This window comes from Zalophus californianus, chromosome 2 (assembly GCF_009762305.2).
Source record: "Zalophus californianus isolate mZalCal1 chromosome 2, mZalCal1.pri.v2, whole genome shotgun sequence".
Taxonomy (NCBI): domain Eukaryota; kingdom Metazoa; phylum Chordata; class Mammalia; order Carnivora; family Otariidae; genus Zalophus; species Zalophus californianus.
This window is the reverse complement of record NC_045596.1, coordinates 144,097,426-144,168,433: the sequence shown is the minus strand read 5'-3', so window position 1 is coordinate 144,168,433 and position 71,008 is coordinate 144,097,426. Positions and strand designations below refer to the sequence as shown.

The following is a 71,008-nucleotide window of genomic DNA, read 5'->3' as shown; positions in this document are numbered from 1 at the left end:
CCTAACTTCAGTTACCTCAGAATGTGACCTTATTTGGAAACTGGGTGGTTGCAGATGCAATTACTTAAGATGAGGTCACATTGGAGTAGCATGGCCACAATATGACTGGTGTGCTTATAAAAAAAGGGGATATTTGGACATAGACACACACCCAGGGAGAACACCATGTGAAGACTGGAGTGAGGCTGCCACAAGCAAGTGAACTACCAGAAGCCAGGACAGAGGGGCCTGGAACAGATCCCTCCCTAAGGCCTTCAGAGGGAGCATGGCTTGCTGACACCTTGATCTCAGACTTCTCGCCCCCAGAACTATGACACTAGTTTCTGTTTAAGCCACTCAATTTGTGGTACTTTGTTACAGCAACACTAGAGCAAACTAACCACACACATCAACCAGAATTTACTACCTTGACTCAGTATTGTACACATACAAATGGATACAGTGAAATCCAGTAGGAGTATCCAAATGTAGCAGTCTATTGGAATGTCAGAGCAGGAGACAAACTGTTTCATGCAGAGGCTGTATACATCCAAAGACTCTGGGTCAATCTTCTTTTGCCAACTTGAAATCAAGTGTGGCTGCTGGTGGAGGCCCGTGAAACAGCAAAAGGGGCTGGATAAGGTTCCTCTCTGGGTTCCCATCATGGGGAGGGCGGGCTCTGCCCCTGCTCTATCAACCATCCACTTGTTTGCAACATCAGCCAGATGCGAGGTATTCACACTGCGCTCCTTGAGTTACTCTTCTTGTTCTTGCTCTAATGGCTTATTGGTTGGCAGACAGACTACCTTGCATGGCAGAACTGAGCTTTCAGCTCCACTGCCAACCCGAAAAATGATCCAGAATGCTCCTGACCCTGATCCACACATCTATGACTCTCCACCTTTGATGGCAGTACTCTGCTGACTCTGAAAAACAAAACAAAACAAAACAAAACAAAACAAAACAAAAAACTGTCCATATCTCTCTGCTTATTTGGTGACTTATTTATTAATTGACATCCCCATTTCTGAAAAGGACTTGAGGTGACTTAAAACAAAAACACCTGGCCAACATGTACATTGAAACTATGATCTGAAATGGACAGGGTAGCTACCCATTCCATAAAGTCTATTTTTATGAAATTGTCAGGTCTTTCCAGATACCTAGTGGAAACATATGCCCATCTGTGCTATTAGAATGATGTGTGCTTTCAAACTCTGAAATAAGTTTTATCAGCTATCATGTTACCTTTTACAGATAGCAGATAACCAAAAGTAAATTGATCAGTGGGAATGGTAGAGAGAAGGGGGGAAAATGTTCCCGTTTCTCATTCTTATTATCTGCTGATTACATTTCCCTATAACAGACTCAGTAACACAATAAACTCCTCATGCAGGAAAATTCACTTGGTGGAAATGTTTTGTGTGTGTTTCTAACTTGTTATTGTATATACTAAAGATGACAGAACTTCTAAAAGAGACAGAAAAAACTGTAAGAGTCAAATATGTAACAGAAGAACAAGGAGAGGCTAGAAATAGGAGAAATAAAAATGAATTGAGTGAATCATTTTTTTCTATGAAATAAGCATTCAAGCACTACAACTCCTTACAGATTTTTTTACAAAGAGAACTACAATTCCAGAAAAGAGGCAGGGGTGGGGGATGACTGACAACATTTAAAATTTGTAACAAATTGATTTTTTAGAAAATTTTTAAAGAAAACAAACAGAATCCAAGAATTTCAGTGAGAGCAAATGATCGTAGACCTTTTCTGTAAGAGATGTTTTGAATTATCTTAAAGAGTCTCAAAATAAACAAACAAAAAACCAGAACCATTTCTTCAAAAAACATACATGTGGTACAGCAGCATTCAAAACCCAATCCCATGCATACCACGTTCAAACTGCATGGCAACACAGCCACCCTCTCCCGAAAGATTCATTTAATTGCATCCTTACAAAAAATAAAACTTCTCAGGCCCTCATGCTAGCAGCACATTGCATTAGCATGACACTAATGTTGGCCGCCTCTGAAATTGTCACTCATTTGTCCTGCTGTAAGCTGATTCTTCCATATAAGGAGACATGAGTCAGCGTGAGACTATTACACTGAAGGATGACACAATGTTCTAGAGGAACGTTTTCTGGAAATACACGGTCTTAGTCAGCTCTGGCTACTCTAACAAAATATGATAGGCTAGACAATTTAAACAACAGACACTTATTGCTCACAATCTGGCAGCTACAAGTCTGAGACCAGGGTGCTAACACGGTCAGGTTCTGGTAAGAGTTTCTTCCTGGCTGCAGAAGGCTGCCTTCCGGCTGTGTCCTCCCATGGCAGGGAGAAAGATCTTCTTGAGTCTCTTCTTGTAAAAGCACTAATCCCAGCAGGACCCTACCCTTAGGACCTAACTACTTTCTAACCCCACTCCTAACGCCATCACGTTGGGGGTTAGGGTTTCAACATATGAATCTGGGGAGGACATAACTCAGTCCATAGCACACACATAGGATCTATCCAGTTCTGCTCCCCTTTTGGGGTCCTCTCTCACATAAATTACTCATCTGCACATAGCACCCAAACCCAGCAGAACTCACCCCAGTGGGTTTTGAGCCCGTACTTTGGGCTAAGACAGTAGGGCACCTGCCACCTCAATAGCGATGGGATGCTGTGCACATTTGTTATAGAGCTTCTCGGCAACAGGTGAACACCATAGGCAGTCAGCACTTTCACACACCAGATCGCAAGCACTCAAAGGAAGGATCAGTACACACATTTTGTAAATGAGGTGGAACTCACGTGGTAGGTAGGCTACACAGCTGGGAGGAAAGTAGCATTCGTGGCAGGCTGGCCAGAGAGGCAGTATATAGAAGACTCTTACTCCCGAGCAACTCCGTCTCTGGAGGTCCAGCTACTCTGCCCCATAGAACACCAGGCCTGTTGGAAAGGGCCTCATTACATTCCACTCTGGGCTGGAAATGTTAAGTGTAATTAAATGAGAGGAACACAAAGATTCGTGGAGCTAATAAACTCCATGCTCTCCATCATTCAGCTTTTATCAACAATATGCCTAGTATCAGTGCTCTTGTGACCATCTTAAAACACTGGACAGACTCCTCCAAAATCCAGAACAAGGTGAAATCAAATTCCAAACATAAATGATATCTTGGTTTTCCTGGCACGCTGTAGTATGTTGTGATCTGAGACCAGTAATCAGCCAATTAGGCCTTCATCAAACAGTCCAAACTGGATCAAAACCTCTCTGTGCAACCCCACTCCAGCGTGGCCACAGCAACTCTCAAGTAATTTGACTGAATCAAAGAACTGCCACGGACTCCCAGTGTCCCTTCACATCACAAAACCCCTACTTATAGGGCAAAAGGCAGTAGAGTCTCTGACTTCAGCACCCGATTCCTATAAGATACAGAATATATGAATCCTTATTATATTTAATCCTCATAGTATTATGCATTCCTTAGGCATTACAGTTATAGAGATTTAATATTAAACCAGAATGGAGCCAACCCTGTGGGCAAGCAGGAACCTTTGCAAGTCTCCCCGCAGGCTCCATTCACCTGGGACTTTGATAGGTATCTTCAAAACAGATGGATCTGATGCCCAGATATTTACACAGAGAATTTCCTTTCATCCCTCCCTTTGGAAATAGATTATATACTCAAACAGGTACATTAAATTTTATGGTTAATGGAAGGGATTTTCTTTTTTCTTATTTAAATTCAATTATCCACATAGAGTACATCATTAGTTTCAGATGTAGTGTTCAATAATTTATCAGGTGCATATAATACTCAGTGCTCATCACATCACGTGCTGGAAGGCATTTTCTAGATTAAGTCTTACTATATACTAATTTTAGAACCCAACTCTACATGAGAAGCCACCTCCCCAAGTAGTAACTTGCTTCTAACTAAATAATCATTCTTTTTTTTTCTTAAGGCAAGCAACCATTCAAAATGAAGTCATTGCCTATTCTCCATATATCTCCTTTCCTAATATAGACTAGTTTATTTGAAAACTGTATAAGTCACTATTAAGCTCATATTTTATTCAACAGATATTTAGCAAACACCCACTATGTGCAGGATAATACCCTGGATACAGAGCCTGCAAGAACATGGGCCGTGGCCTCTATCCTCCAGAGTTTTAACTAGTTTGGGTGGATAAGAAATGCCTGTTAAATGTAGCTTGCACAATAAAGCAGTTTTAATGTTGTACCAGATAAAAATAAAATCACTTCATTTGATGTTTAGGAAAATTCTTTAGACTGATTAAAAATGAAAATTCATTATATTTTTATTGTTGCTGATATTTATTCTTGCTGTAGGCCTGTCACTGAAAATTCATTCATCATGCTTAATGGTTTTATTAATCTTCCACTATAAATAACTCATGGGATAAGAGTCACTCTCCAATTTGTTTTATAGCTGACCAAAAAAAAAGGCACCCTAGTTCTTTTGTAAATGAACTGTCACTATAAATTATGCAATGTTCCTGAATTGCAGACAAATCTGGCATATTTATTTTTTAATAAATTAAATGTATGCATTAGACTTGATTTTCCCTCTTAACTGCAATATTAGTTTCACTGATCCAAAATATTACATCTAATTCATTCTCAAACTCATGAATTATATGGCTAATTTATCCTGATGACATTAAGAGCCAATCATACTGAAACTCATAAAACATTACTCAATTTACCATGTCCTCACAGGTATGCTGGTGGGCCACATCACCTTAATGTTTAGGATGACACAGCTTGACAGTTAATGCAACAAATAAAAAATATTCTCACTCTAAACCTATCAATATGCATTTAGAGATATTAAAGATAATTATTCCATTAAAAAGTCGCTTCCAGTTGATAAAGAGTATGAAGTGAAGATATACAGACCCCCTTCTTAAATTCCCATTTCCTATCACTCCATGGCCCCCACTCTAGACCTTCTAAGGAACTCACAGCTCTAACCACAACTCCAGATGGAGCTGTGGCTCTGAGAGTCCTACTGGCATTTGAGGAGCTCTGAGGAAATCCCTGGAGTGATCCATAGGATGCCAGATACCTTTACTAGGACTGGGTCAGGTGTAACAGTGCTTCAGCACTAAAAACCAGCAGGTCATCAGCCTATATGCTTGGTGAAGCAAAGATGATAAGAGCACAGAAGGAGAGTCATTTCAGCCCCAACACCAGGCTTCCAGCTGGTGCCACCATGAGGGATTGGGAGATTGGGGCGGGTAGCAAAGGGAAGTGGCAAAAGACTACTAACTATATTCTTTCATCATCCTCAACTCCGATGACAGAAGACAGGGGCCAAGAAAGAGCTGGAACATGAAGCAGGACACAACACCCCTGATCCAGGGTAACCCTGAGCACCCAGAAGACCCCCAGCACCCTGTGTTTGGACATGAGCCTCCTGGCACCTAAGCACTGCCTGATGAGAGGGCCACTTAGACTATGACCTTCTCCTATAGCAAGTGAGCCCCTGGTGGAGCTAGGGGCAGGCGGGGCTCTGGGGGAAGCTGGGGAGGTTGAGCAAGGGAAGCCCAAGAAGGGATCTGATAATGCAGCAGGCTCTCTGAAACTGCCAATACTACTTTCTCAGTGTGGTTTCTTAAAAACCCGAATGCCTTTGTAAGTAGATCTCACAAACTGAAAAAGGTGTGTTTTGGTACTACATGCTGACATCAAAGAGCCAGTGATCCTTGAATTGGGTAACTTCCACGTTCCTGATTTGCCTGTCATATCACATTTTTAATATTTTAGGCTAGAAAACAACTACTATTTACAAGAAGCCTATGCCTGAGCCCGAATCGTATAAGAAATAAATCAATCCAACCACTGAAGCATGTGGTCTTTGGGAACCGTCCTGGAAATCAGGCGAACAGGAATGGGATCTGGAGGGCTACAGCCTGGCTTGCATCCGAGAAGTCTCTCAGATTCTTCCCATAATGACTTTGGTTCCTCATTTCCCCATTAGTCTTCTCATGAGTCTTCCCATAATATTATGAAAGGGAGGCAAGTAACACTCTCAAGAAAAATAGTGTGAGGGTAAATACGGGCAAAGATAAAAGACAGAGACAGAAATCCAGATTAAGACCTTTAAAAGAAAACCATCCAAGTTCCAAAAAGAGTACACAGTGACTTCAAAATGCTGACCTTCAAGCTATAAAATGAGTGTGAGACAGGGGGAGAAGGAGTGTGATTTTCCTATGGATGCCTGTTTTGGGGCTCATTTGTAATACTACCATCTTCAGAAATCTCTTTGGTTCTCCTGCTCTTCAGGCACCCTGAGGAATGGGGGCCCAGTGCCAGATGAATTACAGGCTGGTAAAGGGCTAAGGGATGACAGGTAATTCTGCTCTGAGTGAACTTATTACCTACCATGTCTCTTATGAGCAATAAGCAATAGCGGGCTTTTAATGTAATTAAATGTAATATTCATGTAACAGATTCCTAAAGACGGGTGGGTACTCCCCTTTCAAGCTTAGTCCATTTTCAATAATTAGTCCTACAGGCCAAAGCACACACACAGAATTATAAATCACTGAAATCAATCACATCAAGACAGATGTGCAGAATCCTTTTATACTCCACTCTGTTTTCTCCCTGTCATTGCAAGCCAATGCCATTACGCTTATTAATGATTCTCAATTGTACCTCTGAGCCACCTCACCCTACATTCTATACTTGTGAGCACCAAATCATAATTTCTGCTCAGTTTAAGGAAACGGGTCCATTTAGTTCATAAATATAATCACATAATTCCTCAGGTTTTAGGGATGGTTAATTTCAAAATTAAGCCACCTTTAAAATTTCTACAAAAGTAAAAAGGAAGACTCGTTGAAATTAATAGTAGAAATGCTATTATATTCAATTAATAGCTGAAATTACAAGAGAGAATCCGTAAGCCATGATGCTAAAAAAATAGCCACAAACTATTTCTTAGGAACCTTCTTCAAAATGTTTCATGCTTTCGGCCCTACAGTGATCCACAATATTTTAGCAGCTTTCCCTTTGTGCCAACTGACCCAAATCAGGGAGAAACATGCTGGTAACAGATCTGAAACACTTCATCAGAAGAAAAAAAGCAGAATCAATGTCACACAGACTGAGGCCAAAGTCTGAATGGCGTTTCAGACCAGCCAAGCGACTGATGGTATTTGTGTTTTAAAATGCCTGCCTCCAAGATACTCCAACGCGTAGTTCTTAATACCAATATCCAGCATGTAGCTGAACAAAATTTATTGGCATCTACTATATGCTAGAAACGATACTAGATTAGATTGAAAAGACTACTAAAGAGAAGCTGCGAAGCTTATACATGCCTGAAAAGCAGGTGTGGCCCAAATGGGAGAGACCCTATTCCCTTAGCCGTATAACTGGAGTTATCTCAAACCCCCACACTGTGTCTAAGTGAAAACAACAATCCGTAAGCACACTCATCCATGGTGGAGAATGAACCAAACACTATGGTTCCCGTAATGACATGTAGAAATTGTATGTATTATTTGGGAGACGGAGGGCAGGGGGTCACACTAAAGGCTAGCGCACAGAACTGTGTCTTTTGCGATGGGAAAGAACAGAGTTTCAATCTGTTAGAAAAGTTCCTTCCTAGGGTTGGCTCAAACCACCACTGTAACATCGTCAAAAGTACATTTCAGTACCCTCTCAGCCCTCATCTGTGGTGACAATTCACTCGTAGATGTGCAGAGTGTTCATGCTCCCCACTATGAAGCCTCTCGGGGAAGGGCCTGGGCTTTGGACCACAACTTTATGGAAACCTAGCCTAGCAGAGGAGAAGGCCTCAGGAAAGGAAACTAGATCTCCATATAATGAGGGCCTTCTCAGCCTTCCAGTGTCCTTTAAATCCTACCAAACGAAAACCAGTTATTTCTACCTACTGCCGGGCAAGCATCTTATTCTCCCCATTCTTGCCTCTGTAAGTCCCCTAAGCCCCCAAAAGAGCTTGTGCTCCCCCATCATCCACCTCATCCTCTGTCCTCCCTGCCCCAGCCACACCTTGGGGCGCCTTCCCAGCCTCTGCCCTCACAGAAGCCTGTGTCCACACAGAGATTTCTGGTGTTACACTTAACTATAAGCTGAAAAGAAAAAACAATAGAATTTCCTTCCCTTCCCTCTCAACGCAAGTATATTTACTACTCAAAAGACAGAGGCATGAAAATCACCAGCAGAGAAATGGACAATTCACCTTTCCGAGTTTATTTTGGGTTTCTCACTGCACAGATTTACCAGGTTATTCCAGTTGAGGTCACAGTGATGCTGCATATGTTCACCTGGGCTTGAGAGCCCCTCGGGCCTGAGCACCCCTCAGGCCTGAGCAGCATTCTGACGTTGGTACTGTGACCTCCCTGTCAAGTGTCAGGGAGAAAGGACTGTCCTTGTGAGACTTCTGGAGAATATGTTGGCTTCCTGTGGATGTTCGCTTTCCCACTTGTCGGACAGTCATTTGTTTGTTTGATTACTTGGGTCCCCCAACACTGACCTCTGCCACCCTATGGTGGGAAAGTGGATGTTTGACCTTTCCTCCTTCCCAAGGAAATTATAAACTAAAACAAAACAAGCTATGTGCAAAACATAACTTTTGCAGAATCCAAGAGAGAAGCACCTGTGAAGTCAAGTTTTTATAAAGGGTTCCCTCTAGGACTCACCCCATCTCCCCGGGCAGCCTTTCCAGGGCTCTGTTCACACTTCTCTTACCAAGGGGTGACCTCTTCTCACCTTCCTCGGCAAATACCCATCCGCCATTCAGAAAGCCCCTACACACGGGTAAAGATTCTTGGATTCATCCCTTTTCCTGCCAATAATTCATTCCTAATTGTGACTCACTGTGTACACGGAAGCCCTGAGGGATGGGAGACTTGGCTGCAATGGTCATTAATGTCCCAGACTGGCACAGTGTCCGGGAGGGCAGGGCTTTGGTGCCTTCTCACAGGGAGGGCCAGGAAGGGCTTGACTCTTTGAGCTGGAGCTTCTGCCCCACGTGAGTTGCAGGCACGCCACCTGCTCTCCGGATTATTGCCACTGGCTAACTGGTTAGACCACACACACATGCACACACACCTCCGAAGGACCAACACCAATGCTCAGTCTAAACCCATAACAAGGAAGGGAATATTTTTCTAAGACTGATTCATACTTCTCAAGATGCCTCACTCTCCTTGGCCAGAGCATCACAAGATCATGGAGAGAAGTATTTTGTTTTCTTTCATTCCTCCCCCATGCCCCTTCCTAACTGTGTCCTTTCAGACTCCCAGAAAAGAAGAAAAAGCCTAATGTAGGGTCACAAGACCTCTTACGGCCCTCTTGCAGGAAGGGGGTAAGGTCAGAACTTCCACTGTCCCACCCACCCTTTGTCAAAGGAGGCTGAACTGGGGACAGAGGTGCTGGTGAATAACACGGGGCCTACATGGTCGCCGAGTAAAAACCCTTGGGTGCTTCAACACAGAGAAAAACAAGAAGCTCCCTTACTATGGGCTCTTCCATATTCTCCACACTCTAAAATAAGTCAAGGCTATTTAATCAGCACAAACATGGATGACGCTTTTTGAAATGGACTGATACCCTTTCCACTCACATATATCTCTCTGCCAAAGAAAACCAATTATTGGGGCTACTAGAGGTTCTGGACTAACAGTTACTAGTGTTCCTTTCATTCATATGATATAGAGCGATGTTTCGCAAATACAGTGTGTGAAATCCCCTTGAGGGCTTGTTAAAATTGCTGCCCTGGAGACCATTCTATCCAGGAGGTCTGGAAGGCGTTCCTCATCCCCTGGGGGGTTCTAAAGCAGGTGGTCATTCCCCACCATAGTTAGCTTTAGGTGCTCCAGGCAGACAATAGGAGCTGGAAGAACTGTAAAAATTATGTTCATTCCTAAAGGGTTAATCTGCTTTCCAGAGGTGCCATACTTTCAACAGAAAAAAATAAAATCTATTCTAAGGACTAACTATATAATTAGAGGATAATAACAACCCCTCTGGAAAAAAACACAGTGATAAAGAACAATGGAATTTGTGGATTAATTAGCAATACAATGCTGAGCTTTGTGCAGTTAGAGACTGATAATACAACAAGTATATCAGACTGGCTCACAACACACTTCCTGGATTTCTGAAGCTGAAGAAAATTCACTGGGTTTAAGGTCAAATCTGAGATTTTGCTTATATTACTCAAAAAAGCATAACCATTCAGCAGGTTGTATGTGATGTGGCTTTGTTCTGGTGTTTTTTCTTTGCATTCTCTTTACAATACTCAGGAAGAATTTTTAAAAATTAAGGAGTTTTAAATATGGTATGCGTACAAATGTCGATCATTCATTTATTAAGTAAAATATTACTGAAAAGTGAAAAACAAAGATATAAAGATGATTGAAACACGCCCTTGTCACATTGCCTACAATGCAAGGCAGGAGTTGGAAAAAAAATAATAAACCAAGGTTAGGTGTCAAAATGAAGAAAGTATATGGTATATAGGTGAAGTATTCACGAGAAAGTCATCTTGAGGAGGTCGCAGGGGACCAAGCTTGAACTGGACCTTGAAGGCTTATCAGTTGCCAAGGGGTGAACAAGCGGAAAGAAAAAAACAAAAGAATTAAAGGAACACGGAGGCATGAATTTGCATAGCAAGTAGTTTGGGTTGGCTAGGATATGGGACACTAGGGGACACTGGCTGGAGACTCATCTGGAGAGGGAGACTGGCCAGTCCATGCTTAAAATTTGGACTTTATCCTGAAGGCACTATGAATCCATACACTAAGGGCTTAGCAAATATACTAAAATATAATTTGCTTAGAAAGAAAAGTCTGAGGAGGCATGGAGACTGGATTGGAGGAAACAGGGAGAGAGAGGACTCATTTGGAAGGGGTAATGGGCCTGGGAGGGCAGTGCAGGTGGAGGGTCCATATGCAGGGATGTCTAAGGGGAGGGTGGGCAGTGCCCAGTGGCTAGCTGGATGACAGACAAAAGGCAGATGGATGACTCGAGGATAGCATCCACATTTGTGGTATGCAGAGCTGAGAAGATGGGGGTTCCAGTAACCAAGCGAGGACACATAAGTAGGAGAGCGACTATAGCTCTTGAGTTGTGTTTGGGACATACAGAGCTCAAGTTTCCTAAGGGTCACAGGAATTAAGATATTGGTAGATTACATATAAGAGTCCAAACTCAGGGAGATTTGGAGAGGAATATAAAAATGTTTGGGGCAGAGATAATACTCAAAATATTGATAACCATTAGAGACCAATGGTCAGGCATAGACACTGACCAATGAGAATAGATGCCTGGTGGACCAGAAAGAACTGCAGCAATTAACTGCTAGCAAGACACCAACTGAACACCACCTTGGTACTGACAGTCATCGGATTGGAAGAGCAGAAGGGAAAGCAGAATGGAAGAGGACACGGGACAGAGCACTTACAATGGGGTGGTGCAAAGGAAAAGAACCTGGAGAACGAAGATGAGAAGGAACCGTCAGAAAGACAGGAAAACTAAGAAAGATTTATGTCATAGAAGACTGGGGACCAGGAAGCTTCAGATGGGAAGGAATGGCAGTATGGACTATTAAAGAGATGTCTTACCCATCTCTTCCCCAGCCAGACTATTTGTGGTGTGGATGTCTACAGGGAACAAGAGCAGTGCTCAGGAGGTTCCACGAACAATGGAGTCTCAAAGCTGAGGGATGAGGGTGACCCAGCACAAGTTAGAGTCTAGGGGGAAACACTTAAGTTCTTCCCAGGAGTGACCTTCCACTAAAGATGGTGTCTCCAATCATGCTGAAGCTGAACCGGGGCTGGATGAGAGCGAGAGGCTGAAATGAAGCCAACCATTAGTGAGGGTATCTCCCACTATCAGACCAAACGTCACTAGGCAGCTGACCCATCTGCCCATTTCCTTCCCCAGACACAAAACAGACAATTATCCCACTGACCTGCCTGGGCTCACTGCAAGGCTCTCTCTAGAGGGTTCTCGAGTTTATTCACCTCAAGCCTGTAAAATCTCTTCCCTGCAATCTTTCTCCATTTCAGTCTTCTCCTCTGTGACAGAGCATTAAAAGCAAGTTTCCCACACCTGCTTCAAGCCTATTTAAAATAGCATGAGAGCATTCTGCTGATTCTCTGAGAATTTGAAAAAAGGTGGACAGGAGTCGCAGTGAACACAGAATTGTTGGAAGGGAAAAAAAAGTAATATAATACTGCGGAATTATTTGAAAGTGAGGACATTTAATCTTTGATGAAACAAGGGAAAATTTAGGGTTCTAGTGCAAATCAAAAAAAGATTTAGGTTTCTTTAAAGAAAGATGGGCTGAAAAGTTCTTAGAGCTTAAAACGTGTTATTATTGGAGATGCCATAAAGCCAATGTTAAAATATTATTTCTAATTTTAATCTTTTAGGGAAAAATCAGGCTTTGAGTCACTGATAAGCCAGATCCCACGCACCCACACCACCACCACCCCCCCAACACAGGCCTGGGTAGAAGCGACCTGTCCATGTGTCGAAGCTATAGGGAAACTCGAGGGCCCTGCTTCCACCCGCCTCCTGACCTTCGATGTCGTGACGAGCGAGCGCAACTACATCAACGTTGGGCAAGGAGATGCAGCCGCGTGCGGCATTCTGGCACTGTCCGGAGCATGCTCAGTCGAGTCCTGACCCACTTTGCAGGTCCGAGCTCCTGGCAGGGGTTCGGAGGTGCTACTTTGTTCCGTTTGCCAAGGACGGAGAGCAGGAGGAGAGAGGCTGGGAATTGCTTAAAGACGCCTCTCTCCTTGTCAGCAGTCCCTGACCCGGCGGCGGAACATGCCCAGTCTGGCATAGGAGCCACCGGGAACGTGAATGTTGAGAGTCCACCCTTCCGGGTTTTCTCAGCAACCAAAGGACAAGAGGGCGGTACTGGAGTAAAAGGGTCGGTTGGGGGCGTGGCCAAGGGGCGGCCCGAAAGGAGCCAGGGAGGAGGAGCCTGGTCCGGGCCCCAGAAATTGTCTCCCGCAAGCCTAAAAAAAGGGGTGGGGGTTGGGGGGGACGGTGCTTACATTGCAGGACCGGGCTGCCGAAGTTCTGCAGGTGTTTGCAAAAAATCATTTTAGAATAACATAGAATAACATATCTTATTTAAAAAGCACCAGATTGTCCGTTATAGAAAACTGAGAAACTGTAACTAATCAAAAAACAAGAAAATTAAAAAATTCCTGGAACCCCACCACTCAGAAGCCACCAGTGACCATCCTGCTGTACTTTCTTGCAGCCGCTTCTGTGCGGGCTTTAGAAGTGACAGCAGAGTCACCCGGAAAGGCCTGCGAAGCTTTTGATTGCCAGGTCGCTTCACAGGTGGCCTTGGAATAGAGTAAGTCCAGAGGCTAGACGTTGGCTCTCTCCCGTGTCCCAGGATGGGATCCTAGGAAACCTGTTCCTGGGTGTCCCTGAACAACAATGCGACGCGACGCTCAGAAAAGTTGCGCTGGAAGCCCTGGGAGCGCCCTGCTCCGCAATTATCAGTCACGCTGCCCAAGCATCACAGCGTCGGAAATAAGTGCCCTCGGCTCCAGCAACACCCTAGGCGTGCTTGAGCGGAGCCCCGGGGACAGAATCCCGCCCCAGAGGCTGCGTCGGCTGAATGAGGGACTCCCCGGCACACTCAGCCCGCGCCCCTCCTCTGCGGGCGGATCCCGCGACTCTCCCAGGTTCGCCCGGCACCGCCCGCTCCGCCCCGCCCCCGTGGCTGCTGCGAAAACCCGGCGGCGACACCCCTCCCGGCCCCGCGCCTCCGCGCCGCCCGGCGAGCCGCACTGGGCATGCTCGGCACCGGCCGGCTCCGGCTGCTGTAGGTGGGAAGCTCCGCACTCCCGGCCGCCCGCGGCACAGCCCGCATCGCAGCCCGGCGCTCGCGGAGGCAGCTCGCCCGCAGTAGGCGCTGCCGGGCGCGGGGCGTGGAGTGGTGACGGCTCACAGGCTGGCCATGGCGAAGGGCGCAAGGCGGCCACCTGAGTGGCGCGGCGGCGTCAGGTTAGCAGGGGCGCCGGGACAGCAGGGGCGGCGGGGCGCGGGTGGCAGGGAGCCCCGCACGGGGTGGGCGGCCGGGTCGCTGCGGCCGCTGGGGCCGAGGAACTTTCGGGCGCTTAGGCTGGCGGAGCCCAAGGAGGAGGCTGCGTGCTGGAGGCGCCGTGAGGTTCCAGTAGCGGGCTCCTGGGGGTCTCAGGATGCTTCGAGATACGTGCGGGGCGGGATCCAGGGGGCCGGTGGGTTGGGGACAGCCACCTCTCAGGCTTGTACCGTAATCTTCCTACGGCGAAGAGCGCGGTGTCTACAGTGTGATGCCTAGGAGCCTCCCAAACCTCCGGGGGGCAAGGGAACGCCAAGCAGCGGCGGGGCCCTTCGCCGGACTCCAGATCGCTCGGGTCACCGTGCCTCAGTTTCCCCGGGACGGGGGTAGGGTGTACTGTCCCGTGGCCCGGAGGCCCTGAGTTCGTGTTCTGCGCCCAGAGCCGGGAGAGTGCAGCGTCCTAATGCTGCAGGAGTGCGGGAAGCTGTGGGTGCAGCAAGCCACCGCCTCGCGACTGGAGCTCTTGGAGTTTGTCGCATTTGACTCCATAGCAAGTTGACATCGAATTGCTTCATGGCATGGAATGGGGAAACGTGCTTCATCGGCTTAAAAAAACCAAAGTAATTGCAAAGCCGATTTATTTTAAGCTCGACTATTAACTTGCCTTGGCCTCCAAAAAAACTTGAGCTTGCAAGTTGCAAGATTTATAAAGCAAGCTAGCAAAAAAAAGAAGAAGAAGAATGTAGGTCCATTATTTGCTCACACTGTAGAAAATAATCTATTATGGTCGAATTGTCATTGTTTTTAAGGATACTTGTTAGCAGAAAAGTTTGGTTACTGTAGCAGTCTTTATTTTGTGTTAGCTTATATTAAGAATTTGGAAATCTAGCTTTGGAGAAACTCAGTGTTTTTTGTAAAGGTTTCTCACTTTTGCTTCTAGATGAAACACATTTTTTTCAGTTGCTACTATGCTGAACATAGTAAAATCGTTCAGGATGAAATGCAAGATGGAAGAAGATTTATATTCAGAAGGGAGAATGTTTGAACGATGTAGTTCCTACTGGCATTTTACTTTTACAGAAAAATGCAGTTAGTAGATCCCACTGGGGTTTCTACTGTTGGTTTTTGCTAAAACATTTAGTACCATTACCACTCTTAGGATTATTGGGTTTAATCAGAGCTAGGTAAACAATCCTTGTTCTAGTGGCAACCTGTTCTACCTCTCAGGCTATATCCTCAAGCCTGTTTCCATAAGTACCACTTAGTAGGTTCAGTTGTTTTATTTATTAAGCTTATTACAAAACTTCTTGTTTGCATTCTTGACAGACCTTAATAGACTTCGGAGGTGCATTGACTTTTCATTGGTTTGTGAATAGCCTTTAATGTTTGTTCTGGCCTGAGATGGCTCCAGCTCTAATTCCAGATCCTCTGAGTAATTTCCCCAGGGAGTTTTATGCTTAGCCTATACATAACCAAGATTTAAGAACAGGAAAGGCTTGAAATGTCCAGACAACAACAATAGCAATGACATAATAGTCTTTCTACAAATTAGGCCTGAAGTCCTCCATCTTAGCCCAGTTGGTTGGTTGGTGGGTGTTCATTGCTCCTAAATGTACTTCTAAATACATTCACAGAACAATTTAGAAGTTTGGGGGAAAAAACAAACACAAACACTGAGAAATTGCACTTCCCTTCTCTATAAAAATGCACCATGTTTAAAGTCGGCCTTGAAGCACCGCATACATGCACAATTAATCCTGTAGAGCAAGTCTTGTGTTCTCAGGCTGCATTCCCAAGTGGCAGTCAATAATGTCTCCCCTTAGCTTTGGCTTCTTCTTGACCTAGAGGAAGCAGCAAGGCCTAAGTGTCTCTCTTTGTGAATGTGAGGTTTAATACGGATCAGCAGGCCCCCTTTTGGATCTAAAAAAATCCCATTTTTTCAAGATTAGGAAAATCAGTGAAATTTACCAAAAGGCATGTTTAAACACTGCTTATTGCCTCAGGAATTCCACAAGAGAATGGAGTTTCCTAAATGAAAATGACCAAAACTGATAAGATTTAGGTCCAAGAAGGGTTTTACTATTGCTAATGAAGAAAAAATAGCAGAGTAGACTTTGTATTCAAATTAGGAAACAGGTGATCAATTCTTCTTTTTCGTTTCTTTTCTTTTTTTAAGATTTTTATTTATTTATTTGACAGAGAGACATACAGCGAGAGAGGGAACATAAGCAAGGGGAGTGGGAGAGGGAGAAGCAGGCTTCCCGCAGAGCAGGGAGCCAGACTCGGGGCTCAATCCCAGGGTCCTGGGATCATGACCTGAGCGGAAGGCAGACGCTTAACGACTGAGCCACCCAAGCGCCCCCAATTCTTTTTCTGTGCCTGTTGGGTTCTTTCAACTCAACTGCTAGGCATGTAATTTTTTATTTTATTTCCATGTCTTCAGATTTCTGTACTGTATGGTGTTGTTAGTGACATTGGATATTCATAGCAAACTCTTGGCCTTTAAAAATAGATCTTCCCGCATTCACATGGCCATAATTTGTTCAACCTCGCCTTCGGATTGTAATTTGAATAGTTGAGTAGTTAAGGCTATTTTAAATTTTGTTTAATTTTGAACTTTTTGTTCTTTTTTTTTTAATGAAAAACTTTCAGATACTGAAATACCAAATAAATATTGTGGCAAAGTGGCTTTTAACCTCCAACGTAGTATAGTCAGATTTGTTAGATGAGTGTCATTTTTTGGAACTCAGAAATGATTCAGATAGTATCACTTCCATCACCTAACGAAGCTCTTGGGGTGCAGCTTGCCCTTTTCCAGCCATGCCTCAGAGGACACTTAAAACTGACATGTTGTGATCCATGACAACTCACATTAAAGTTAGAAATCTTCTTAAAAAAGAAAAGAAAAGAAAAGAAATATCCTTAGATGTGAATGGTCTAAGTTTGCTGTAATGCCTCCCTGGAATGGTTGAAGACTTAAGGGGTTTGATTGATAATGGGTTAGGACCCAGTTAAGAGCTGTCGGAACTAGTTTCTAAGCTGTACTCAGAAGCCCTGTGAATTTACTGTCTTGCCTCTGCCTCCACCTAAGGTCTTCACTCATCAAAATATCACATTCATTTTTCTTCCCCACAGTCTTTAATAGTTAGGCCTCAGGGGCTGCAGAAATGAATAAGACTTGGTGACTCAGAATCTAGCCAGAGAGACAGACTTGAGGACAAACTATAGTGCAAGGTAAGTGCTCCAAGAGAGGTATTTGTACATGGGACTGAGGAGACAAGAGAAATGAGCCCCTTGGGTTGGAGGAAGGGGGTGGGGCATGAAAATAGTGACATTTCCATAGGATCTTAAGGAATGACTAAGGAATTTGGGCAGAAGTCTTCAAAGCAGAGAAGTGAACTCTCCAGGCAGAAGGAACACCACTTTGGTAGTTAGAATAATGGCCGCCCAAAGATGTCCACTCTGGGACTTTGCAGATTGATTAAGTTGAAGATTTGGAGATGGAGAGATTATCTGGATCATTCAGTGGGCCCAGTGGAATCACGAGAGTTCATATAGGTGAAAGAGGAAAGCCGAAGTCAGTGTCAGAGTGAGGCCATGTGAAAAAGATTCGACTGCCCCTTGCTGGCTTTGAAGATGGAAGGGGGGCACAAATCAAGAATGCGGGCAGCCTCTAGAAGCTGGCAAAGGCAAGGAAACAGATGCTCTTCTAGAGCTTCCAGAAGGAACACAGCACTGCCAACTCTCCGATTGGCCTAGTAAGATCCCTTTTGAACTTTTAACCCACAGAACTGAAAGACGACACATTTGTATGTTAAAGTCACTAAGTTTATGACTTAGTGTCATAGAAAGGAGCAGTAGAAAGCTGATAACAACCATTATGCAAAGAAAGACTTGATATGATGGAATAATGAGCAGAGGCAGGAGAAGGAATGAAATGGTCCTTTCATTGTGATAAACTTGGTGCCATGCAAAGGAGTTTGGATTTTATCCTATTACATATAGAGAAACAATGGGAAACCAGCTAAGCATTTTTAAAGAGGAACAAGCAATGAAAGACTGCTGCAAGATTTATCTTCCTAAAAAAGCAATGTATGGCCACACCCCAAGTTTCATACAGCTGTTTGACAAAGGGTGTCTAGCCAGAGGTGGTCAGTGACAGAAATCTGGAACCCGCATGTATATAATTCAGTTCTCTGAATTGATCTGAGATGGCATTTGTATACATCTGTGAAATTAATAGCTTAAGAGACTCTTATTCACAATTTGTAATAGAAGAAGGTCATAAAAAATAAAGCAGAAGGGCCAAGTCTCATTTTGACTACTTTGTTTCTGCCCATTGTCCTCTTAGCAGACAGCTGCTCTGCTGGCTGTATACCATGCAGACATGACCAGAGAGCCATGAAAGCTCAAATCTAATGCAGTTAACTTGAGATGATGTAATGTCACCTGGGCCAGCTCTGACCAGTTGCTCGTAGCTTGTGGGATGTTATGGGCTTATACAGGCTCAGCTGGGAAATGGCCAAAATCAACTAGCAGTCTTCACTATAGGCTCCGTATTTGCCAGGGTATGGATGAAAGCTATGATACTAGATGACCTAACTTCTGTAAGAAATTCAGTCATTCTTTCCGAACATATTTATTCACTCTCTCTCTGATGTTCAGGGGCTTAATTTCTGCCTCATAAAAACTTACAGTCTGGTTAAATTGACATCTCTGAGTCTGGAAAACCTCAACTGAAGAAATCTACCTTAGTGTTACAAGAGAGGCTCTGAACTGAAACTAAACTATATGTTAGAAAAAACTGGTAAGACAAAAATACACTTTTCAGACAGCATGAGCAAAGGAAGCCCTTGGCTGGCAAAATCTGAAACTGGAAACAGTGAGACTTAACTAAGAATCATCTTAATAAAAATAAAACTGTGTATCTACATTGTCTAGCTCCCGTTTGTATAACTTTTAAGATTTTTACCCAAATGTCCTTATAAAGTGATGTAATAATTATTGTTTACCACTGTAAAGGACTAGCTCATTGCAAACCATTCCTCTTTCTTGAATCTCCTCTGCCTTGGTCTACTGGGATATGCATCCCTAGTTCTCTCCATGCTTATTTTATTTTATTATTTATTTATTTATTTATTTTTTTATTGCTCTTTCCCAAAAAGAGGGTCTGTCTCTCTTTTCTCTGAGTTCTAACCTTGGTCTTCTCGTCTTGTGGTCTACTGTGTTCCTTCTGGGTGATTTCTTTTTCCTCATGATTGCATCACTAGCCCACACACCAGTGTCTTCAAATCGGTATCTTCAGATAAGTTTCTCTCATCCATTCATTAGTTAATTCATCAATCCATTCAACAAATATTGATGACCTGAGAGCTTAATGGTGGGGCAGATGTGCACAAAAATAATTGCAGGGGGAAAAATGAAGGTATGGGTAAAGAACAGTGAGAAGAGGAGTGTCCGGGGCTACCTGGGGAAGTCCTAGAGGGCTTTTGAACCAAGACTTAAAAGCCAAGTAGGGGTTTGCCAGACATGTAAGGTTAGGAAAGGCAGCATGGCCAGCTGGAGACACAGAGGTGCTGTGGGGCATGTGAGGAGGCCAGGAAAGAAGAGGGGCAGGGGAAGCTCCAGAGATGAGGTTAAAGAGGTGGATAAGAGTCAGATCATGAAGGATCATGTATGTCCTGCCAAGAACTTTACATTCACACTACTGACAAAGACACGGAATATGTTTTAAGTCAGATCTTTCAGAGTCAGCTGATTTCGGTGACAACCTGGTATGTGGATTGGAGGCAGGCAAGGCTAGAGGGAGGTCAGTGAGGAAGGAGTCTGGTAGAGTGGTGCCGGTCAGAGACAATAAGCACATGAAGCTGGGACAGACCAGGGGTGTGATGGCCACCTGGGCAGGGAAGGAAAGGAGGCACCGGGAGCAACTCCCATGTAATCGGATTGTCTGTGTCAGGTACTGCTGTGTGGAAGGTGCAGTCTCTCAAGAGTTCTGCTGAGCACAAGACTTTGCAGGATCAGAGACACTGACTTCCACTGCACGGACTTAACCAGAGGGACCTAATGCAGCACAGGAGTGGGAAAGCCCAAACACACAACTGTGTGTGGAGGAGGAAATCAGAATTTCCTTGCCAGGCACGTACTTTTAAGGGAGACATCAAAGAAAGAAAGAAGGAATTGATTCCCTGATGGTTCATCAGCTTCTGGGCAGAAGTATTTGGGGATGCTAGTGAGGCTGAAACGATATTGATAAGGGGTAGACTTCCCTAATTCTGGATTAGAAGGTAACTGTCTTAGAGGCTGGGCTGAAGTTGACTCTTTGTAATCCATGGAGAAGAGGAAGTTTGCTGAGCAGGTATTTAAATATAATTCAAAGTCTTTCCTTCCACTGAGGGTTTGAGTTGGCTGATTGTGCCAGGTAGGGTGGGAGGGAAGGCTTTGCTCCTTAAGGAAGTAAATGGATTGGAATAAAGTGCTCCAGAATTACTCCTTGACAAGTCCCACCCTGTTCAGGATTCAAGGGCCCCGGGTGGGGCTAATTCACTTCATTTTCATCGGTTTATTAAAGCAGTACCTCTCCTAGACAAACTGGGATGCATCTGTTCCAGGCTCTGTACCTTTCTGTGCCCTCTTGGAACTAGCAAGAACTCTATAATACTTGTGAAAGTGGGACCTATTCCAGGCTGACCAGTTAATTCTTCCCAGTGGCCAAGCTCTCCTGTAAAGAAGTATGTGTATGTTTAGGCATTGTGTTTTCTTAAAGATGCAAAACCCACTTTCCTTGGTCTTCAGCATGGGGAGGTATTTGAGTAAAGACTGCATTAGTATTTGGCTCCAGGCTTTACCCAGGACTTTGTTCTGAGTCTTTACACCCTAGGCTGGCCATGGGATGGTTTGAACATCTAGTAACCCTTGAGATTTCTTACTTCTTAGCTGCTAGTGCTAACTTCACTTTGTAAATTCCTGCTTCGTTACCAAAGCCAGGCGCTGGGCTGCATTGCTCTTACTAATCATGCCTGTGCTTCTGCTCATGCTCTTTCCCCACCCACCTTTTTACCATTCCTGTTGTCAGTCCCAAGTTGGAGGGAAGGTTTTTTTTCCTTCAGGGTTTCGACAACCCTGGATTTTTTGGTGTCCGAATGAGTCTTGCTCTTCTTAGACTTCCCAAAGGTAACTTGGTTTTCTCCATCTTAAAACACTTTTGAGGAACTCGAAATTAATTTCTAGAAAACACTTGAGTATTACCAATACTTTGCTTCACTTAGGGCAGAGCATTTCTCCCTGTGCTGCTGGACCCAGGGCCTCTAGTGGACTTTTGCTTCCCTCCTGCCTCCTAGGGCATCTCATCTGTGTTACGGCTGTCTCCCCTTCTTTCACTGGTGTGTTAGTTTTTACTTCCTAAGAAATGGATCATCCATCCCAGAATCTTCTTCATCATTTCTCCTAAGCAGCCTTAGAGGCCCCCTTATTAAATAGAATTTCTGGAGGAATACTCTAATATCCCAGAGTTCTTGAGATGAGAATGCACATCAGATCCATTACATGAGCCTTGCAAAAACATACTATAACATAGATTTTTATTTTTAATTGGCATGCCGTGTTTATTTCCATCCCTACTTATCTAAACTAAGCCATTACTCCTGCTGAGAAAACTATCCTGTCTCCTTTATTCATCCTTCAGGATTTGACCAACCCCAGGGAACATTCTATGACCTTTCCAGCTGGCCCTCTGAATTTCTGTGGTATTTGCCCAGTTTAGTGCTTAATTATATATTGCTTGGTATGCAGTTATCACCAAGATTCTAAGCACCATTAGGGTAAAGAACTGGTCTTAAAATTTTTTTTAAGCCCACAGCAATTGGTACTAACCTGATAATAGTGGCCTCATAAATACTTTGAGTTCAGCTTAACTGATATAACTGACTCTTAATTTTTAATGACTTAGCTGAATCTGTCTGCACAGGTTGAGAAATCATTAACATCTGGCAAGTGTGCTCAGGGCCTTTTCCCATCAAAGCTGAGAGAATAGCAAAGCTTCCTTCAAAACTCTGTGTGGCAATCACTAAATCCATATTTTCAACTTTCTTCTGGTTTTTTGTTCAGTTAAGGCAACTTTCCATATTGTTGCACTGAAAAACACTTAATTTTGGGGAAAGGTTGATCTTAGGATATGCACTAAAGTCAAGCTAGAAGAGTATTTGGATTCAACAAAATTTTGAAAGATAATTGATTTTATGTCCAAAATTTTAAAATAATTTTTAAAATAAAAAACAGTATTTCAAAATAATTAATTTTAAATAAAAATTCTGACAGCTTGGGTGCTTATGACATTTAGACAGTTTGGCCAAGCCGTGGTATTGATTCAGTGATATCTGTGCATGGGCCATAAGAGCCAGGGGGTGAGGGGAGACGAGGTTCTGTGAGGGGCTTCTCATGGGTTGGCGGCTTGGTTTCTGCTGCTTTCACCGTCAGTGGGGACAGAAAGAACACCAGGGGCCTGCCCGTGTCCTAGGGTAGTGTGAGACTCAAATGGAATACCATCCGTGAGAGTGTTTTATAAACCATAAGTGCTAGGTAAGCATAAGGGACATTGTTATTGAGCTCTTAATAACAAATCTGATAGGGTTTGAATTACAGGATCTCTTCTGATCTGTTTTTCACTAAGATCCAGTTCCTAGTGTCTGTGAAAAACACTTGGCATATGTGATTCAGGGAAATACTCATTATGCAATTCCACTTTGTGATAATAAGCTGGTAAAGGAGGAAGGAGGAAAGGCTTTTTTAACTACCCTCTTCAGTTATTGAGCATATTTTTTCAAAAAGGTGAAATTTTACTCTGCTGAAAGAAGAAACCCAGTGTAATCCAGTTCCTATACCGTGAATCTGAATGGCTTTAATCAAACAAGCAGAGAGATAAGGAGTAAGGGATGGTTTCGACATTTGACGTATAAATTAAGTAGGCAGTTGCTTTTCATCTCAACAATAAAAAGAATGCATATTTCAGGCATAGAAAATAGTCCCCAGATACATTACGCATGCCAGACAGCAGCCCCAAGTCCTCTGACAGACCCACTCCCTCAGCCTTGCTCCAGGGCTGTGTTGGGAACAGCTCAGCCCCTCAGGGCTCTCTGCAAGGAAGGATGGGTTTCTTGAAGACTGACTTTTAAAGAAATCTTGGTTTATATTTTAAAGTTAGTTTCATGGTAAGGAATAGACCTAGTTACCCAGAATTTCTAAGAAATCGGTAGCATTTGCAGGAAATGTAGGGCAAATGTAGATACCCAGTAAGTTAATAATATGTCCAAATGAGAGGGCATAGAACAAGTATAAATTCACTCAGCAGATATCCAAGCCCTTGCAATGAACACAGCATGTTTCTAGACACAGGGATACGACATGCGCCAGCGAACAATGTCAACAACAGAAGTCAATCATTCCAGGAGCTCACATCTGCATAGGAACAGGGTAGTTCACGGTATGAGGAAAAAGGCAGGGTAAAGGTGACAAGGCCTGATGGGGGTTGGAGCACACTATTTTTTTGTAAGATTACCAGGGAGGGCCTTGCTGATGAGGTGACATTTGAGAAAGGAAATGTAGGAAGTGAGCCTTGCAGGCACACCAGGGACTTATTTCAGACAGAAGGAATAGTAAGTGCAAGGGTTCCAGTATATCTGGCACATTCCAGGATTAGCAAGGCCCAGTGTGGCTGGCAGGGAGCGAGAGAAGGGTAGAGAGGTCAGAAATGAAGATTGCGAGGCTGCTAGGGGCCAAATATTGTAGAGGCCATGGGAAGGCTTTCTCTGGTCTTTACCTTTGAACGAAGAACCCCTGGAAATGTACATTGTAATAATTTAAAAGTGTTTGTGTTTTATTTTCATTTTCTTTGAAGCTTCCCCATGCACAGATTGTTACTAGTCATTAAAAAAGGGGGGGGAAATGTAATGAACACCTGGATCCTAGGACAATCAATAAATATTTGAACACCAACTATATTTTGTCATAGTGGAATTTCATGATAAAAATTGTACCCCTAAATGGCAAGAGCAGACCCAAGACCTCTCTGTTGTGAATTATCAAGTGAAATGAAGATTTCACGGCCCCAGTTGGGGGACTGTGGTATGCCTCGACCAGCCCCTCAGTGGTACAGCCCTGCAGGAATCTGACATGATTCACCTCAGCAGTGTGGTGAGGGTGTCTGAAGGCTGTGGATGGAGGGTCCAAAGGTCTTGGGAGCTTGAGTCGGTTTTGTTTTTCATTATATTGCTTAGGATGTGAGAAACACTCAAGAAGTTGCCTTCCCTATGGAGAACAAGTTACCATGTGCTGTATGATGCACAAGCTGGTTCCTGGGCCATCACCAAGTCACAAATGGCTTGGCGACCACAGTTCTTTGCCCTGATCGAATTTCCTGCAATGGGATCTTCATTTTACACAAAAAAGTCCCTGCTCTTTCCCTCTCCCACCCCCCCTTCTTTACCACTCACCATTCCATCCCTTGGCCAGCCCCATCCACGCTCCTGGTTGTCATGGTCATAGAATGGTAGATCAGAAGGGGCCTAAGAGATGGGTCTGCAGCTGAGAGGGATCAGCTGACTTTCAGAAGTCATCTACTAGTAAATGGCAAAACTGAGGAAAGGAATTTGTGGGTTTTAATCCTAAAATGCTAAACTAGTTCCCTCTTCACAGCTCATCCCAAAATTTCTGTTCTTGACTTTAACCTCAGGGCCTATCCCATTTCTCATCTTAGGAACCTAATTCCAACCCTTTGCTGTATTATGATCTCAGTTCTCTGGCTACAGAGAGTCCTGTAGCAAGTTCCTCTCTACATTGGTTATCCCTTGAAACACTGGATGTATTCCTATTAGACATTACTATGTGTCTTGTTTGGGTACTATTAATACTGTCCTTCATACTCATGATAAGTGAAATAGCTTTATCATGGGCTGTCCAAGCACAAAATAATCAACCACCCTCATAATATCATGTCAGTGGAAAACTGCCCACAAGTGCATTACATCTGGCCAGTTGGGAAGCTTTCTATGTCCAGTCAAATGGGGAAACTGAGAAAGGCACTTTTACTCTGAAGGCCTAAGGAGGTTACAAAGTATACGAGAATCCACAAGAAAATGTAATTGTTGGCAATTGCCTCAGGCCATATATCCTATTTAGGAAAGCAAGTTAAGAATATTGCTTCTGATTTATAGAGGAGTATACTCTGCTGCACGGCAGACATGCATCTGCCTCTTCTGTCTGGGCAGAGAGCTGGCCAGCCTGGATCTGCAGGCAGGCAGCTAGGGGTCAGCATCTCAATAAAACATCTCCCTGATACCGTGGGATCCTCTGGCCATTTTTCCAGGCTGGAGAAGAGTTCTTACTCATTGATGTGTCCAGCCTTCCAGATGCCCATCAGCACCTGCCTGACTTCACTCTGGATATAGGGGTTCATATATTAAGTACATCAAGAACTTCTGAGGAAATGGGCTTGAGAGGAAATGAAAAAAAGAAATGAAAGTTGGCAGAAGTAGTGCTATAGATTAGCAGGTGACATAAATTAATTGTGCTAGAAAGAAAATGTGAATCTCTCTATACACACACTCCAAGTGTGTAGGGAAAATATTTTGAAAGGACACAATTATTTTTTAAAAGGGAGGAGATACTGGAAAAAAAAAAATCTTGTGAATAGGGACAGGAAGAGAAAGACATAAACAGAGGTGCTTCTGAACCAGCTTTAGGTTTTATAGGTGTATAGAATCTGATAAATGATGGTGTCAGAGATTCAAGAAAAATGCCAAGACAGCATCTTAATCCTTTTATCTGCATTGTAATGTGTTTTGGGTATTGAACTGGTAGCATAAAGGCACCATCCACCATTGCATCTATCCGATTTGTATTCATTTCCCAGGTTTGTGGTTTATTCCCTGGACCATTAGATTCTGGAGGAAACATCTCTCTGATCAGTTAAGGATTTGCATTAATTGGGCCCGAAACTATTTTAGCCTATTCATTTAGAAGGAGAATTTGAAGAAGCTGAATACACACTGAAACATCAGTAAACTCTTCCAAAAGATATACCTATGATTAGAATAGCCCTCAGTGCATGTTTCAGCTGCTGGGACAACTCAAGAATTGCCTTTGTGGAACCAAGACATTGTAATGTAATTCAGGCCAATCTGGGTGTGAGCTTTTTATCCTGGTTCTAAGCCACTTAAAGTATGTGATGCTGGGAAATTGCTCATCTTCTGTGGGCCTCCCTTTCTCATCCTGTATAAAGGAATACCTTTATGAAAACACATGAGTTTTTCCAGATCTAATATTCTAGTTATGTGAACAGATATGTACAATAGACCTATTTTTATCTTGCCTAATGATAATTGTACCTGTAGAGGAAAACTTTTACTATAATTCTCTTTCTCTTCCTCCTTTTTAAAACATTACATTTCTGGGGGCTTTATTTTATATCAGCCTTACTTTTAATCAGAAAAACATACCATGTGGGAAATTGTGATGAAGATCCAAGAATGGTTTCTTAATATTATGCACCACCAAAAGTAAAGTATTACAAAGATGGCATCTCTGGGCCTCGAGTTCCTTTTCAGGTTTGAAAAACAGTGATTTAAAACAGATCCGTTTTTGAGAAGTATGTGCCTTTTATGTATCGAAAAAATAACAAAGCATAGAATTCTGTAGAGGCCTGAACATTAGCGCAGTTGGTAAAGTAGGATTGAGACCTTTTGTTCTAGCTCCTTCTAAATTGTTGGGTGAGCTTAAAAGAGCTCATCTGGTGACCATTCACAGCAGTCCAGCAAGTTAGGGTATACGTTCTGTTCTGCCCATTAAGTAGCTATAAATTATCCCAGTCCCAGGCAGTTAATAGACAAAGGGGGTGCCAAGAATGCCACGAGGGTTCTTAGTCTCTTCCCCTTCTGGGGCTGACTACTCTCCTGAGACAATGCTACTTCTCCCATGATATGCTGCCATATAGCTCCCGGTTTGTGACAGTTGGTAAATGTCAGTGCCGTGGCGTCTGCGTGTCCTCCCAAACCGTCCGTCCGTGGGGACTTGCAGAGCAAGGAGGGCACGAAGCCAGGAGGAGAGGGTCGGGGAACAGGCAGGAGCCGCCACGGGCTGTGCTCAGCCACGCGGCCAGCAGACAGGCCCTCATCCACGTGTAGCCGCACCTGGGCAGCACAGCCCCAGGGAGGTGCTGGCTGCAATCCGCAACTCCTGCGTTCGTGCGTGCCCCACACACAGTGCCAGGCGCTGGTTCTTGGACAACGAAACACTCCTCTCCTCTGAGAGCCGTTGGTGTGACCTGAGGCACGGCTGCTCCAGAAGTCCGGAGTTCCTTTCACCCACTGTATCATCAGGCACTCATTAAATCCTGTACGTTCTAACTCCTGCACCTCTTTTGGATCTGCCCACATCTTGGCTGCCCCGCTGCTCTTCGTTCACACCCCTCCGTTCCTTCTTTCCTTCCGGCATATTGTAGTAAGCCTCTAGCCACCTCTGCATCATCAGCCACACTCTGAGCCCGGTGATCTTTCTAAACACGAAACCGGCCATGTCACTTCCCCCTTCCCGAAGCTGTTGAGGGTGCCCCATCCTTGGTATTACACACCATTCCCTTCATTATTTGGATCAGCCTACCTTTCCAGGCTTCTTCCCCCTCCTTTCTTCTATATACCAGGAAGTGGTGCCTAATTCCATGCAGCTCCCTAAATGTACCAGGTTCCCTCCAGTCAGCATTTTCTTGAATATGCTCTTCCTCCTTTGGGGTCAGCTTCACTCCCTTGGCCTATTTGGTGAACTCCTTTATAATTGCACTAAAGGGCCACTTCTTATAGAATGTTCTTCCTGGCCCTTCCAGACCACTTGGGTCTCCTCTCCTGTACCCCCAGAGGATCTTTGACCTCTTTCTGATCTGTCAGTTTTCATATTGCCTTTAATCGTTGCCTTACTTTTCTCTCTCCACCTACTAGATTTGCAGATGACAGGGGGTAAGGACTGTGTCTTACCTTTATACTCCTAATCCTTGGCAGTATGCCTGGCACAGAAAAATTTCTCTGTTAATGTGTATTGATTTGGATTGAACTGACCTATCTGGGTGCTTCTAAAAGTAACCTAAAAACAGTGTTCTTCCATTCTTTCATGTAATGATCCCATTTGCCATCTGAGTGAGCAATTACCTTTGTGTTATTAGAGGTATTAAGAATCTCTACACATATAGATTCCAGAACATCTATAGGAAGGAAACAAAGACAGTATGAGTCTTTCTGCAGTATAACTGGACATTGAGATAAAACTTCTTAGACTTAGCACTTAAATGACTTGATTCTGGACTGTCATAATTGCTACAGGAATATTGTTGTTCTACAAGTTTTTTGGACTTTGACTTTGGATCCTCATAGTCCATATTCAGACACCACCTTAGCTACCTAAAAACTCGGTATATGTTGATCTTAAAAGAAGTTAGGGGAGTCCAAATTGGGACCATAACCAAAATGGCCCCAGTTGCCTACCAGTTTTTAAAAAGTTAGTGTTTATGACGGAATGAGTATTTCAGTGTCTCTCTTCATGTCCCATGAAGTTGGGATTTCTTCTCCTTGCTGCAAGAGGAGAAACCTATCAAGAATGTGTTCTAAACTAAAAGGCAGCCTTTGTGTCTACGGCATCATTTACACACAAATGAAAATAGTGGTGACTCTCAGTAGATGTTGTGACAAAATCCAGTTATGTAACTATAAAATTACTCATCATAGTTGGTGGGGAAATGTCAGCATGAACTGTGCCAAGAACAAACAATAATGTATATTCATTTAGTCCAAAACACCCTTAAACAAGGGGCCCTTTCCTCCCAACTCCAGAAATACATGGTTAATAGTCATGTTTTATTATAGGTAAGGGAAAAAAATAAGATCCAAAAAAGCATTTTATTACATGCTTTTAAGATAAAGTACAATCATTGGGAAATAGGGAAGAGGCTGAGTAAAGAAAGGACATTTGATGTTTGCTAAATATTTTCTCTTTTGTTTTATTTATAGAAAATGTTCTATGACAGTTTTCCCAAAGGCCATGAGTAAACACATGAAGCTTAACAATTTGTCCATTGTAGCTTTTGTTAAACTCTGGTTTTGGAATCTGTGGCCTTTGTTCTTGTATTTTGAAGGACTGCATTTTAAACTGCTGGATTATAGTGCTCGTGGTTTAGTCTTTAGTAGCTAAAATGTCTTTCACAATGTTATAGCGTTATTCACTGATCTTTTCACGATGCTGTCTGTGACACCTGACAAGCTGCACAAAGTACATTTGTAGAATATTTCCCCAGTGCCCAAAGTGACATGATGTCTCTATGTTTTTCTGGCAACACATTGTGAATTTACTCCAGTTGCCATTGGATCCCACATAAGTGTGGCTTCATACAGCAAGTGTGTAAGCATTACTTCGGGTGCCCAGTACTAAGAAAACTCTACAGAGCTCTTTGCTGGAGTTTCTACCATCAGGGAGCTCTGCTTGTAATTGTGAAAAGACATTTCCTCAGCACAAAGCTAAGAAAAATGCAAGATCATACGCCAGGAAGGAGTGTCACAAGTTCGGTACAAGCTGCAGGCTCACTGGAAAGTTAGAAGGACCTGGATGGCTGTGAGCTATGGGGCTGTGGTAAGGGGAAAGTGGAACTGGGATTGGCTGCTGGGTAGGCAGTCAAAAAACATCTCCTCCAAGTGTCACCCAGACCAGCCAGTGCTCCTTCTACATACCCACCTCTAAGCTCATTGCACCTGGAGAACATACTGGAATTAGCTGTATCTCTCTCCCTAGTAGATTATAAGTGGACTAGCCTATGGCTTATTGAGCTTTGTAGCACTCCCACACCCCACCGCCTGCCCCAGACCCCTAGCGGTGTGGCCAACACAGAAGCCATACTAAAAAAAAAAAAAACTAAAAGGGCATGGTATGAGATCTGGTGAATTCCTACTAAAAACTTTTAATTCATTAGTGTTGATCAGTTAAATGCTTTATTTTTGAAAATAAATGTTCACAGAGAGTTTTTGAGTAAAAATGCATTGGCACAAACAGCCTACAAATTACACATTATGATTTCTGTACTTTGGTAACTTTTCAAAATGGGAATGAGATAGGGGAGGGAGGAATGAGTTTGCTATCTGAAATCCCTGCACTAAAATCTCCGCCTCTGTACCTGTGAAGGACTCTAAGGGAACTCGTTACATTTTTGGAACAGTTGCTGTGTTTCTAGCCCAAAGTACCTACTGACATTATTAAAATATAATAGAACAGCAGTGTCCCATTCTCCTTATTCTTGCTAGCACAAGGTGTTTGAAAGTAGAAAACCAAAGTGGCCAGCCTTTGTTTGAAAACAATTTTAGAGTTCTGCATTTTAAAACCCAGTTTGATCTTCCATTTGTTGCATTCTCCCTAGTTGTGAAAAAAAGAAATGTTACAGAATATTTACTACACACACTTACTAGAACCTACCTCATACGTTGTCTTGTCTTTCATTCTCCCCCAAGCTATTTAGTCAGGCATCGGCTCTGGTATGGGCATCAAGGCATCAGAGAGGAGTGACCCCAGATACTGTCCTCAGGATGCTCAGTTCAGGGTCTGCCCAGAGAGGCAGCTCGTGTATTTTCAGACTCGAGTTCCTGCAAAAGGAGCCAGTGCTGAAAATCCTTTGTAATTACTTCCAGTGGTGGTGGGAGGGCAGTCAAAAATGGTTTTTTTTTAATATTTTATTGATTTGAGAGAGAGAATGAGATAGAGCATGAGAGGGGGGAGGGTCAGAGGGAAAAGCAGACTCCCTTCCCAGCCCGATGTGGGACTCGATCCCGGAACTCCAGGATCTTGACCTGAGCCGAAGGCAGTCGCTTAACCAACTGAGCCACCCAGGCACCCTGCTTAAGACATTTTTGGGTGCCTGTGTGGCTCAGTTGGTTAAGCGACTGCCTTCGGCTCAGGTCATGATTCCGGAGTCCCAGGATGGAGTCCCGCATCGGGCTCCCTGCCCAGCGGGGAGTCTGCTTCTCCCTCTGACCCTCCCCCCTCTCATGCTCTCTCTCTCTCTCTCTCTCATTCTCTCTCAAATAAATAAATAAATAAATAAAATCTTTTTTTAAAAAAAAGTCTTAAACAAAACCAAAAAGAAGGTAGGTCTTTTAAATGCTATAATAAAAATCAACTTGAGAAGCGTAATTTCAACAAAGGATACTTTATACATTAGGCTGGCAGTTCTTGTTTATCAAGCTGAGTGTTATGTAAGTACGTTATGTACATTTGATCATGAATCCTTGTAATTGTCCTGTACTTGGTGAGTTCTTGGCCAGAAACACATAGTCAATGAGGGTGGTTAGATCCCAGGTTCTGGCCCAGTCTACCTACAACCTGAGGCCATGCTCTTAACGACCATTCTGTAGTGAATAGGTCAGCTTTACAACTTCCCTGTTCAAAGGAAACCACAAGTTAGCCAAGTAAAGAAAACATTTACAAACTCAGGCGCCTGGGTGGCTCAGTTGGTTAAGCGACTGCCTTCGGCTCAGGTCATGATCCTGGAGTCCCGGGTTTGAGTCCCGCATCGGGCTCCCTGCTCAGCGAGGAGTCTGCTTCTCCCTCTGACCCTCTTCCCTCTCGTGCTCTCTATCTCTCATTCTCTCTCTCTCTCAAATAAATAAATAAAATCTTTAAAAAAAAAAAACATTTACAAACTCATAACAGGGTATGTGTCATGCTGTTGAAGCCTGCGCTATCTCCCTTAGACCATGATTCCTGCTGGTGGAAAAATGTGTTGGCCTTCCTGGGGCAGGAAGGCCCTCGAGTCCACGGGGAAGTATGGAAGTCTACAGCACTAAGAAAACTCTTCGTCTTTCCCACTGAAGAAATGTATGCTCTGAAGCTAATTTACTACCCCTGATTTATTTACCTCTTCAGTTTCATTGTCTACAGAATTGGAATAATTATTTCTGCCTTTGGAGAGAGATTCATTTATTCAATAACTTACTGTCGGGGACAACTTCAGACACTACAGATGCCAAGAGGAATGAGGCAGACAGAACGGTTAGTGTGGTACAGGCCCAAGGATAGACGTAAACATTAGTGGAACAGAATGGAGTTTAGAAGTAGACTCACTGTTTTTGACAAGAAGGCAAGATAATCCATGGAAGAAATAGTCTTTTTTTTTTTTTTTAGAAATGGTGCTGAAACAACTGGATATCCATATGGGGGAGAAATGGACCTCAGTCCTTACCTCATGCCATACATATACACACAGCAAATACTGGAATGGATCAGTAAAAACATGGGGCACAAGGGAGCTTTTGGTGATAATGGAAACATTCCATATTTTGTTTATTGTGGTAGTTACGTAGTTACATACATCTGTCAAAGCCCACTAAGATGTATACCTAAAATGGGCTCATTTTATTGTTTGTAAATTATACAAAGTTGTATATTTTGTATATTAATAACATACAAATACAAATATAATGTTTATTAAATATATATTATATATTTATATAATATATATTATTAATATATTAAATATATTAAATATATATTAAATAATATACAAATACAAATATAATATTTGTATATTAAAATCAACAGTAAAGTTGATTTTAAAACATCATATCCTGTCACTCCTTTGCTTAAAATTTTCCAGTGAACGTTAGGTAAATCCAAACTCCTTTACTCTGTCCTGCAAAGTCCTAGGTGATCTGGAGCTGTCCACTCCTCTCTGTTTGCTTTTGTTGTTCTTCCTGGAACGCCTTTCTCCCAGATCTAGGTGTGGCTGATTCCTAAAGAGGCTGCAGCTCAGGGGCCACCTCCTTGGTGAAGTTCCCACCTCCTCAGTGAAGTTCTCCCTGATTGCCTAACTCAGTATTTGAGTACATCATTGTGTGTTTTCCGAAGCATGCATCATTAGCTGAAATTCTTATTTACATGGTATTTATTTATTGTCTGTTTTTCCCCATGAGAATATAATATCCACATAACAGGAAAGATCTGTCTTGTCTACTCTTCTATCTCTAGGACCTACAATAATGTCTGCCTAATAGTTGATGTTCAGTAATTATTAAAAAATTAATATAATAAAGTAATAAAAAGGGTAAGGAATTCCGATTCTATAACATAGACAGTGCAGAAACACTGAAGGTTGCTAAGTAAAGAAATGGCACCGTAGAATTTGTGTGGCAGAATGGTTATTGGGTTAATGGGATTGGATTGGGACCTGGGGTAAGACTGAAGGCAGGCAGATGATATAGAAGGCGACCCCACCATTTCTGGTAAGGAAGAGATAGGGAGGCTAAGCTGAGGCTCACTCAGAGGACATAAGGGGTGGAACAATCCAAGCGATATTTATCAAGAGATGGAATCAGCATCCTGTACCCACGTACATTCTGAGGGGCCAAGAGTCAGAGTGGAATCGAGGATTCTGCCCGTGCGTACCTGAGCTAATGATGGTGCCCTGAACTCACAGAAAGGGATGCGGGAAGTGTAGCAGAGTTAGCAGATGAGTTTGGCTTGGGATGTTAATTTTGAGTTACCTGCAAAACATCCTCCTAAAGCTGTTTACTGGACAGTTGGTAATACCAGTCAGAAGTTCAGGAAGGAGTCAGGACTGAGGACATGGATTTGAGAGTTATTAAAGAAAGGCATGGAAATGGAACTTTAATAAGAGCTGAGGGTAAAAAGAGAAGAGGGCCAGTGATGAAACTCTAGGGTTTAACTGCCTTGTAAGGGCTGGAAAGAAGAAGAGGAACCAGTAAAGAATAATGAGAGCAGTTAGGAGGAGCAGAGTGTGGAAGCCGGGGAAGCAACTTTGCTCAGTATAGTGGCACTTGCCACAGAAATCTGGCAAGAGAAAGACTGAAAACTTGGCAACTCAGAGTGACTGGTGACTTGAGCAAGAGCTGTTTCAGTAAAGAGCAGGCCAAATACAGAATGTAGTCGTTTGAGGAGTGAGTGGCAGGCGTGGGGGAGGGAGCTAGGATAAGACGCAGAGGATTCTTTCCAAAAAGTGGGAAAGTAGGAGTTCATGCCTACACAACCTAGTAGGAGAAAGCAGTCATTTGAGAAAGGTAAGGGTACCACTGGGCTAAAGGTGCTTGATTCAAAACCTTAAGGTGTCTATAGGCATCTTTGGGAAAAGGCTACTGAACGAACTCAGCACTGATACACAGATCACCAGATGTCACCGAGGGCCTGGCTAGGGTGAGATGGTTCCTTTAGTTTGGCAGTAATGACATGGTTGTATATTCTCTCCAGTAGGTGCTCCAGCCTCCTGGGTGCAGGCACCAGGATGACAAGTGATCGGCTTGATCACAGTTGTATACTGGCAGAGTAGTTGTGGCAGAAGGACAGGGGGTGAGGATATCAGGGACTGTGGTCCACGTCATTGGGTCTAGACTGAGACAAAAGTGGAGCATGCAGGTCTGGTGGGGGGCAGAGATAGAGACTGAGGAAAACAGAAGGGCTAGAAAGTTCAGTGAGGGGAGTAAGGGATCTGGAAGAATGGTCAGGTGCAGTTAAAGATGGTAGAACTTCAGAACTACTTGGCAGTTCGGAATTGAGAATGTGGAGAGAGGAAAGGTGCAGGGTGGGGCTACGGGGTTCATGGATGAAATGGAGGATAGAGATGTAGGTGAAGGTTAGATCTTTGGACATAAGCACAACCACCACAGGGTCACCCCATTCATACTGATGTCCCCTTGCCTCCAGGAGACAGATGAAGATTGAAACCAGGGAATTCAGTGAGTGATCACGAGTTGATAGATAACAATTACATGGAGCCGAGAGAGCTAGATGGTATGAAGCTCAAAGGAGCATGGGCAGTTGCCGGAAACAGGGGGAAGGCATATCTAGAAGCCGTAATGGGGAGTGAGGAGAATGCCAGACTGATTGTGCTGGAGCGCTTCCAAATGCTGGCAGCACCCAAGCTGTGACCACTGAAATCAACTGGAAGGAAGGAGAAGAGGTGAAGAAGGGCCCCAGGTGAACAGTCAGGTCATCTGCAATAGCAACGGGTGACAGGGAGGAGACCTTACCCTGCTAAATGAAGGAAGCCTGAGTTGGTTTTAGAACTCTCTGAAGATCACGTAATGTAAATTTAACATACAGAGTATATATTTGTTCCTACTAAGCTATATGTCTCAACAGCAAAAATAACAAAATCGTATTGTTATGATTTCTGTGAAAAATGTAATTTAACATTCTGAACATCTAGTTTGTGTGTTTAAAAATTATATAGGTGTGTATTTTAGCTGGGTTTCTAACATTTTATAAATAATATTGCTAAAGTATGAATGCTAATATTTATGTGTGTGTGGATCTTTTTCTTTTTAATAGGTTCTTAATCAAGAACCAGCTCTATGGATCCGGGACAGGTTTGTCCCATGGCCTGCTCTAAACAGCCTGTTGTCTGATAGAAGATTCCATTGGCAAACCATCTCTATTGCCTTATAGAGCAAGCAAAGAAGATGGATCGACTGAAGAACCATCTACCTGTGTGCTTTCTGCCTACTGTGCCCTTTTTAATCCTAGTATCCACTCTGGCGACTGCTAAGAGTGTGACTAATAGCACTTTAAATGGCACGGACGTGGTCTTGGGCTCTGTGCCTGTAATCATTGCCAGAACTGACCATATCATAGTCAAGGAAGGGAACAGTGCCTTGATTAATTGTAGTGTTTATGGCATCCCTGATCCACAGTTCAAGTGGTATAACTCCATCGGCAAGCTGCTGAAAGAAGACGCGGAGAAGGAGCGAGGAGGAGGTAGGCCTCCAGGTCGTGTCCAATGTCAAAAATACAAACACAGACTCTGGAAGCCACACTGAGAATGTTAGTTGCTCTTATTCAAGTCACTTAAAGATCTCATTCTGTCTTCTTTGCTAAGGCAAGAGAGAGAAATATATATCTTTAAGGATTCGAAGCAGTAATTAATTCATAGTTTTCACTCTTCGACTCCGAAGACAAAGGGCAAACATAAAAGTCTCTTAAAAGGCCTCTTGGAATTTTGTAGTATAATGCATACAAAATGTTACAGGGACGAATGTAAAGTGAATTTTCCATTAGTGTACGTTCCATTTATAAGGGAGTTTTGTTTCAGGGGGGCTGGCTCCAGTTAACAATATAGCAGTTGTTTGTGGTTAAATGGTTAATTCATTGGCCGTGGATTTAAGGACCACGCTTCTTAAAAGAAGTCTCTGTGCAAGGTTGTCAGGCACCTACTAGAGATGGCTCTGTGTTCCTGAAGACCTGGCTGAAGTTTCTAGATTGTCGCAGCTGAGGCCAAGAGGGAGGGAGGATTCAAGAGCAAGAAATAACATGTGGCACTAGGGGAATGTTTGGTTTTTAATGAGTGTATTTCTGGCCAAAAAGTGTGAATCACCTACTTAAGCACCAAGCTCGCTTCAGGAAAGCCTCCAGCCAAAAAGAGGATTGGTTGGGTCATTGTGAATCAGTACATTTCTTGTTTTAGATGGGAGAGGTACTTGTCTAAAAACCCAACCCTGCTCTAATTGACCTGAAGGAGTTACCATGCTTTCTGAAGCATTCACTGTGTGAAGTAGGGGAGTAAAAAGACCATTGTTCCTAAAGTAGCGGCTTATTAGTTTCTATCACCTTTCATTCATATTGTACTTCCCATCCCACAGCCCTTTGACCAATGAGTAATCCCCAGAGCGTTTCTGCTCCAAGAAAACCTACATTTTTAATCTCTTTCCCTCATTTCATCTTCTGTACTCTGAAAAAGAGTAGAAGCTAATGCCTTATGTCTCCTCAGGAGCTGAGTGAATGGAGTTTTCTTGCAATTACATACTTCCGGTTCCCAGCTGTGTTCCTCACGGTTGAGGCCGCTAGCAGTCCAGCTCCCTGGGATGTGGGGTTTCCATGTAGTGCTCTCATTACACTGCTTTTGGTTAGCCATTCAAGGATGTACAGTATGACAAAGTTTCTTCCCTTAATGAAAATACTGTATGTTACATATCACATGTGTGTCTGTAGATTTAACTTAGGAGAGCAGAACTCTTTCCTCACCAAGTAAAATTATGGGGCCATAGAATTTTTAAATTGGATGGGACTTAGAGACAGTGTAACCCAAATCCCTTTTTTACACACGTTTTCCCAAGGTCCTACTGTTATTAAGTGGCTGTGACTAGAACCTTCACTACTGACGCTGAGAAGATGAGACACCACCACCCCTTAGCCTACAGCTGGTTTCCATTCCTCCCATTCCTTCCTCCCAGACTCCCAGGCAAAAGGAAGTGATATCACACTTGTGCAGGAGGGCAGTAACCGTGGTAACATATACACTCTCAAGTCCCTGTACCTCATCAGATCTCTCCGCAGGCTGGGCCACTGTGAGGAATAACAAGGTAACTGAAGTAAGGGGAGCAAGGACTCCAGACCTGAATCTACCTTTCACGTGGACACTGAAGCCCAGGTTATGTCTCGTGCCCAGGAGCTGGGACTGGGGCACTGAACCCCTGAGTCCTAGAGAGGAAGAAAACTGTGGGAACCGGACAGTACTGGGGCCTGAATTTCAGGCACAACATTCTGAGTGCATTCCTGAGGTGGTACCTTTCTCCTTCAGAGAGATCACATGTTGCATCCGTTGAAAAGGTCCTTATCGCTATTAACTCAGTCCAGCAAGCATACGCTGCATCTTGCCTTCTCTGTCTGTATCCTGGGAGGCTGGACTAGAGCGAAGCCCCACACGGCTCAATTTCCCTTTGTTCTGAGGGTGTTCAGATGACACTATAGTAGCAGCCTGTCCCCGGACCCTGGAAGCAGGGGGAGCCACCGAAAGCCTTTGCTGCAGACACCTGCTTCATCAGAAGCCAGTGCTCCATCATGGTGCAGCCAGCAGTCAGGCTGATAAGCCAGTTAGCTGTTTTTAAACCTCATAAGGAAGATGCACTGCCGATTTTTAAAAGAACTCATGATACTAGTACTTGATGTTCCAGCTCAGCTTTTGTGTTACGATGCATAATAATAGTAACATCCGAACATAAGTAACACAGGGTAATACACAAAACACTGCACCGAACAACCAAGCAAGACGTAAGAAATAGCAGAAATAAGACTCCTCATCATGAAATACTAGAATTTTAGTGCTCAAATGTCCTATTAGAGGACCCATAAGTCTTTAACTCTTCCTTTCTGATGGGGAAAATGCCCATATTATAACCATGGACAAAAATTTCAGTTTTCAGGCTGATAGTCTAGGAGTTTAAATGGAGCAGTGTTTCATTTATAACTCAACAAAAAGGTAATTGAATATAGTATGAAAAATGATGCTAATATCCCAGAACATTACTTAGATACAATAGACTACTGTGAAAACCAAACTAACAAAATTAAAGCAATTTTCATTAACAATCCCCACCATTGATTAAGCCCCCTGTACCAAGTTTCAGATATTATTTCTAATCCTTACAGTAAGCATGACGGGTAGATGTTACTAATCCTCATGCCTACAGATGAGGAACCAGGTGAATAGAGAGGATATTACACAACCAGAGTGTGGCCAACCAAGTGTGTATTTTCCCTTTCTGCCTGACCAGCATCTGCTCACCCTCTAGGCCTTGGTATGCAAAAACCGCTGAAGAGCATCTAACCCAGACGGGGCGAAGGAGAGAAGCCTTCCAGGATGGAAAGTGCATGGTGATCACCCACATCACAGTCACAGTGTTAGGATGTGTGCACATGGCATGCGTGAGCATGCACACGCACACGCACGTCATCAGAATCCAGGAGCACACCACCATTAGTGTGGAAAGGAACAGTTTCATTTCTTGGTTATGCTGAAGAAGTGAGCTCGCTGCCAGTCCTAGAAAGAATGGGACTGTCTCCTGTCACTGGCCGGAGCGGCAGCTGCTTTGCCTTGCCTCCCTGGTGCTTGTTACTTGAGTCTGCAGGATCAGGAGAGGCTAATGTGGAATCTCTTTCTGGAGGAGGACTTTCTTTTCTTTCTTTTTTTTTTTTTTTTGGTAGTTCACCGAAGGACATGTTGGGGGTGGTCCACCAACCACATTACAGAAATAACTCAGAATTCGAGTACCATGCATAACCACAAATGGCCACACACTGCACTGTTTTCCATTTTCCTTCTGCTAGAGGTGAGTTAGAAATAGATAGTTGTCAGCAGGTATTATGAAAGAAGTCCCAGTTATTTCAGGTACGAATTACCCAGTGTATTTGTGCCATGCCTTCTTGCCCCAACTTTAAGCCATGGAAATGCACATTATTAGCACCTTTATCAGATGACAAATGACAAGCATTTCAAGAAACTCAGCTGGCCTTGGCCTTGGTAAACATGTCTGGCTTGTTAGCGATTACGTTTGAAAGTCTTCCTTCAAGTTAGGTTTGAGACTTTCCCGTGGGCTTGTTCTCCATCCCTTGCCGCATTCTTTCACCAAAAATAATTAAGAACGATAGAACGAGCTTTGAAAGTAAACCTGCACAGAGTAAACTGAGCTGAACTGCACAGAGTTCACAGTTGTCACAACTGGAATTCATGGTTATAAATTTTGCATTTACTTCACGTCACTCCATGGTATCTCCACTTTTCAAATTTTTTTTAAAGATTTTATTTATTTATTTGACAGAGAGAGAGAAGGAGCAAGAGAGGGAATACAAGCAGGGGGAGTGGGAGAGGGAGAAGCAGACTCCCCGCCGAGCAGGGAGCCCAATGCGGGGCTCAATCCCAGGATCAGGACCTGAGCCGAAGGCAGACGCTTAACGACTGAGCCACCCAGGCGCCCCAACTTTTCAAATTTTTTGAGTAGACTGTGAAATGCTTATTAACTACTCTGCAAGGGACTAGACGCTGTGCCAGCCCAGTTTGCAGACCAAAGCGTCTGACCTCCCTACTACATGTAGATAGAAGGAGATCCATCCCCACCTTCAAGGTAAATTATCCTTTGCCTCTAAGATTGGCACGAAGTAGTGCATTAACTTCTGGAAATGTGATTGCTGAATTCTTCTTTTGGTAGATTAAATATCTGAGATGAAAAATCAGCTTCTCAAAGGCCTAAAACAAGATTGATGCGATTACAAATATATAGTAGGAAATTCAGAAGCATCACAAAGAGCCTTTCTTTGAGCAAGTGCTTCAACTTCCCTGAGCCACAGTTTTTTGTATCTGTAAAATAGAGACCATCCTTTTTTACTAGCAGGTGGGGCCAAGAGGCTTGAATAAACTATTGTGTATGAAATGTTTCGGATAGTTATCTGGAGCACACCAAGCTGTCCATAAAGGGCACCTGCTGTCACTGTCATTGGTAATACTGCCCTGTGTTGTCACAGGCATAGAATCCAAGTACTTACATCTCTGTTTCATAATCCAGTGTGTTTTTTGAAAAAACAGGAAATAATTTTCTGGGTGATTTCTTATCCTCTAGCTCAGTTTCTCAGCCTTAAACACGTAATTGATATAAAAAAATTTTATGTCCCTTAAAAGTTATTGGAAATTTCAAAACAATGTCATGACTGCTATGATAGGTTTGAAACCCTCTCCTCCATCAGAGGCCTCCCCTTGCCCCAACATCACTCTTGGGTACAATGGGCCCATTGATAGCCAATAACGCTTCTATCTCTGAGAAGGCAGTAGATGTGCAGATTACTAAGCGTATGATGCACAAGATAAACTTTACATTTGCCTAACCCAGTGGTTCTCAGCGGGGACCTGTTTTCCACCCAAGGCCATTTGGCAAAATCTGGAGATATTTTTCAGTTGTCATAACTTGGGGGAGGAGGGGAAGGGGGAGATGATGCTACTGGCATCTGGTGGGCAGAAGGAAGGAATGCTGCTAAGTGTCCTATAATGCACAGGATAGACCCCTACAAAGAATTATTGGGCACAAAATGTGAGTCGTGTCAAAGTTGAGAAACCCTGATCTAACCCAAAGAAGCTTCTTTGGGTTAGATCAGCCAACTAAAGGATCATTCCAAAGTAGATCTTCAGGTCAGTTGTTTGAACCCATTATGTATTTTCCCTCAAAAGTGGTTTAATTTATTTTGGTTCACTGAGCCATATCAAGGGCCAACCTAACAACCACCATTGATAGTTTTTCTTTAATGAGCTGTGCTTTGTTTGGGAGATGAGTTCGGAGCGCTTGTCTTAGCTGTGAAAAGACCCTTCCGGATCCATCTCAGATAAGGATGACAGCTGAGATTCCCCAAATGGAAGTTATTTATATGAACCCAGTGTAGGGTGCTCTTGTTTCGGAAAACCACCTGCAGCTCTTCTCAGAAAAGACTGTTGCTAGCCTCCGTGGAATTACACGTTTGGCAGTTTTTTAAAACAAATGAAGATCACCAGATCAAATTAAGCTAGAGGGTCAGATGTTTCCTTTGCCGGGAAATGAAAAGACAGTAGGTCCTCTTCAGATATTATTTATACCTTTAAGCAGAGCGAAACTGCAGGCTCTGAACAGAATAGCCTTCCACCCCCACCTTCCTGCACTCAAAGCCGAGCTAAGCCCGTATTATCCCGGGCCACCTTTGCTCCACATGATGTAGGAAATAGCTTGTTAGAGCTGCCCTGGTATACTCTGAAGAGGTCTCTTGGGAGGATTGGCGGGGGGGTGGGGTGGGTGGGCACACACAAGAGCCCTCGCAGCCTACAGTGTTTATAACCAGTCTTTGCCGTGGCTTCAAGGAGCTGTCACCTACTGCAGAAGCCCTGCAACAGGTGCAGCCATGCAGTGCTAAATTTCTTTTCAATTATGTTTTGTAAAAAGGTGTGGATCCTTTCTCTTCAGCGGTCTATATTTCACATATTGGACAAGAAGTGCCACATGTTTTAGGCACCTACCCACACGTGCATTTCGGTCTTATAAAGAGTGTCGATTCAACGTGTTACTTATTTGAGTGAACCTTGTACTCCATTTATGTTTGCATGAACATTTCTTGGAACTCTTACCACATAAAAATGTTTAAAGTTGGTCTCAAGAAAGTAACCTACTTACTTTGGCCAGTTGAACCCTCCTCTTTAAAAAGCATGGGCATGTAAGGCTTGAGAGCCTCCGTATCTAAATGGGATTGTGAAGAGAGCTTTAATCTTTTCATACCACTGATTGGGGAGACAGACAAACCGTACATCAGCTTGTTTCCACATTCACAGAAAGATACCACCAAAGAAAAAGAAATCCTTATCGTCGAATAAGTAATTTGGGGGAAATTCTAAGAGCTTAGTATTTGGGCATAATTGTTAATGTCTAATGCTCCATGATCCTCAGGAAAAGTTGAAGAAATTTAGGATTGTAGTGGACATGGTCTTTGAAGGAAACTGTAATTAAACAGTATCTTTGTAGGTTGTGCTCTCACTTTCTTTGTGGTTCTTTAGTTCCAGAAGGTATATGGATGCTGCTTATTTCTCTACAGCAATAATGTGGTCAGAAGTTGCATGAGCCATAGCTCTGACCTGGTGCCATCCAGTGGCTAGACACTGAGCCACAGTAACTCCTATAGGTTTGACCATAGCCATACGATGCCATTGATCTGCTTCTCTCATTACTGGACAGTCTACCTGACACTGTCGTAGTGACATGACATTGTACTTTCTAGAGCGACTTCCCCTGGCATGTTTTTGTGCCCCACAGTGAGCACAGTGGTACCAGGTCAGCCACCTTCCTGGGTTGGGACCGAAGTTATGGCTTCTCCCAGGGAATGTTGGCAGGGGAGGAAAGCTCTGGAACTATGTTCCTCAGAGAAAAACTATCTTGAAAAGGAAATTTTTGTTGTTGTTGTTACCTTGATTTTCTTACATTCATTAATATTTTTCCAGTCAATTTAGGCTTGTCTGATTTGAAGAGTTTCAAGAAATCTAAAAGTGGGTCATAGATTACGTTCATTCTGAATTTTTGACAGATGTCTCCGTATCAACCTCCCAAAGGTTTTACCAGCCCAACTCCCACCCGCAGTGTGTCTGAGCATCCCTTTCCCCATTCTCTCAGCATCCTGTCTAATCTGTGCCTCCCCGCTTTTCCTGGCATTCTGAAAGCTTAAAAAGTTACCTTTTAAAAAATTAATCTCTTTGAATTCCATTGTAATGTAATCATTAGTGATTTTTATAGTGAGACACTATTTGTATTTCTTTTTTCTGTGACCTACCTGTTCATACCTTTTCCCATTTTTTTCTTTTGGGTTATTTTGATTTATAGGAGTTCTTTATGTTTTATACTTATTCAGCATTGTCAAATATCCAAATAGAGTTTTCTTCCACTCTGTCATTTGCTTTTAATTTTACTTAGTATGATATATTTTGTAGTGTAAAAACTTTAATTTCAGAGAAATCTGATCCATCACTGTTTTCCTTTACAGTTTCTGGGATTCTTGAAATGCTTAAAAAGGCCTTCCTAGCCCCAGTTTGTAAAAATGTTTTTATATCCTCTATTAATTTTATACTTTTATAGATCTTCAGAATACTTGGAATTTATGTTTATGTATCACATAAAATAGGGGTGTAACTTTATTTTCTTTTAAATGAATAGTCAATTATCCCAATATTCTTTCCCTTTGATTTGAAATATCTTCCTTATTTTTTAAATTTCCCATGCTTCCTGGCATCTGCTTCTGGACTTAATGATTTTCTGCACTGGTTTAATTGGGGGTCAGAGAAGGCCTTCTCAGGGAGCACGATGAGACATGAGGTGGTATCTAAACTGGGCTTAGAATGTGTGAGTTAAGGGCTTGGAGTGAGGAGGGAGGAGAGCTTTCCAGGCAGAGAGGAAGCATGTGGGAAGGTCCTGTGGCAGCTCTAAGAAATGAAATAAGGCTGGCTTGTCAGGGGGAAGTCCTGCAGGGTGAGGGGTTCCTGTTCTCCCACAGGATAAATACGAAGCTCTTTAACATTCTGACCCTGCAATCCTCTCAGCCCTGTCTCCACCCTAGCCCTTCTCTTGGTGTTAGACACTGTTTGTCGGTTTGTCGGCTGGAGCAGCACTGTCTGGCTTCCCCCTTTTACCCGTAGGCTCCCAGCAGCCCCTTCCTGCCTGCACCCTCCAGCCCGCCCTCACCCTGGCCTGGTGCCCCATGCCTCACTAAGAAGCTGGTGCTCCGTCCCACTGCCCTGGGCCAGCGCCTTTGCCAAGTGATCCATAGTTGTTTGTAGCAGTCTGTGCCCACCTTGGGCTGGATGGTTTTCTCAGTCGGGGATCTTGTCTTACTCGTCTCTGTATTTGCATAGTCTAGCGTGGAACGTGGTGCAAACGCAATTTACTCAATAATATTTGTTGACTAAATGCGTGAACAAGATTAAAAAAAGATCACTGCCCTTCTAAAAATGTCAGCTTTTTTGTGTGTGTGCCGTATAATATACACACTGCAGTACAGCTAAGAAATAACATCTGTCAGCTTTTCTCTTTGCAAAGGAGAGATTGTCATCACACTACTTCTGTTCGCACGTGGCAGATTTTCATGTGTGGTTCTTGTGCCTGGAGTTTCTTGGGGAGACTGTGACAGATTCCTGGGCAAACTCTGGTCTCCAGCAGAGCAGACGCTAGCAGCCCTTCTCCTACTGCATGTGGCAGTATTTTAGCATGAAGCCTTCAGGTGAGGGTCCCCTTACAGGACCACAGCCGGACCAGAGGAGGTGGGGGACGGGCTTTCCGAGGGAGGAGCCACCATCTGAGCAAGGCGCAGCACTTGAATAAGTGAACCACTGGCAAGGGTGCTAGAGAGACATTTTGCACATCATCTTTGGTAATATATTCAGAAAGTCATGGTTAAACATCCGCCTCTTTCTTTCCTCCAAAGTCATTGCATGTAGAACCGACTTGGCATCAGCTGCTGACATTTTAGGTTTTTATTTGTGCTGAAGAGATGCAACTTAATGAAAATTCAACACATAACTTTGACATTCCCACTCAATTACCATCTTAAATACACGAGAACAGCACTGTATCCCCACTCCATGTATAGCCCTGATGGTTTCCTGTGACAGTCATTGTGGGTTATTTTTGTTTTGTTAACTAAAGTTAAAGCCAAAGTCAGGACCCTTCCAGAATGAGTCTCAGGACAAGGTATTTATAGACTGAGGTGCATGGCAGTGTGCAGCAGAGAAAATGTTCTCAGGATGATCCCAGCTGCTGGGTTCCATGTGGAGATTCTTCGTGAGCCCGGGCCCAAAGATGTGGGAGGACCCTCAAAGTGCAATTTGTGCCATCTTCCTAGTTTTCAGGGCTGCAAATGGTAGTAGAACATGCAGAAAGCTTTATTTTCCAATAATCAAAGGTCAAGCTGAGACTGAGAGGAACTCTATAGTCTTAGTATCAGCCTTTAAAAAAAAATGATACAGATGTACATCACTTTAGAGGTTAGTATCTTAGCTCTTCTGACACTGTAGTCTTTAGAAGCATGTGTGTGTGTGTGTGTGTGTGTTGGCTACCAAAGACCTGCTTGTGACCCATAACAATTAGAATACAGTTATCACTGTAATTCTTAGTAAGTATGAGGAGAAAGCTGTTTATAGTACCATTGGATGCCTGCCTTCTTAGTTTAGTGTTCTTGTCTGCTTTCCTTCTCCTACACCTAGGTTCTGACTACTTTGGAGGTAATTCCTCCATAAAAGAGTGGCCATGGGTGGTTAGGAGGTGACAATTTGACCCTAACCATTCCCCATACAAATAACCTCACCTCACCCTCTTCCATCCTGTTCTCTGTTATATTTTCCAACAAAAGAAGGAAGGTAAATTTGAGAAACTACTACAAGTATAGTCTGTAATTCTTTGGAACCAAATACCTTGCATATCCATAATCTTTCAATCAACTAGAGCTTTTTTCCTATGTCTGCTGTCGTCCACTTTCATGAACATGTAAATTTTAAGAAAGTCAACGGATGATTTCCCTTGCCTCGGATTGTTTCCATATTTGGCTAGATCCGCAGCTGAAGTATCAAAATCCATGTTGAGGGAACGAAGGGGGTGGAAGGCTTGCCCCAGCCCACTCTGAACGAGACACCGTTTCACAGACTGGGTGCTTAGCTTTGTCAGTTAAGACACAGTCACAAGAAATTGAAAATTCACTAGATTTTCCAAACCAGTGTTTTCTACTCTTGGGGAAAATACACTGGCTGAATTGGTAGAAAAGGGTTACTCAGGGACACCAGGAACCACTCTCCACAGATGTTCTTTCAGAAAGCAAAGGGATAGGACAGCATCGACGAGAGGTGTCCTGCCAGATCCAGCATGGCTAATGTGGAGGAGAAACTGTAGGCCCCCAGAAGGCACCTCGCTGCTCCGTCTAGCTTTCTTAAGAATGTTCCTTGGAGCAGAAGATGCTGGAAAAAAGAAGGCCCTCTGTTGCCTCCTTTCATAGTCCCTTGAGACTATAATCACTTAGGTGCTCACAAATTTAAAAAAGAGGTGGGGAGGGGAACATGTTGCTTGTTGCTTTTGAGAAATATCAGACTTTTAAATAGAATGAAAAGTCACTGTCAGAAGGGGAAGAAACAACAACAAAAAAATACAAGTCAATAATAGATGCTGAAAAGGGAAACTACATGTTAAATTATCCCATCTCTCAGGAGAGGTTCCTCCAGTTGGCTTAGGGAACTGGAATGCTTTTATGGGGAAATATCTGCCTGCCTGCTCCTCAGAACTTCCAAGGGGCCTGATCTGGACCCTCCTTTCTCTGTAGGACAATATAGGGAGATAGTAGGGTTTCAGAAAGGCTCAGACCCAAGACCTAGAAGCCAAACATCATATCATGTTTCCCAGGGGCCTTCTGACGTGTGGGTACGCAGGCAGACTAAGAATCAATTCCAACTAAAGAGCTTCTCCTGATTCAGAACCTCATTGCCAGAGCAACACTAGATCCTTTCCGGGCCAGAGAAGGAAACTGCACTTACCAACAGGCATTCTCCATCATGTGAGGCTTCTTTTCAACTTGATGGGTCTGTAATTTATTTGCAAGGCTAAAACAAATTGATAGTAATTCATACCCAGCCTCTGAATGTCCGCATTATTAGCTTGTAACTTTTAAGTACTATTAACAATTCCTTGTAAATTCTCAAAATAAATGACATGTTATTTTTTAATTAACTGAGGTCATACAAGCATAACTCCAACCTCAAATATGAAAAATCCAGGTAAACAATTATAATTTAATTGACTTACTCCAGATTTTACATTGATCCTAAAATACTTTATATTCTGAGAAGCATTAAACTCCCCAGTGAACATATATCCAACAGAGTCATGCTCACAGGCAGGTTAGAAAACCAGATGCTACATTTACGGAATTCTTTAATAAGAGCACAGGATTTTCCAGATGGTTTATTTTTCCTATTTCTCGCAAGGCTGTGGAATTCCATAGTACGGTTTGGGGATTAAAGGTATAATCTTTTGAGCTTGAGTTCATCTACTAGTTCTACTCATTCCAAACTGGTGACCTTGGGAAGGTGGTCTAAGCTAACTGTGCCTTAGTTTCTTCATCCTGTGAAATGGAGCTGGTATTAGTACCTACATCACAGAGTTGTTGTGAAGATGAAATGAGTTAGTATGTGTCACTGTCTGGCACACAGTAAATGTCTATTGTCATTATCATTTGTAGTAACAGAAGCAGTAGTTGTAGTAGTAAGAGATGTTTTTAGTAACGTGAGAGTTTGTAGACACTTTGATGGGACCCGTATGTCCTTGGTTGAATTCTCCACTCTTCCTTCCAACAGGAAAATGGCAGATGCACGACAGCGGCCTCCTGAACATCACCAAGGTGTCTTTTTCAGACCGAGGCAAATACACATGTGTTGCTTCTAACGTCCATGGCACTGTGAACAACACGGTGACCCTGAGAGTCATCTTTACCTCTGGAGACATGGGCGTCTACTACATGGTCGTCTGCCTTGTGGCCTTCACCATCGTCATGATCCTCAACATCACCCGCCTGTGCATGATGAGCAGCCACCTGAAGAAGACCGAGAAAGCCATCAATGAGTTCTTTAGGACAGAAGGTGCAGAGAAGCTGCAAAAGGCATTTGAGATTGCCAAGCGGATCCCCATCATCACCTCAGCCAAAACTCTAGAGCTTGCCAAAGTCACCCAGTTCAAAACCATGGAGTTTGCCCGCTATATTGAAGAGCTTGCCAGGAGTGTGCCTCTGCCTCCCCTCATTATGAACTGTAGGACTATCATGGAGGAAATCATGGAAGTGGTTGGGCTGGAGGAGCAGGGGCAGAATTTTGTGCGGCATACTCCAGAAGGCCAGGAGGCCTCAGACAGGGATGAGGTTTACACGATCCCAAACTCTCTGAAGAGAAGTGACTCGCCCACCGCAGACTCGGACGCCTCATCGCTGCACGAGCAGCCCCAGCAAATTGCCATCAAGGTGTCTGTGCACCCGCAGTCCAAAAAAGATCACGTGAATGACACAGAGGGTGTACAGTTTGAAGTCAAAGATGAAGAGGAGACAGAACCGTCCGCTGAACATTCCCCAGAAACTGCAGAGCCTTCTACAGATATGACATCCACAGAGCTAACATCTGAAGAGCCAACACCTGTTGAGGTATTGGATAGAGTCCTGCCACCAGCTCACCTGGAAACTACAGAGCCAGCAGTGGGGCATGACAGAAACACCTGCATTATTTATGAAAGCCATGTCTAATATCAACTATGAAAAGCTATGCATATCAAGAAAATCAGGGGCTGCTCCTTGTAGTGCAGATGTAGTACGCACTTGCCGCTAAGCCTTACCAGGAGACTCTCATCCCTTAGGTAGGAGTGATGCCATTTTCAAAGGGGAAACACCTGAGTGCAGTTTATTATGTGACTGGAATTTCCCCAGTAGAAAGGATGTGAGAAACATCAGGGTGCAGAATTGATAATACTGGACAGAAGGCGTCTGTCCACGTGATACGAATTTTAGAGGCTCTTCTCTGCCAAATACCTTAATGGGTGATGATGCCCTTTTGGCAAAGAGAATATTACTGTAAGATATTCTGAGGTCAAGAGCCCTGTCCAATGCACACTGCATTGCTTTTCCTTAAGAAAAAAAAATATATAGGTCTGCTACAATAGCAAATGCACGTACATGGGTTTGTTGCACTTTCTTCTCAGTTTTTCTTCCTGTCACTGTTCCTTTGAGATGGAGGAGCTGCTGCTGTTATAGTAATGCTAATCGCGCTCCAGTTCAGCCCTCCTAGCCTTTGTCCTTATTTTCCCCTTGAACATGTACCTCCGAGGCTTTGGTATCAGTCACTAGTGCCAGGGCTGATATCTACAAGTCAGTTGTAACGTTCCAGAGTAGTCACTAGGCTCATTATTTTTGTCACTTCCCAAGCCTATTTTCATACATTACTTTTTTTTTGTTTGTTTCCAATGAAGCTGCTGTTGTGAAACTGAGAAAAACCTTTGCCCAGGAATAGCACTTTAATAGCCAAATAAAAATGTGTTTACCTGTCCAATTCTGAGAGCCTTTTGGTGAGCTCAACTGAAGTATGGAGGGAGATTGTAAAAGGTTGAATATACCCATATTACCCGTGAAAACTGCTCTTTTTATGGTTAAGTAACATCATCCTACAAACAGAAACTGATTCTTTATCTGGAAAATGTATTGCTTCCAAAGACAGAGGCATCTAATGAATCCCTGCAGGTTGTAGAGTACTGGCTTCCCAGAAGGGCTTGCAGGGACATACGCTGTTGGGTGACTCAAACACTGGATTTGGGGCAGCAAAAGAGAGATCTGTGAAGCCGTGTAACCAGGTCCACTTTTGTAACCACAGAGCTAACTCGTTGGTCTTGAAGGGGAGAATGAAAGGTTAGAACAAAGACCTAGGGAACTGTGTCATCAAATTTCATGCCAGATTGTGGAATTATTTTTTAGTCTCACAAGAAAGCAGTTATACACGAGACTGAATGATGTTGTGGAAAGAAGAAAAAGTCAGTCTGTGCAAAGGCCAACACCTAACCTGACTGTGCCAATAACCAGCTGCCTGGCTTTGGGCAGGTCTGGGTCTCAGTTTCCTTATCTGTCAGAGGGGGCAGACTAGATGGGCTCTGAGTACCATCTAAATGGTCTCACTCTCTCACAGAAACAAACCAATATCATCATGCTTGCTCTCTTTCCAGTTACTTAACAGATTTTCACTTTTCTCTCTGGGTTCAGCTCACATTGTTTATGCTGCATGACTTACTCAAAGAGGATCAATTTCAAATAATCATAGCATTTTAAGCAAGTTGTGGATCTTCTCTCCCAAAACATCATTAGGACCACTTCTGTAGTTGAAATTTAATCATGGTTGAGAATGAGTGGTATTTCGTTTTCACTTAGAACCTTAAAGTTGTCGTAAGGGTCGTGGCCACATCAAGTAGATGGGGTCATGACATTGGAGGTTATACGGGCCACGTTGGTGTAAAGAGAGAGAGCAGACCGAGATGTGTAGTCTTCACTCTGTCACTATCTGGATAAGTGACCTTGGACAACTCCTTTTCCCTCTCCAGGGTTTCATCTTTTTCATCGGCAGAATATGGGGGTTGTGCCTGATGAGTCACAGGATCCCTTCTAGCTCAGACATTTATTGCTTTCTAGAAAGTTTGTAATCTCCCAAGATGGCATGGTCCCCACTGCAAGAGACAAACAACATTGGGAGCAAAAATGGATACAGGAGATTGGTTGCTTTTGTGGTTCCAATTTTACGATGAATGTGTCTAGCTCTGCAGCCTGAGGGCAGTGGGTTTGGCTTTAGGGGTGGCCTGCTGGGCCTCTTCATTCATAGATAACTCGTGTGGAAGGCAATCTGACAAGACCTGGAGTTTGGTCAGACATCACTTAGCCAGGAAGGAACTGCTGGCATCTAGTTAGAAGTGTCTTGGGTTGTCACAGAAAGCAACTAGTAGTCCAGCAGTCAGGAGTAACCATGACTCCCGATGGGCTCTCTGGGCTAGGATTTTATGTATTTGGGTTGCAGAACAGCTTTACCTCCAACTCTCAGAATATAAACATTGTCCACTTGCTGTGGAGGTCAGCAAATTCTTCGTGTGGATCTGTTTGCCCAAAACAATAACAGAGATTTAAGCTCTTTTTGTGATATTGTGTAAACTTTGCTCCTTCTGTTCAGTTCTCATTCCACCCAGACCCATGTGCAGATTTCCACATGGAAGTTACAGGAGAAGACATCAGTTCTATCTAGACATTGATTAGGATTTAAAAATGTAAAATCAGCAAATTTGTTATGAAGTAGGAGCAGAAATGTATAGACCAAAGAATGTTCCAGATTGGTTTTAGCTTCTTAAGACTGGGGAGATTATTATATAGATTTTCCAAACTTTTACCTTCTGAGGCATCAAAAAGCTCTTGATATAATAATAGCCAACCTAAAAGGAGGTTGGCTTACAATGGAGATTTCTCCTTCCTGAAATTCTGTGCTCTTCCTATCCCATCTTACAGCTTCTTTATGAAATGAGAAACGTTCTCCCTCTAGAATATAAAATGCAGAAAGACCTCGGGACTTTCAGCTGATTTTTCAAAGATAAACTGTTCAGCTTCATAGAAATGCATAGAAGTATGGCTATAGGTGTGTGTGTGCTCGTGTGAATGCATGCACATCAGGCTCATTTGGGCAGTCTGCAAAGCTTAACACTAAATCCCAAGCCATGTCCTTTGGGTCTTATGTAGTCATTCTCAATATCAAACAGCTTCTGGTTTCTGAGTCATATCTCTAACAACTTTTTTCCTTGAAATTCTGAAAATGATTCAGATATGTGTGCATATTTAATTCACTTTGATGACCTGTAAACTTGGATGGTATTTATTCTAAATGGGGAAAAAAAATTTTATACTGAAAATCTATGTAATTTATAATGGTTTTGTTTTATATATTATATTTTCATATCTTTAGGGCACATCTACTGTTCTCATCTTTTTATATATCATACTCGGCAAAAAGAAATACTAATACTTGACTAAAATCTCTAGGAACCAAATGTGACATATAACGTATAGAAATTGCTCTAAAAATATCTGAATGTTCTCACCCATCCCAAGCGTTATTGTGCCATTACATCCGGAACCATTTGTCTCAGACGCTTGTGAGCATTCCTTTTTTTTTTTTTTCCAAAAGTAAGGCTAAAAGGCCCAACATCCCACACAACGGATTCTGGAATCTCCTTCCTTCCTTTACCTTTTTTATTGTTTGTTTCATTTTTAACTGTAGAAGTCTGTGTTGTTTATGTTTCCATTTGAAGGGCAAAGGTGAGATAAGCAATTTGACGAAAAGACTGCATTGAACTATGGCTATGTAAATTATTTAATGGACTGATGACATGTTTGAAGTCTAATACTTAGATTGTTATTTATCGGTGATCTAGGATCTGCTCAGCTCTTTAGCACACAAAGAAAACGTAAGGCACAAAGAGTATTTGCATGTTGTGAGCAGGCACCCTCTCGGTGTAGTGCAGCCAACACAAATCAGCTTAACTATAAAAACGCCCATCCCAGCCACTGGAGATGCGGTTTTAGAAAGGCAAATCAGACACCTCTTAGTCACAGGTTGAAATACAGTGTTCTGTCAGTGCTAAAACTCCTTTAATGGCAGCCCCTGTGGTTCTGTTAACAGGGGACTTCCTCTCAGTGTTTCATTTGGGAAGAAAATGGGACATTTAACTTATCTTTCGATACTCTATTTTATACTCGGCACAGTTCAGTTACTATTCTGTACCTATCTTCACAGAGAGGTTGGCATTCCCTTAAGATTATAATCCCTGTTTCTGTTCTTGCTTTTTAAACCAATTTACTGGTACTCTTTCAACCAACCAAATCTCATTGTATATTCGCACACATATTTTGAGCACCTGATACCTTCAAGACACTAGTCATTTTGACATTCACTTATTCATTTAAAACTCCCTCAGTAGATAACAAAGTTCATTTTCCTAATGACTTTTTAAGGGTTTCTACAGTGATTAATCAAGTTTGGATTAAACAAACCAATGGTGGGGGGAAAATCAAAACAGAATTGCTTAATATGTTTTCCAAAGGACTGAGTGTGTGTCTGCTATACAAGAAAGTATCATCTGAGGATGATAATGATCTTCGAGATTTTTTAGAGATACCAATTTTAAGGGGACTAATACTTAGAATACCACAATCAAAAATGAAGGTGTTAGGGAATGTACAAATAGAAAACAAATAGTTCTAAGAATATTCTGGCATAAATTGATTTTATTTAACCAGTAATAAAAGCCTTCAAATGTATCTGTCAGATACCACAGAGCTGCTTACAGTGAATTAGGGTCGAAGAAGATGCTTGCTTGTACTTATGTTTGGCTTGCTATATCTCTAGTTCTGGATGTCCTTTGTTAAAATTGGAAAATAAGATGAAAAACTTTATCTGGGCAGAAATTTCAAACTGTTGATTTTGTGAGCTATAAATGCTCACTTTTAAAAAATAATTTAAAGATATAAACAAATGACTTTTAAGTTGCTGTTATAGTAGCAAAACAAAAAACCATGTGCTCCATCCTGTATTTTGATTGTTGCTTTAATAAAGGATTTGCGCAGGTATGTGGATTATGTGTCATGTCCCACCTGAAGGGCATTTGATTGTGGCCTGATTCACTCTTTCAGTGGTAAGATGTCTGTCACCAATTCTTTTCCCTATCTTTTGCATCCATGACATATCTTGGGAGAAAAAAAGGAAAAATGAAATAATTTGTATGTAAAACTACAAAACTTATCCAAATTCAGAAACCTTAACTCCATCCTAACAAACTTTGTAGCCGTGTATTTTTATCTGTATCAAGAAATCATTTTTAACATGTAACATCAAGCATTCTGTAGAGAATCCAAAAAGGCCAGGAAACTCACATACTACTCAGAACATTCCACAGAAGGTATGAGTAATACGTCTGCCTAGACACCACCTAGACAACAACCAAATCCAGGCCAAATGCAAGAACATGCTAAGTAGGTTCCTTTGACGATCAGTAAGCTTCAAAAGCTGAATCCCTCTCTGACAAGATGAGATGTGGGGCATGTAAGCAAAACAAGAAAGGGCACAACCAAATGGGAAAGCAAGACAAAAAGGGAAGAAAGTTATTTACTGCAGACTAAAGAGGCAAACAAAATAACAGAGTTATCCAATAAACTATGCATATAACTAATCATCCCCAGGTTCTCCCAAGCAAAAAAAAAACAAAAAAAAAAAAACCAGCTTTATGCTGGCATTAATGGAAAAATTAGCACTTGTGTCATCATGAAAGAGAAAATAGGAAAGTTTTGTGCTAACCAGGTAATTTTGACTGGTGCATATTTTCAGACCCAGAGCAAAGAGTTGCTCAATTTTCTGCAGGTTTTGGAATGCAATGGACCTTAAAGGAGCTAGATAAAAATTCATATTAATCAGTGATTTTCAAATAAGCCTATAGTCACTGAGTGGGAAAATAAATGTGAAGTTATCTGATTTACATATCTTTTTTACAAGCTTGAAAATCTCTGATAAAGGGGGAGCTCATTACCTCCTGCAGTAGCATATTCCACGGTGGCGGGGTTTTAAGTGCTGAGTCAAAAATTGTTGAAGTGCTACCACACTGGTCCTTGAGCTACCTGGAGCTGAAAATGTCAGTTAGGGGGCACCTGGGTGGCTCAGTTGGTTAAGCAACTGCCTTCGGCTCAGGTCATGATCCCGGAGTCCAGAGATCGAGTCCCACATCGGGCTTCCTGCTCAGCAGGGAGTCTGCTTCTCCCTCTGACCCTCTTCCCTCTCGTGCTCTCTGTCTCTCATTCTCGTCTCTCTCAAATAAATAAATAAAATCTTTAAAAAAAAAAAGAAAATGTCAGTTAGTCTTGCCACAATAAAACTGCCTTTTTACTGTCAACACAAAACTAAAATTGTAAATGTATTCATGTAAAAGACAGGATTACAAAAATTTGGCATGCTCCTGATGCTACTACATTAATTAACATGCCACGTGGCAAACACCTTTGAGTGAACAGTTTCTGCCAATGGGTGGTAGAGGCAGAAGTCAGGTGAATCAGGTCTTCCCCCCGCCCCCCCCGCCCCAGCCCCTGAGACAGGACATCCTAAGGCGACAGCTCACTAAATAAAGGATGGTTCAGCAGCCAGAAGAAAGAAGTGAATCAAGCAGCAGATTAACTGCCTCAGTGTATTAGTATACGTTTGAAGGACTATTAGAACTGACTACTGAGAGAAGTGTATATATGTGTTAGGTGGCATATTGAGGTATTTTAAAATAGCAATCGAATTAGAGCCGGCCTCAACTGCATTTACACTATTAGGTAAAATGAAGATAAAATAACAACTTTGCTAAGATATTAAATATGGGTAAAATAACAACTTTGCTAAGATATTAAATAACTAATGAGTAAGCTAAAAATATGAAGATTGATAAAGCAATATGAATTTTTCAAAAAACAAATTTTTCACTACCAGTGTAGTGGCTTTCCTTACAATTACTCTTGTTTTAAAGTTCATTATGGAATAGGAGTCCCAGTGAATTATGCAGAAAAATCACCTGCATCTAGAACTCTAACAACATTAGGGGACTTTCTGTTCAGTGCAAATGCTGTACAGCACCTATTTCCTGAAACTTTTCGTGATTCATAGGAACACATGAAAAATTTTCATGTGTTTTTGGAGACCCCTGAGGTGTTCAGTGCCTCTGGTTTTAAGTCTGATTGACTATTGTGTCTGCTGGGCTGCACACTTCTTCCAACTAGGCAAATGGTGAGGTGAACAAAGTTGTCCCAAAGGTGTAAGAAGCTTCCTAATTCTAACCATCAAGGAAACAATGACAAGTGTGTGTAAAGAAAGAGGTACAATTCTCTGTCCCAGCTGTACAGACTGCTCCCATGGCGGATGATGTTTCCCACTCTCGTCTCCATTAGCATTACCTCAGCTGTTCTGCCAGAGGACCAAGTTACTGGGCATGAGGTAAAATGCTTGATTACAGAATAGAGTCTATGAAAAAAAATTCATCGACCATGTAGTAGACACTTCATCAGTTTAACATAAAAGAAGGAAATTTTAATGCTGGTTATGTTTGAAATTATTTTAAAACTGAAACATTACAAAAATTATGACTTGGCATCATCTTTGTAGCAATGTCTTCATCTAAAGAAGAAATTTGAAAGTGTTAAGACCTTAGAAATTGCAGATGATTTAAATACATCCTATTTGTAGGGGGGAAAATGACAGCTGACATAGAGCAATGATCTGTGATCATTAAATTTTTTAATGTGCAGAATGTAATGTTCCTAATTTTTTGGTCATCACAGTAATTACTGTGATTAATAAATTTCTGAAACCCTGCCAGATCATGAAAAAAAATTTAATCCCCCAATTAAAAACATACATACTATTCTTGTATCATGTTAACTATTTTATGTTACCTTCTCTCATTCCACAATGAGTTTTATGTGATTGAGTTAAATATATTGTACTTTATGTGAGTCCTTTGAAATTGGAAATCATTGTGTTTCACACAAGCTCACTAACTTTCAGTAACAAGAATACTTTATTAATCAAACATCTTACTCCCAATCATTTTGAGTCAATGAGACATTTACAGTATGATTAAAAAAGCAGAACAGCTGGATGATCTATAAATGCTTTTCTTTATCTGAAGCTAAAAATGGAAGGCTTTCTGCTATAACACAAGAATAAGACGTTATTATGCTATGCTTACATATAAACCAAACGTTCATGTCCACCTAAAATTCTACATTGAAATCCTAATCCCCAGTGTGATGGTATTCGGAGGTGGGGCCTTTGGTAGGGGATTAGGTCATGAAGGATGAAGCCCTCATTATGGGATTAGTGCCCTTATTTAAAAAGACCCCACACAACTCCCTGACCCCTTCTGCCATGTGAGGACACAGCAGGAGGTCAGCTGTCTATGAACCAGGAAGCAGGCTCCCACCAGACACTGAATCTTCCACTGCCTTGATCTTGGACTTCCAGCCTCCAGGTCATTAAAAAATAAACCTTTGTTGTTTAAGCCACCCAGTCTATGGTATTTTTGTCGTAGCAGCCCGAACAGACTAAGACAGGATGAACAGTGTAAGACAATGTAGGAACACATAAAGCATGCAACTTATTTCCTCCAAGTCCTTACACATGGATTTGGATTACCTTTTTTAACATTTTCCTTATAATATTTTTAACACTTCAATATAAAAATCAGTACAAATATAGAATTATGAACCTTCAATTATTTTTCTTCATTAAACATGGACATTCACCAGGGTAAGAAAATTATGATAGTCATGATTGTCTACTTTGTATGAGATCTAAAGAGGATGGCTGTGCCTTATGACACCAAATTTAGATTCAATCCTTTACCTAAACACAAAATTGTCTCCAATTGGTAGCAAAAATGTGTGTGTATCTACTATGGCAGAATGAACCTTGACTACTGTTTGCGAACACGTGTGTTTGCTTCTGTGTTGCATGTATGAATTTTATCTTCCTAAATACTCTGAGCCTACAACATTAAACCCATTTTAATTAGACTTTATTTTGAGATTATTGTAGATTCACTTGCTATTGTAAAAAATAATACGGAGAGATCCCATGTACCCTTTACCCAGGGCAAAGGGTAACATTTCACAAAACTACAGGTACACTATCACAATCAGGGTATCAACACTGATACAATTCTCAGTCTTAATCAGATTTTCTCAGGTGTACTCATTTGCATGTGTGTATTTTGTGTATCTGCCACCACAGTCAAGATATGGAACTGTTCCATCACCACAAGGATCCCTGGTGTGGCTCTCTTACAACTACATCTACCCCCATCCCATCCCAGGACACATTAATTGTAAATCAGTAAACTCAATTAGATAACTAAAATGTGTCTGGGGAGCCAATTGTAACAAGTGTGTTTTTCCATAGAAATATGTTCAAATGTATCAGTTTCTTGGTATCTGGTTTCCTGTTCCTTTTGAAGGACTTACATGGTGAAGACAGAGAGATGGTTTCTGAAACACAAAGGAATGACAGCCATATATTTGAAATTCTAGAAAACTCTGGAGAAGTAGGGGATCTGAAGTAGCAACGGGTCACAGTGTGTTGGTGGGGGAACTCTTGAACATCCCATTCGTACCCTAAACTGTTCCTGTAGCCGAAAGACACTGAACATAGAACAAAGACATGATTTTTACATGTCTTTGCAAGTCTCAAGGGAAGAAGTAGTCCCTCCAGTATCTAAAATGTCTAGTACTCCAGAAAGTCTAAAACTAAGGGAGGCAGAAAATCATGAGTAAAGATTCAAACAACGTCTGTGATACTGGTTGTCTTGTTAGCCTTGTATTCTTCTCTCTTAGATAAGACAGGACTTAGAATTTAAACGCCCAGCACCTAGGCCATAATGAGATATCGATTTTGAGGCTATATTAAACATCAAGGGCCTTAGTAAAACCCAAGTAATGACAGTTACCATCTCAAGTATTGAAATCAAGACAACTGGCCACACCGTTGAGGGAAAAGATCCTCTACCTACCCAACTCGAGGGAACGTGCAGGAGGCAGATTCTTAAGCAGGGTCACTTGAGTCTTAAAAGATCCTTACTCAAAGCCATTTCACTCAAAGTGAAATGGCATCATGAAAAATTCGTTCCTTCAGAATAACGTTTTCTCTCATTACACAAATATCCTAGGCTTATAATCACTTTTAGCCTCTGTCAGGCATCATGAATACAGAAAAGGAATTGGTTTAATCCTATTGACTCTACCTAACAACCAGCTAAGATCTGAGGACCTAGGGGGCAAGGAGTGTTGAAAGGGGAGAGGAGAAGAATGATTTTGACTCCAAGGAGACATCCAGAAGGGCAGACCTAGATAGAGGTCCAGAGCAGCCAAAAAGCTGAATGCTGACCTGTCGGAAATATGAGAGGAGTTGCCTAAGGGAAGTATGAAAAAGCTAAAAATAAATAAAAATAAATATGAGAAAAACTAAAATTTCACACTGTTCCCCAGGACGAGCCATGCCCAGATAATCAGTGAATTTTTAAAAATATGGCAAATAGTACATGCACTAGCTAATACAAATCAGTCATTAAAATTATGGAAAATTATACTCATCTAATTTCTAGTAAAAAAAAAAATCCCTTCAGTTTTAATCCTTGTTCTGTCCTCAATGACACAAACCTCAGTACTTAAAGCATTTTGTTCTAAGCTAGTCAGCAGTGTCCTGTTATAAAAAAATCAAGTTATTAAATCGCTTCCAAGAAATTATTCCCAGTTAAAGTGGAGGGCAGACTTTCAGCTGAGTAGCAACATCAAAGCATCTTTAAAATACTTATTTATTTTGAGTGTGATACATTAACTAGGATGCTTTATTTCAATCACATTCAAAAAGGTTCTTTACAATTGCCAGATCAGTGACATTACTATTCTGTATTTTCCACTCAAATTCCAGGATTAAACACAAAATCTATACACCATACTCTAATTATAATGCTCAATTTTATCCTGTTCTACCTAAGTTTTGCTCTGTTTTCTCTGCACATGCTGGATTTCAGTCTTAAAAAATTGTTTCCAGTGGTTTATCAACAGTGGGATATAACATTTCCTGTCTTTTTTTTTTTTTTTTTTCCAGAGTAGTTAGATAAAGCAGGGTAAAAACCCTTAGGACTTTTCTTTGGTCTCCCCTTTGTAACAATACATATCCTCCCTCCATCTTACAGGCAGATTAGCTTAAGAGATGGTCCTGTGTTCTAAAAAAACAATAAAGTAATTTTCCCAAGACCATACTAGAGTCTTCAGCCTGTGAGCTCTATACAAACAGGAATCACACCCATATTGCCATATGGCCACAGTGCTTCCTACAGAAACTTAAGGATTACTGGCCTTTAGTAAATGTTAATTAAATAAAAACTCTTAAGTCTTCTAGATAATTAGGATTTATTAGGATTGGATTAAATGTCCTCTTTTATAGGGCCCAGTGAAGGGTAAAGAGTACATTTTGAAGAATCTCTTTGAACCTAAAACCATACTTGTACAGACTCCCCTGATCTCAGGATGGTTTTTCTGGGTAGATTCCTTTTTTTGTGAACAGAATATAGCTGTAAATTTCTTCCTGTGTTCTCTTCTTTCACACTTTAACTTACTATTTAAAGGACTGTTTAAAAGTCTTTGGTCCATTCTAATTGTGTCATGGTGAGACAATGTTCTCCAATTAAAAGTCTGCAGCGAATCCAAGAGAAATGAATTGTGACATTGAAATTACTTCTATGTCACCACATGTTATGTTCTCTGCAAGAACTTTATAGTCACTGGAAGACGGAGCAAAATCAAACCCTGTCCTTTCTGCAGTGCAGATATTGGTGTGGACAGTCCATGCATCCCAACAGGTTAATACATTACCTGTTTGGATTGCCCTGGTTTTGTTCTCAAAAGAAACAAAACAAAATTCTAGTGAAAAATAGGGTTAGAGAGTCCAGTTCCTGGAGCTCATGCTGCCTCCCCCTTAAATCTTCACCAAGGCAGACTAGCTCCGACGGAAAAATAATCCCCAAACAGCTGATGAGTTTAAATTTTCCTTTCCTAAATGATAAGGTGTTTGTCTTCCCTGATTTGCTTTCGAGGCACAAACAGGGCAGCACTGCACATGGACCTCCTTGTAGGAGCAAGAAAATGGGGCACATTAGGTGAGGGAATTATTTCCAGATTGAGAAGGCAGAGGGTATAGACATAACCAGCTCAATACACCAACTGATACGTATATTGACTCTGAAATCCTGAGCCTGTACATTCTGGTGTTGCCCGCGTGCATTTCGCTTACATGAATGCCAGAGGGTCTATGCGAAGGGCCACCATTGGACCGCACCACTCATGGGGACACAGAAGCCTTCTGCAGCTTGATGCTGCTTCATTTCCTCAAGGACTCACCACTGTCTCCCTCCCTCCTCCTCTTTCCCCAGAGAAACCCAGTTTCTCCTTATCTTTTTATGCCCCTGTATGTTGGTCTTTTTATTTGGCACGTTAGACCAGTTATCCAGCTCTGGCCTCAGCCCCCGTGGGTAATGAACACTTTCATTTTCCTCCCATCTTGAGGGTAGCCAGCTGCTTCACAGTAGCCTGGTGCTCAAATTTACACGGGCAACTTCTGAATACACTCCAAGAGATATTGGCATTTACTCATATTTCTGCCTTAATTATCTCTGGCCCCTCCACCCATTCTTGGTCACCATATGTCTCCACTAAGACACAAAAATGTCCAAACATGAATTGCTTTGAGTGCTGTGAGTTAACTTTTCCTCCATATTTTACAAAGGCCTTTGAAAGATAAGCTGCATATTTCCTTAATTCCACCTCTCTTTCCAACCTTCATAACTGATTAGGCTCAATTTATCTCCGTTTGCCTGACTCTGCCTTACTGTCCTGATCCCTGGACCTCACAAACTCATTCTCATTCTCCCCTTTCTGAGCCTACCCTTCACTGACCCACGCCCTGAACATCGTTAATGCCTTCAGAACGTTATTGTCATTGTTCATCTTGTTCTCTGGGACACTGAGCAAACTTGTCTTAGAGGCCCTGCACTATTAGGCCCTGAACTGCTTCCCTATGTGAGAAACTGCTTATGTACCTATGTGCCCCACAACCCCCATCACACCTGGGCATGTGTTCATGTGTGCACACACACGTATACATACAACCCAGCACCTTACCGGGCACCAGAGGCAAGCAAGGAAGAAAAAGAAGTGCCAAGAGGAATGTGAGCCATTCTGGTCATTCTCAGAAACAGTAAATATAGATCATCAAAAGGATAGGTCTTAGAATGGCAGAACCACATCACAGTATGATACACATGTGATCTTGCAACAGTGGGACTGATAACTGCAACCATGAAAGTCTACCTATCCCCTCTCACGTCCTCCCTGATGCCCCATCCAGATGGAAACACACTCACAACCAAATAAGCCAGTTCTTTGTCCTGGTTCTAATACTACCCTCCATCCTGAAGTTTAGTAATATTCTAGAGGCAGTGGTGAAGGCAGAACTCAGAGCCAGATTCCAAACTTGTCTCTGCTAGAGTCCATTTGCGGCCACTCTTCACGCTCCCCTGAATGGCCTAGTTCCATAATTGCTGCTGCATGAATGTAAGAAAGTTCTGGGATCCCAGAGTGCTCCACTGACCTGGCATCTGGCAGGGTGGCTCAGCTGCTGCCTTCTTATGTAACATCAGTCTTCCCAATCTCACTGTAAATCCTATTTTCTAGCATTTGCAGAGTCACGAGAGGCTGGACCCTAGGTATTATTTAGCGGCAGAGTAAAAATCCTTTTGAACTCTCTTTGTAAATCATTTCTCTCTACTTATTTGCTGTGTTTCTCTGAGCTCCATTTGACCTCTTTATCACCACTTGATAAAGGAACTGTCAGATCCAGCTATGGATTAAAGGTGGGCCCAGTTGTTTTTTACTTTTATGAGAACATTATACAAATAAAATCTTAATTGTTCTTGCTAAGGACTAAGGAATTCAATTTTACCAATTATCAAGTGCTTTCTTTGTAATCTGTCCTTAAACTAACTGAGTCAGAATAAATCCTACTGTGTTATTGGGTTACATTATCTTCTTATCCAATAAGCAATATTGGAAATGAATGGGGTGCATTTACCATACAGTTTCTCTAATCTAATAACCTCTAGGTCTACTTCTGTTTTACACTGTGTACTAAACTTAAGCTAAACAGCAGGAAAAAATTAAGGGTGAGAAAATGTGGAGAGTAATCCTAAATATTTCTCAGAATTCCCCCGTGCATGGGTATGTATTGCATTGTTTTTCTTTAGGCCAGCAGATTAGAGATTCCAGAAGTTCAACAGAATCTCCCTTATGTAAATTGTTAACTAGGTAATTATGCATCTCATCACTATACCTACAAGTGAGATGCAGTGCACTAACTTTGACAAGCAGAAAGGAAGTTCTGCCTAGGGAAGAACTAGGCATTTTTTTTATAAAACTATCCTTCATCTTGATATTAATGCATATGACTTTTGACTAATTGAAAAGTGGTATTTTCCAGTAAAACAAACAACCATCTTTTTGTAAAATTCAAAAATCTTCAGAAGAAAGACCAAAAAGCACTTACAAAGTTGGAGAATAATGCTGAAGCATATATGTTAGTCAAACTCTCTTCCAGATTAAGAGTATTTCTGAAATGAAAAACTAAGTTACCTATCCTGTTTGTAGTTAATCTAATTCTGAATTCATTGCTCTTAAAGAATTCTCCCTCGTGTGGTCCATTACTGACCATCTGAACCAAATAATTTCCCTTTTTCCCAAAATTTTATTACATATTAATTGATCAGATGGTGATAAGAAAAAGACTGAACAGAAAGCTGATCACTCTTTAATAATTCAACTCTATTTATTGAGTATTTGTCACAATGAAGGAAATACCAGGCTCCAAGATGAACACAAAAATGAACAAGATCTGGTTTCTGTCCTCAAGAACTTCACCTTTTAAGAAAAGACATAAGATATATAGTAAATAATTGTAATAGATGGTTAAAAAGTAATAAATGCCTTCATTAATAGAGAGCTCAAATCCCAGTAAAATCCAAGGGATGAAGAGCATCATAGTTTTGACTGGGAGAAATCAAGAAATCTTTGTAAAGAAAAAGGTAATTTCAGATAACCTGTGACCAGTAGTTACGATTTGAACAGATGAAGATAAGAAACTCAATGTGAGGGGCGCCTGGGTGGCTCAGTCATTTAGCGTCTGCCTTCGGCTCAGGTCACGATCCCAGAGTCCTGGGATCGAGTCCTGCATTGGGCTCCCTGCTCCACAGGAAGCCTGCTTCTCCCTCTCCCACTCCCCCTGCTTGTGTTCCCTCTCTCACTGTGTCTCTCTCTGTCAAATAAATAAATAAAATCTTAAAAAAAAAAAAGAAACTCAATGTGAGATGAGGGGTCAAGTCAATAAAGGGGAATAAAGGACCTTGTCTTGGACTAGAACATAGAATGTGAAGAGGACAGCGGTGACAAGGAAGGTTGAGAGGTCAGTTGGAGCCAACTCTTTGGACCTTGAATGCCAGCATGTAGAGCTCAGGCTTTTTCCTTGGGCAGTGTGGACACACTAAGGAGAAAGTAAGCATGACAGATCTCTGCTTTAGAAAGAAGAATGGAGGGGTCCCTGGGTGGTTCAGTCAGTTGAACCTCTGGCTCTGGATTTTGGCTCAGGTCATGATCTCAGGGTGTGCGATTGAGCCCCTCAGTGGGCTCCACATTCAGCATGGAGTCTGCTGGAGATTCTCTCTCTCCCTCTCTCTACCCTTCCCTCTGCTTGCCCACCTTCTCTCTAAATAAATAAATAAAATTTAAAAAAAAAAGAAAGAAGAATGGAGAGAACATGGAAACTTTCTGCAAAGCAGTTCAGAAGACTTTTGATGAACTAAGTTAGTGGCGGTGAGAGTAGAGCAAATGGAAGGGATGTAAGAGTATTTCTAAGATGGCATTATTGAGGGCTTGGCAAAAGATTATTTCTGGAGTAAGAGAGTAGGAGGAGCCAAAAATAAATTGGAGATTTTAAGCCTGGATGACTAAGAGAATTATAGTGCCATTAGCAGAAATAGTGGGGAGAACATAAAGAAAACAGAACATTTGGAACAATTATAATTATTAATGTGATTTTTAAAAGTCCCTTTAGTACCTCAAAATTGACATATATGAGTATATAAACATGCAATTTGACAGGAATGTTTTCTCTTGGTACATTTGGAATTATTAAATATCTTCTTGTCCTTGGACTGACAGAGTAGGCAGTTAATTAGACATGAGCTGAGGGCAAAAGCAGTGGTAAACAGGTGACACATTAGAAGCCCCGAGGCACAACATCCTGACTTTATGGCTTCCAAGACCCGTCAACATCCTGGCCTTGTGGCTCCCAGGACCCTGGGGGCTAAGAGACCAAGAGGCACAGGTACAGAGCGTGTGCTGTCCTCTTCTACCTCTGCCCCAGGGTAACCCCTAGACTCATTATAATGCATTTGTATTGTGATTTGAGCTCCCACTCCCCTGGGGGAAGGCTGCCATGACAGTTCCAGTACAAACCTTGTAGGGTCAAAAACTCCCCCTCCCAACCTGTGGGAAGAGTCCCCCAGATGATTGGAAGCAGCCTCCATTAGAGACCGCTCCTGTCCATGACCCAAGATTCTTCTCACATAAAAAGAAAAGACCCCTATAATCTCAGGGCAGTTGCTACCCCTGGGCCTGCCTGCTCTCCCTTCCTGAGAGTGTACTGTCCTTAATAAACTGCTTTGTGCTTGCTACCTTCCTTCTGGCTGCTTTGTTTGAGCATAAATCTTCTGTGGGGAATTCAAGAACCAAGATCTCCATTCACACAACGCATCTCTCCCACCCGTAACAAGGACTCCCTCACACGGTAGGACTTTAAGAGCCTGCTGTGATATGAGAATATGCAATGGCATTTTTGTATATTGAAAATAAAATACAAATAACACTGAATTTTCTAGCACTTAAAAATAGAATCAATAATTTGTCTTCTGTTGCAAATAGAGACTCATCATATTTACTATCTTGACTTATTAATTCCTAGGAAGGCTTATTGTTCGAAAGTCCAACGAAGAGAGAGGAATTATAAAGACATGTTGAGCAAACAACCAGAAGTGAAATGGCTCAGTTAGGATGCTTTTGGCTGCCCTAGGAGAAAACCCAACTCCAAATGATTTAAACAGCGTTAGGATTTTTTTTTTTTTTCTAATCTCACATAACAAGAACTCTGGAGAGTTTCCCAGATTGATTAAATCATCAGCATAATTGAGTACTAAGATTTCTCCAGGCTTCAATAGTCCCATTTTGTCCTTAGTCCTTCAATGGGGTTCCCTCATGATTATCCAGGTAGCAAAAGCAACTGCAGATATTGTCTGTTCCTACTTGCCATTTGGAAACAGAAAATAAGAAAAGGCGATTTCTTCTTATTCCTGTTAGTTTGTTTTGTTTTAAGGAAGGAAAACCTTTCTCATAGGTGCGCCCAGCACACTTCCGCCCACATCTCATTTCTGGCACAGAGTGAAATGTCCATCCTTAAGTCAGTCACCGGCTTATAGCAACCATAATACATACCCTGTTGATAGGGCCACCCCCCCCCCCGGAAATCCACAACTATTAAGAGGGGTGAGCAAAATCAGGGTTCTATTAAAAAGGAAGACAATACAGATGAATGGTAGTTGGGTGACAACCCGTGGTATTTGCCGTAATCTCAATGGCAGAAGAGAGAGAGAAAGAGGAGGAGGGAGTGGGGAGAGAGAAAGAAAGAGAATAATCAATTTGAGAATGGATTCAGAGGGTGGATTTTTTTTTTAACACTTTATATCAGTGAATTCAGAAATTGAGAACAATCTGCCCTTATTTTCTGTCACTCTTTCAGGGGACTTTCGTAGCCATAGAAACTAGAACTGATTGGAATAAAGTTCTTGGCCTCTCCAGCCACAGCCAACGTTTGGAAGGGAATTCAAAGTCACTGGAGAGCTAACACTGATTCTTGGGAGAATGTGAGAGCGAACCCTCCTCACACTGCCAAACTGGCACGGGATACTGTGGCCACTCTGCAAATGAACAGTACACAATAAACAAGCCAAGGGAAAGAGATTCAAGTCCTAAATGCCCTCTTGAGAGAAGAGAGAAGGCAGTTCCTGGGAACAGCGAATAAACGCTGTCAGAAAAGTGGAATCATTGATTTCTATCATGAATGACTAATGATCATTACGGTGTGGTTTAGAATCGAAATACAAGTTCGGCAGCCCAAAGGACTACTGGCCCTATCTCCTGTGATATTCCCTTTACCCTTGCTTGATAAAAGTATCCCGATAAATTAGACTGTCTTGGGTTTGTTTAAACTCGTCCATCTCAGACTCATGAAAGTATTTACTCATGAATCCAATTTTCATTTCCATTTGTCGTGCCTCCAGGAATTTTCTTACTTGATTAGGGATGGTTGATACACATCTGAGTTTTGGGGAAGATAAATACTGCCAACACAGCTGAGTTCTTGGTATCTTCATGTCAATGCACATGGTACTTTTAGCCTGTCAATTTGATAGATTTGTGCATTTGCCAACTCGAGACAATATGAAAACCTTGAGCATTTCATGCCCATGTGTCTAAATCCAACTAACTGGACACCTATCTTTACCAACACGTTAATAGACACAAGACACCTATAACTTGCCAGGAAGTTATCAACTCACTGGGTCATATACAAATGCTACCACAGCCTGGTGATCAAGGACACCCTGGCCCGTCTGTTGGCTGTACTGTTCTCCATTCTCCTCTATTCATTCATGATGACAATAATCATTAATTTAACAAATGTTATTAAATGCCCACTAATGTATATGCTAGGTACAATTCTGGGTGTTGGAAGTGCAGCAGTGAACAAGGCAAAAATATGATATTTATTTATTTTTGCTAAGGCAAAAACAATAATGCAGCATAAAGAGAAAATGAAGTGTGGTAGGTGGGGACAGGTCCCTAGTCCATATGTAGTGGTCTTTATGTGAAGGCCTCAATAATAGGGTAATATTGGAGAAGAACCCTAAGGAAATTGAGAGAGCAAGCCAAAGTGGATATCCGAACAAGGAATTTCTAGGTAGGGGGAGGAATAAGTACAAAATGCCTAGAGAGAAGAGCACTCTGTGTGTTCCAGGAGCAGCAAGGATCCAGTGTGAGCTAGTGATGGGGAGCCACAGGGCATAAGATATGGAGGAAGAGGCAAATTTCCCAGGCCCTGGTCAGCAATTTAAAGATCTGTGACTTTAATTTGAGATGGGATGCCACTGGAGGACTTTGGTCACAGTAATGCTAGGATCTAGGGAATCTGCAAAATGAGGAAGTTCAGTACTAACTTAAAAGTCCCAGGACTCGAATGCAATTGCGTGGTGTAACAACCCTAAAGTCATGCCTTCCGTAGAGCGCAGCACCTCCCTTCCGACCTTGATTCCTTCTCACCACTCTGGCGGTACGGAGCCTGCATTCTTGGCAGAGCCCCGCAGAAGGCAGCTCATTCTGCCCATCTCCACTCTGGTGTTGGCAGCACATGCTGTGATGGTCGTCTGCCATTCCTTTAGGCAGCTTACTATCTAAACCCCCTTTTTGTGTTTGAAGAATCTTCCACCTCATGCGACAGAGGGTAGCCCTCACTCTAGAAGCTTAAAATGCCCAATACTCTCCCAGCTTCCCTTGCAGCGAGGACATGGCTCTGCAAAGAAGACCTAGCATATTTAGAGGTCCAGGAGGAAGGTGGTGACCCATGGAAGCTGCTGTCCTTCCTTCTTCCAGGGCCAGCAGTGGCAGAGGTTTTGTCATACGACTCGTGCTAGCCCATGTGATCATAGTGGTACAAGCTGCAGTGTCTGCACCCAGTCCGAGGTAGTGCATTGTTCTGGTTATCTACTGCTGCACAAAAAACCACTCCTACAACTATTTGACTATATGCACACTTTCAAATACCCAATACACTATTGCTAACTACAGACGCCACGCTGCATATTTCATCTCCAGGACTTATGTATCCTGTAACTGGAAGTTTGTACCTTTTGTCCACATTTGCCCTTAGATCTCCCAACTCTGGCAACCACCAATATGTTCTTTATTTCTACAGTTTTTTTGTAGATTCCATATATATGTATCTCTGTCTGATTTATTTCGCTTAGCATAATGCCCTCAAGGTTCATCCATGTTGTCACAGATAGCAGGATTTCCTTCTTTATTATGACTGAATAATATTCTACTTCTCACATTTCTTTTCTTTTCTTTTTTTTTGGAAAGCTTTCTATTTTTTGCTGGTTTAAAACAACAGAAATTTATTTTTTTCTTTCACAGTTCTAAAGGTCAGAAGTCTGAAATCAACTGCAAAACAGTCCAGCAGTTTCTGCACTTACCAAATGACCAGTAATTCCACTCCAAGTATAAAATAAGTAGAAATGAAAACTAATATCCACATAACAATTTGTACACAAAATGTTGAAAAATGCATACAAACCAGTGTCTGTTCTTTCACAGTTCTGGAGGCCAAAAGTCTGGAGTCAATTTCACTGGATCAAAATCAAGGTGTCAGTAGGGCCAGGCTCCTCTGCAACTTCTAGGGGAGAATCTGTTCCCTATACCTTTCAGCTTCTGGTAGCTACTCACATTCCTTGGCTTCTGGTGCATCAGTCCAATCTCTGCCTCAATGCCTTCTGTGTCAAATCTCCCTCTGTCTCTCTCTCTTTTTTTTAAAAGATTATTTATTTATTTATTTATTTATTTATTTATTTATTTATTTGACAGAGAGAGCACAAGTAGGCAGAGCAGCAGGTAGAGGGAGAGGGAGAAGCAGTCTCCCCGCTGAACAGGGAGCCCGACGCGGGGCCCAATCCCAGGACCCTGGGATCATGACCTGAGCTGAAGGCAGATGCTTACCCGACTGAGCCACCCAGACACCCCTCTCTCTCTTTTTTTAAGTTTTTAGTTTAGTCACCTGGTGCTCACCACAACAAGTATACTCCTTAATCCGCATCACCTATGTCACCCATCCCCTCACCCACCCCCTCCTCTGGTAACGGGCAGTTTGTTCTCTAGAGTTAAGAGTCTGTTTCTTGGTTTGCCTTCCTCTCTCTCACTTTTTCCCCCTTTCACTTTTTTGTTTTGTTCCTTAAATTCCACATATTAGTGAAGTCATATGGTATTTCTCTTTCTCTGACTTATTTCAATTAGCATAAAGCTCTCTAGCTCCATCCATGTCATTGCAAATAGCAAGATTTCATTCTTTTTTATGGCTGAGTAAATATTCCATTGTATATAGATATATACTAAATCTTCTTTATCCATTCATATGTTGATGGACACTTGGGCTGCTTCTATACCTTGGCTATTGTAAATAATGCTGCTATAAACATAGGGATGCATGTATCCCTTTGAATTAGTGTTTTGTACTCTTTGGGTAAATACCTAGTAGTGCAATTGCTGGGTCGTAGATTAGTTCTATTTTTAACTTTTTTTAAGGGGGGGTGCAGAGGAAGAGAGAGAAACTTAAGCAGGCTCCACACCCAGTGCAGAGCCCAATGTGGGGCTCGATCTTACAACTTTGAGATCATGACCTGAGCTGAAATCAAGAGTCAGATGTTTAACCGACTGAGCCACCCAGGTGCCCCTATTCTTGACTTTTTGAGGAACCTCCATACTGCTTTCCAGAGTGGCTGTACCAGATTGCATTCCCACCAACAGTGCAGGAGGGTTCCCCTTTCTCCACGTTCTTGCCAACACTTGTTGTTTCTTGTGCTGTTGATTTTAGACATTCTGACAGGTGTGAGGTGATATCTCATTGTAGTTGTTATTTGCATTTCCCTTATGGTAAGTGATGATGAGCATCTTTTCATGTGCCTGTTGGCCATCTCTATGTCTTCTTTGGAGAAATGTCTATTCATGTCTTCTGCCCATTTTAATTGGATTATTCATTTTTTCCTACTTTGCCACCATTTTTCCCTCCTACTTCTCACATTTCTTTATTCATTTATATGTTGATAAACACTTTGGTTGTTTCCATATCTTGGCTATTACAAATAATGCTGCAATGAACTTGAGGGTGTAGCTATCTCTTTGAGATCGTGATTTTGTTTCCTGTGGATAAATATCCAGTAGTGGAATTGCTAGATCATATGGTAGTTCAATTTTTCAATTTTTGAGGAACCTCCATGCTGTTTTCCATAGTGGTTGCACCAATTTACATTCCCACCAATAGTGCACAAGAGTTTCCCTTTCTCCACATCCTTGCCAACACTTGTTATCTCTTATTTTTTTTTAAAGATTTTATTTATTTATTTGACAGAGAGAGAGACAGGGAGAGAGGGAACACAAGCAGGGGGAGTGGGAGAGGGAGAAGCAGGCCTCCTACAGAGCAGGGAGCCCGATGCGGGGCTCGATCCCAGGACTCTGGGATCATGACCTGAGCCGAAGGCAGATGCTTAACGACTGAGCCACCCAGGC

General features: G+C 42.3%; 1 protein-coding gene across 6 annotated transcripts; it reads left to right on the top strand.

Moving 5' to 3' along the window:
* Positions 1-13,801: 13,801 nt before the first annotated feature.
* MFAP3L (microfibril associated protein 3 like) lies at positions 13,802-53,561 on the top strand. Of its 6 annotated transcripts, none has more exons than XM_027598699.1 (3): positions 13,802-14,016; positions 35,411-35,836; positions 47,736-53,561. In XM_027598699.1, the coding sequence occupies exons 2-3, from the start codon at positions 35,542-35,544 to the stop codon at positions 48,665-48,667; spliced, it is 1,227 nt and encodes a 408-aa protein (XP_027454500.1). In that variant the 5' UTR covers positions 13,802-14,016; positions 35,411-35,541; the 3' UTR covers positions 48,668-53,561. The 6 variants fall into 6 exon arrangements, with proteins under 6 accessions (XP_027454500.1, XP_027454503.1, XP_027454501.1 ...); XM_027598700.1 differs by lacking the exon at positions 13,802-14,016 and adding an exon at positions 34,670-34,815; XM_027598701.2 differs by lacking the exon at positions 13,802-14,016 and adding an exon at positions 34,824-34,870.
* The last annotated feature ends 17,447 nt before the right edge of the window (positions 53,562-71,008 follow it).

What these genes read in the sequence shown, in the direction of transcription:
- MFAP3L (XM_027598699.1), top strand. Translation starts at nt 35,542, where the DNA reads ATGGATCGACTGAAGAACCATCTACCTGTGTGCTTTCTGCCTACTGTG. An exon ending in GGAGAAGGAGCGAGGAGGAG is followed by an intron (nt 35,837 to 47,735) that starts GTAGGCCTCCAG and finishes TCCTTCCAACAG; the next exon opens with GAAAATGGCAGATGCACGAC.